The sequence below is a fragment of the Crocuta crocuta genome, unplaced genomic scaffold (assembly GCF_008692635.1).
Source record: "Crocuta crocuta isolate KB4526 unplaced genomic scaffold, BGI_CrCroc_1.0 scaffold246, whole genome shotgun sequence".
NCBI classification, from domain to species: Eukaryota; Metazoa; Chordata; class Mammalia; order Carnivora; family Hyaenidae; genus Crocuta; species Crocuta crocuta.
The window spans coordinates 3,608,430-3,676,816 of NW_027531902.1; the positions used below are offsets into that span (position 1 = coordinate 3,608,430).

The following is a 68,387-nucleotide window of genomic DNA, read 5'->3' on the forward strand; positions in this document are numbered from 1 at the left end:
CCACCTCCCTCACACCTCAGTTCACCCACTTGGCAGAGCTTTCCCTAGCCAGAAGGCCCCAGGCATCCCTCCTCACTTACTGCTGTGATTGCATTTCTATCTGGAGCCTTCATTTTCACTCATGGATATTTTTGTCACACCTCCATGAGTATTTCTAGGACTGTGTTTTCTAGTTAGGCTCTTTGTTCTGTGGACAGTGCTGGCCTTGCTGGGACTCAGGTTGGGTAGTGGTAGGGTTGAGAACTGGGTCAGAATGAGCCTAAAACAGCCTGAGCTCAATCTCGGGCATCCCAGGTGAGGACCCAGCCCCATTCACTTATCAAGGGAGGCTGATGGCACTGTACAGTTAAGGTGGCCTCCGCTGGACACTTACGGTCAGACTGAGGGTCCAGCTAACATGTAGCAGACACCAGATCCAGTGCTCCTACCACTACCTCCCCACACACAGCAGACTGTGCTTGGTCCTCCCCATGACAACCCCAGTGTGGGATCTGGCCATTAGTTCTCTATGCCTGGAACCTCAGACTTTTTGTGTCCCAACATTCCACTCCTCTTTCTTTCTTTTTTTTTTTTTAATGTTTATTTTTGATAAAGAGAGTGTGAGTAGGGGAGGCGCCGAGAAAGGGGAAGAGAGGATCTAAAGCAGGCTCCACGCTGACAGCCTTGAACTCACAAACTGTGAGATGATGACCTGAGCCGAAGTCAGCCACTCAACTGACTGAGCCACCCAGGCGGCCCTCCACTCCTCTCTTAAATGGCCACATTTCAGCCGCATGTCTAGATAGGGAAGACGAAGGATCTGGAGTGGAGGCACTAGGAAACACGTCTGGGAGTGAGGCACTAAGACCAGGACCACGTGCTCCGTCTGGCCTCAGCTTCGACACCACTTTCTCATATTGCCTCTGCCTGGCATGTTCACCCCCGTCCTTCAAGGCTCTTCTGGTGCCTCCAGCTGTTTCCCTGATTTCTTTCAGATTCTCTACCCCTCTATTCTCTGAGTGCTGATAGCACTTTGTTTTAACTGCTCCGATGGCAATAGCTACCTTCTACTACATAGCGTAGTACTTAGGTTCACATTTGTTCACCAAAAACTCCCAAAGATCAGCATGATCCTGCTGATTTTGTGTTCCTTATGGTGCCTATCAATTCATTATGGTGGAGTCTGCCCTTCACCACGAACTAGCTGTGTGGCCTCCATATGTCCTCTCCCTTTCTGAGCCTCATACTTGTAATCCCATCTCTATGGGGCCTTGCAGCTGTGAGATTCTGTGGCTGTGTGTGTGAAAGGAAAAAGGAAGCTGGGATCTGAGCTGTCTGCTCAGCCCCCATCTCTCATGTGGCCCTCTGTCCCTGAGGCTCCTCGGTTTGGGCAGGCCTTGGGACAGACAGAGGGAGGCCAGGCCACAGCTGATGAAGGCTGTCTGGGGGACCGAGGACCTGGGAGTGAGGGACAGAGTCAACTGTAGCCAGGCCCCAGGTTGAATTGTGCTGCCTGCCTCAGTCTCTTCACAGAGCCCTCGGGGCCCCTCCCTGAGGAACCCAAACCTGCGGAGATGCCCCTCCACCACTGCCACAGGGACCCCATGCCACAGGCGGGCCTCACCCCTGAGAGGCTGCAGGCGCAGAGGCAGCTGTGTGCCGCCTGTGCTGTGTGCTGCGTCTTCATGGCCGGGGAGGTAGTCGGTAAGTTGGAGAGCAGCTCCTCCAATCCCATCCTCTCCACACCTGCCTCAGCCGCTCTCCGCCCACCCACGGAGAGCATCCCAGCAATATTCTTAGGGGGGCAAGCAGAGAAGGGGATGGCTGGGGTGGGGAGTTGGGTGCCCAGGAAGTGGGAGAGGGTGACGGATAGCACCAAGGTGATTCAGGGGTCGGCCCCGAGGCAGAGGGCCGGGCTGGCTTCTCAGCATTAGCTAGTCTTTTTAAAGTCCTATTTTCTTGATACTAGAATGTGTCATTATAGAAAAACTAGAAAATGTGGGTGAGTGAAAAGAAGAAGATAAAACCTCCCTATAATCTCGCCAAAATGGTTCACATTTTGGCGCACGTCCCCCCAGTGCTTTCTGTGCTTATACACACACTGCCACAGTGCATGGTATTTTCTAACTGGACCCCGACCACCCGTTGCTTTGCCCTTGCAGGTGGGTATTTGGCACACAGCCTGGCCATTATGACCGATGCCGCCCACCTGCTGGCGGATGTGGGCAGCATGATGGGCAGCCTCTTCTCCCTTTGGCTCTCGACCCGGCCCGCCACCCGCACCATGACCTTTGGCTGGCACCGCTCAGGTAAGGCTCTGCATGGCCCAGTGAGCCTCCGATCTTACCAGAAGGTGCCTCCTAGGGTCCCGGGCGGGTCTCTGATAGCTTGTCTCCCCCTGCAGAGACTCTGGGGGCTTTGGCCTCTGTGGTCTCCCTCTGGATGGTCACTGGCATCCTCCTGTACCTGGCCTTCATCCGCCTGCTGCACAGCGACTACCACATCGAGGGTGGTGCAATGCTGCTGACCGCCAGCATCGCAGTCTGTGCCAATCTGCTGTACGTTCCAGCATGGAGCAGGCACCATGCGGGGTTCAGGGCGAGGGGTCCTCCTCCAGGGTGGGAGAGCTGGCTCTCTCCCCTCCCCAACAGGCATGCAACAGGCACACCCAGGGCTGCCTGAGAACAGACAGGAGAGAGACCTAGAAGTCAGAGTCCGCAGACATTTATGAAGGGCCTGCTGCGTACCAGTCACTGTGCTGGGGGGCTTTCATCCAGTACTATCTCATTTAAGGCCCACAACGACCCTCGGAGGTAGACTGCATCGCCCTTTGCATACAGTTCATGAACTAGATCCCAAGCAGCAGTCGGGTGACTTGCCCAGGCCACACAACTGTTTAAGTAGCAGGGTCAGGATCTGAATCCATGTCTCCAGCACCAAGTACAGTATTTTTCCTGCCCAGGCTGCACGATTTGTCTCTCTTGTCCAATGCTGTCTTCTTCCCCGGGTTGGGAAAATAGGGAGAAACTAGGTGGAGAAAGGGCTCCTGGGGAGGTGAGGTGGGGAGACATGGAAACAGGGCGGAGGAGGCCAGGAACGGGCCACCTGGGCTGAGCTGCTCTGCTTCCCCCTCAGAATGGCCTTTGTGCTGCACCAGGCCGGGCCCCCCCACAGCCACGGGTCTAGGGGGGCAGAGTATGCACCGCTGGAGGAGGGGCCAGGGGAGCCCCTGCCCCTGGGGAACACCAGCGTCCGGGCAGCCTTTGTGCATGTGCTGGGGGACCTCCTGCAGAGCCTTGGGGTACTGGCCGCCTCTGTCCTCATCTACTTCAAGGTACTGTGTGCGCAGGCCTGCCCCAGCCTTCCTTCCCTAACTCCATACCCCAGCCCCTCCTTTCCAGGGCCCTTGGCCTCACCCCCTCCCACTCCCCACCGACTCCCAGCTCCCCAGATCATGGTCCCTTTCCCTTCAGCAGAGCTCTCAGGGGCCTCTTGGGTCCTGTCTGTCCAAGAAACCCCTAGATCTTCCTCTGGAAGGTTCCTGCTTCCTGGGCTTAGAGATCTCTTTCTCTGTAGCCTCAGTACAAGGCAGCTGACCCCATCAGCACCTTCCTCTTCTCCATCTGTGCCCTTGGATCCACAGCTCCCACCCTCCGAGATGTTCTTCGTGTCCTCATGGAAGGTAAATCAGATGCTACTGCTCCCTGTCAGGGGCCCTCTCTGATCTCGCTCCGGCTCTGAGCCACCTCTCTTGTCTGAAGAGAGTGTCGGGAGAAGGTCTGGGCCCTGGGGCCTATTGCTAGAAGGAGGACTCAGGCACAGGGTGAATTGTGGAGGGTTAATGGTAAGTGGGTACAGGGTGGGGGGGTGGGGAGCTGCCCTTGGGCAGGAATGGCCCTGGCAGTAAGCATGGCATGTGCTGTTTGCAGGTTCCCCCCGAAGTGTGGGGTTTGAGCCCGTGCGGGACACACTGTTGTCCGTGCCAGGAGTCCGGGCAACTCATGAGCTGCACCTGTGGTCCCTTACGCTCACTTACCACGTTGCCTCCGCACACCTGGCTATTGGTGAGTCCACACTGGCCCCAGCCAGTTACCTCCTAGAAACAGTCCCCCACCTCCCAACCCCACTCCCCACGCCTCCCTTCCAAACCTAGGGAGATTGCCTGAATTGCTGTTTCTGTCTCTATCTTTCCTGATCTCACTCTCACACACACAGGTATGTTGGAGACAAGGAGCCCTGGACGGGCTGTCGTGACGGAGGGAGGTTTCCCCCTCTCTGAGGTAGTGCAGAGAGCCAGCAACCCTAGTACCTGGTACCTAGTACCTGGGTGACTCAGTTGGTTCAGCGTCTGACTCTTGATTTCGACTCAGGTCATGATCTCATGGTTTGTGAGATTGAGCCTTATGTTCGGCTCCACACTGAGAGCACAGAGCCTGCTTGGGATTCTCTCTCTCCCTTTCTCTCTACCCCTCTCCCTGCTCATGCACGCACTCTCTCTCCCTCTCTCTCTCTCTCTCAAAACAAATACAGAAACTTTAAAAAAAAAAAAAAAAAAGATCGCTAGTACCAGTAGGTCTAGTGACAGGACACAGTTAGGTAAGTTCTGACCGTGGGGTATCATGGAACTACTCAAAAGGATGATTATGAACACTGTATGCCAACTAGGAGAAATGTTTATGGTATAAAGCTAAGAGAAAAAAGCTGAATGTAAAATTATATCTACATTATGATTCAACTATTAAAAATATATATGGTGACTCACAAGCTGACAAAGGATTTTTGAGTTTCTTCCAGATGCAAGAAGCAATCAGAGACATGCAATTTGGATGCCAAAAATATTATACTTTGTAGGATAGTTGATGGTAACTCTAGAGGGACAATGGGAGAAAATATTTAACATCTGGATTGTCTCAGGGAATGGGGCACTGTGGCTGCAGAAGCATACAGCTGCATGTTAACAGTCAAAGAGCAGAAGACAATAGAAAAATAAGAATGGTTTGGTGGTTCAGCCGGGTAGCATGGTTGATTAGGGGGTGAGTCTCTCCAACATTTTCTTTGGCATTTTTATGCTGTTCTTACGATACAGAAAGAAAATAAAGCTGCTCGTTCAAGCCTGGCTTTACTGCTGTGCAAGCCATTGGGGCCCCCTCCCCCCACCCTCCCACCCCTGGCCGTATCTGGGCCCCTGCCTCATCCCCGACTCCCCCGGGAACTCGCTGCCTCTTATCACTCTCCCACAGACTCCACGGCTGACCCTGAAGCTGTCCTGGCTGAAGCCACATCCCAGCTCCACTCCCGGTTCGGATTCTCCAGCTGTGCCCTGCAGGTTGAGCAGTACCAGCCCGAGATGGCCCAGTGCCTGCGCTGCCGGGAGCCCCCCCAAGCCTGAGCCGAAGCCCTGCCCTCACCCCACTGCCAGGCCCTGGCTCAGCCCCAGATTCTCAGTCCCTGCCTCCCCGCTCTCAGAAAAGGGACAGAACTGGGCCCATACTCCTTCCTCTCTCCCTCCTTCCACCTGCCAACACCCAGCCCCCCAGTCCCCCAGCCCCCCAGCCCCGGTGGGCAAGACCAAAGTGGGTGTGTGTCTGGGGGAGGTGGTCTGAATGGGAATCAATCGGTAGGGGTGTGTATGAGTCCCTCCGTCCCCACTCTACGCTCTGGGGAGCGCAAGCGTCCTTCCCATGCAGTTCATCTGTGCGTGTGGCAGGCTGGCTGGCTGGCTGGGGGCATCTGCCTGTCTGTGTGCTGTTGGTGTGCCTATGCCTGGGGGAGGTCAGCAGGGGCCCCCTCCCCACGTGGCCCTCGCTCTGTCTATGCAGGAGCCCCAAAGCCCGCACTTTGTCCGTGTGTTCTAGCCCTGTGGTTTTGTCTCCGTGTGTGTGTGTTTCTTGGTGCTGTGGCCTCTGTCGTGTGTGTGTCTCCGTGCCTATGTGGCTGTGCTATGGTCTCTGAGTCTGCACCATCCGTGTGTCCTTTCGGGGGTCTGTCTGTCCATCCCTCTGTTGGTGCTGTGCCCTCGGCTATCCCAGAGAGAGGGAGGACTCCGCTGCAGCTCCACCAATAAACTTGTGTCTAACTGCATCTCTCAGCCCCTGTACTGGTTCCTCAGGAGGGGGAAGAGGAAGCGCCAAGTCAGAGTGACCTTCCTTCCACAGGCCTCCCACCTCCTGCCCAGCCCCTCCGCCCTCTCCACCCTCAAATATCCATTCCCCTGGAGGCTAAAAGCCTCCAGTCCTTTTATTACCTTCCCTTACTTCACAGCCTGGGTCTCTGGCTCAGGAAGAGTCCCCATGCGCCATGGGCCTGGTTGCAGGAGAAAATTGGGAGGCAAGGAGCCAGGGGATCTCAGAGAATCATTCCTAAAGACCCCTGCAGGCACCATGGCCTCGGGCTGGTCAGAGGGAAGCTTTGTCCCTTTGGGGGAGAGTGGTTGGACCATGTGCTGCTGTGGGCCTAGCTCCTGAGCTGTGTAAGGTGTCAGGGGGAGAGGCCCTCACCCTGAGACCAGTTCTGGGCTGTGGACACCAAGCATCTCTCTTTTTTTTTTTAATATTTATTTTTGGGAGAGCGCAAGTGGGGGAGGGGCAGAAAGAGGGGGACAGAGGAAGCGGGCTCTGCACTGACAGGCTGACAGCAGAGAACCCCATGCAGGGCTTGAACTCACCAACTGCAAGATAATGACCTGAGCTGAAGTCAGACGCTCAACGGACGGAGCCATCCAGGTGCCCCACCAAGCATTTCTTTTACAATTATCCTCCCTTTGCCTTTCAGAATCATATACATATTTATTTTTTATTTTAGAGAAAGAGCATGGGTGGGGGAAAGGGGCAGAGAGAGAGAGAGAGAGAGAGAGAGAGAGAGAGAGAATCCCAAGCAGCCTCTATGCTCAGCACAGTCTGTCACAAGGCTCAATCCCACAACTGTGAGATGATGACCTGAGCCAAAACCAAGTGTCAGACGCTCAACCAACCAAGACACACAGGCACCCCTAAGTATCGTATATTTCCAAGACAGATTTAGTCTTATAAACCAAACTTAAGGGATTATCATTACTATTAAGGGCTCCCTTAAACTTAAGGGACTGTGGATTTTCTCTCTTAAAAATCAAACTCTTTGCGCTTTGATTTTAGATCTAGTGCATCGGATCAGCAGGAATTCACACCTTGCCACCCTAGATTAATACAACTCCAGCCCGAAGCAAAGAAACTGAGCATTTTCATTAGCCCATGCATAATTCTGCAAGGCCTTCCTCTGTGTAATGGAAATCACTTTATTATAAAATGATCTTTTGTTATTATAAAAGGAATGTATGATTGCTTTAAGAGTCCAACAAAGGAAGATTGTATAAAGTAGCAAGTGACTTTCCCCTATTATATTACTCTCAGAGGTAACTGCTGTTCAGTTTGGAGTCTCTCTGCCCACGTTTTTATGTATGAACAAACAGTTCTATATAATAACATAGATGGGATCACTTTATAGGTGAGATCACGTAACCTGCTTTTATGATTCAACCACACATCCTGGATGCATCTTTCCATGGCCACACACATTCTTTTCATTGTTCTTTTTAAGGTGAGGCTTTTGGACTCACTGAAAATAGGCCTCCCCACTCTGATCTCCAGCTGCACTCCCCCCGCCCCCCCAAGGCTGGGTGAGTCTCCACTGGCCTGAGTACTGGAAGCTGGGCTGAGGTGAAGGGCTGGCGGTCCACCACACTCTGTGCTGTTGAGGATGCCCCAGCTGCTCTCCATGCTTTGCTGGTTCCTGACACTTTCTCATTTTACGTCTCATTGATTACAGGCCCCAAGCGACAGGGTGGGGGTGGGGAAGAGTGAGGAAAACAGAGGGTAGGGAAAACGAGGACTAGATTTTCGCCCTATGGCCGGCCTTGAGCTCAGCCCCACTATATACCACAATGCTGGGTTCCTTTGTGGGGGAGGGAGCACAGTGTTCAGGGTGGAATGAGACTTCACAAAGGATGCGGTCCATCTCTGCCCCACACCCTGGCAAGACGAGGAAGTGGAAGCCGAGGCTCAGAGAGGGAAAAGAACTTCCCCAAGGTCACCCAGCAAGTGTCAGGGGCAGGAGCAGAACCATGGCTCTCACTCCCACTCAGGCCTCTTTGAAGCTCTTGCCTAGTGCAGTTTCTCACCAAACCTTTGCTCAGTTTCTTTTTCAGCCACCTGCTGCCACTAGCCACTAGCAGGGCACACCCAGCGGCTCTGGACTCAGGCTTCTTGGTTCTGCCTCAGTCTCTATCAATACACCGGTCCTTCTAACTTCTCTGTGTTCCTGCTGTAATTATAAAAAGGAATTACATGGTACTGTGAATGTGAAGGTTCCTGGTATATAAAGAGCATGTAGCAATAGGTTCTTTTGGGTGGAATCCAGGAGCAGGGGTGAGAGAGATATCAGGGGAACAGGGTGGCCCAACACTCTAATAGCAGGGACGAGAGTCAACATTTACTGAGCTTACACCGGTGCGAGGCACCATAGACTGCTTTACCTCCACTTTACACATGGAGAAACTGAGGGGTACCTGCCCAGGGTCCTGCAGCTAATTACTGTCCGGGTTGAGATGCAAACTCAGTCCTGGCTGCTCTAAGTCCCCAGCCCTTTTACGCACCACTCTCTCTTTCCATCCATCTCCCAGCTTCAGGCTCTGCTCAGTCAGGGACACGGAAGGACAGAGGGATCAGGGGCATTCTCTCTCCTTCATTCATACAGCACTCTCCAGGGAGTCCTGGAAATCCTTATCTGCAGGAGCTGCCCGCATCCTCTCATTATCTGCCCAACCCACCTCCACTTGCTTTTCCGGAACGTCCTTTCCTCTTGGTGTCTTTCCCTGATGATAAAATATGTGGTGGAGGGAGAAATGAGGAGAGAGGGCTTGCGGGGGAGAGGGGACGACGGGGAGGCCAGAGCAAGAGCAGAGCTGGGGAAGGGCCCATCCATCAATCCAGCCCTGGCAGCGCCTTACACAGCTGGTTAACCAGGGGAGGGGAGGGGAGGCGGCCGCCTGTGAGGCAGACAGGCACCAAAAAAAGACAGGGTGGAGAGAGGGGAGAGAGGGACAGTCTGGTGATGCTGAAAGTGCCGTTTTCTGCGCGTTCGAGAGAGATGGGAGACCCGGGAGTCGGACGGAGAAGCCAGAATTGGGGGGTGGGGGGTGGCCGCGGAGAGGGGGCGTGGGAACATCCGGGCAGATGGGCAGGCCCCGCCCCCCTCGCTATGGGGCTCACCTGGGGCCCCCTGGGCGGGGTGGGGCTGAACCTCTCTGTCGGACAGCGAGGCCTGACGACCCAGCGGACCAGGGGAACAGCTTGTCGGGCCGGGAGGAAGCACTGCGTGGTATATTGGTATCTTCCTCCCTCTGGAGACCCTGCCGCCTTTTCAGGAACTTCAATGAGCTGGGAGCTCATCCTGGTCGCCTTAGCCAGACCATCAGAGGGAGAGCAGCGCCCCCCCGCGGCCTACGCTATGATAACAAAGGCAGCCAGAAGGCTCTGGAGGGGATCTCAGGACCAAGGCTAGATGGGAAGAGCCCTCTTCCGGACAGATTCCCCCACCCCTGTAGAGAACTGCATTTAGGGAGTTTCCTTTGTACTTGAAGGACTCTTTATCCCCAACTCCGGCCCTGATCTGGGCACCAGAGCCATCCCATCACCACGGGATCCATACCTTCCAAGGGTTGCTGGGCAGTGGGGCAGAGTCTTACGTGATCACAAATGGTCCTAGAAATGGGCCCTCCTGCTAGGACTAGCGAGAGAACGTGGGCTGGGCGTGGGCGGCGAGAATGCCCAGGAAGGAGGGGCCCAGAGCCTGTGCCTCTCTCCTTCAGCCCCCACTCCCTGCCCTCTCGCTGCCCCAGCCTCCCTCACCTGCTCTCTGGCTACAGCATCCTGAAGCCCCAGGAAGCAGCTCCCACTGAGCCTGGAGAAGCTCACTCCCTGTGTGTCAGAGCTGACCCTCTGCCCTCGTCACCAGTGTAGAGGCCATGTGACCACCCTGGGAAGGGCACATGTCACGCCGCTCATGGGCTAGTCCCCTCCTCCCCTCCTGCACCAGATCTCCCACTCTCTGTGGAAGACCTTCTGGTCAATTCCTAAGCGGATGCCTCAGGATGGGAGAGGAGGAAAGTGCCGCCAGCCACATCTCCCACCCTAGCTTAGCACTGTAGGTAGGTTCCTTTTCCAGTCTTAAATGGAAACAGAAAAGCTTCCCAGAATAGAACAGGAGAGCACTGTCTGGGGGTCTCCAGGTGCACCCCTTCTGGGTTTTTCTCTCCAATTTGGTGCCGTGCCTGTGGCACCTGCTCCCAGGGCTTACTGCCTGACTTTCTCTCCGACCCAAACAGTCTGAACATTCAATTCCACTCTCTTGTTCTCTTTGGCTCCACTAAGACAGAGTATAAATTTCAAAAGGACTGGAGCCAAAAGCCTAAGGAGAAACAAAATGGAACCAAACCCAGGAACTAAAAGACAGTTAAAGCTTACCAAAATAAACTGGTTTCGGGCCCTATAATAGCAGACTTGCTTTCCCTGGCCCAGAGACGGCCTCCCTGTTCTCCTCCATCCTGCCCACCTGCTGCCCTGGAGCAGGGTTCAGATCAGGACTCGGTCACACGGGACTTCTGGGAAACACAGTGATGGGGTGAGATTGCTTCATAAATCTCACATCCCCAGAGGGAAGAAGGCACTGGCTTTCCTTACGTTTGCCTGGCACTTAGTAGATGCTCAGTAAGAGCTGTTGGTGAAGGAGTGAATGGATGAAAAGATGCTAAACGTATGGACATCAGGTCATACAAAGCCTTCTTAGACCCCAGGTTCCCACCCGTGAGCCAGTGCCTTACAAGCAGACTCTCCAGGGCAAATCTGCAGCAACATTTGGTGGTAACTAATCAGATGCCTCTCAAAGAGGAAGTGATTGATATTTCCAGAGTCCTCCACGGTAGGTGACTTGCCTGTCCCTGATCCTGCCCCACACATTGCTTTCCCAACCCTACCACAAGCTCACAATGTTTATCTTTCCACTGAGTCCCACTTGGTGACACTTTTATTCCCCTCCTGAGGATTCATTACTATTTTCCCAGCTTTTTTTCTGAAACTTTTCAGGTCCTAATGCCACACCCATCTTTCCTTATTTCTTGGCAAATGACCTCAGCTTCCAGACTAGTCCCTTACTAAGCCCATGAAATGTAATGTCCACCTTGCAGCCACAAAGCTTCAAAGGAACTACTGTGACCAAGTCCCTGACCCAGTGACCTACTGCAGGACCTGATCTGCTGACCTCTCGCCACACACATCACATACCCGCAACCCTGGGACCCTGAGGGTTTTCTTCTGAGTTCTTCTCCACACTTTGTAAGATTCTGCTGCTCATTTCTCCTTGCTCTCATTCTCTTGGTGAACTAATATAAAGGTACATACTTAAAGAGCTTGATCTTTATGTTAATGATTCAGTCAAGAAATATTTACTGAGCCCCTGCTATGGGCTCAATACTTTTCTTGGTGCTTGGTATATATTAATGAGTAATGTCATTATGTAAACACATATTTATCCCAACGTGCATGTTGCCCCAACTTCCCAGCTTCAGTATCTATACATCTCCATACATGTCCAGCAACAGCTGAAAAGTATCATGCCCAAACAGAATTCATCCTTCCTTACCCCAAACTGGCTCTCTGATCTACATCAGCCTTCATTCTCCCAATCTCAAGGTCCCATGCCATGGAGTCATTTTTTTAGTCTTTCCTATCCTTAGTATTTTCATATTCTGTAACATCCATTCCTGTTTCTTAGTCCAGATCCTTTTTCACCCATCATCTGCATTTAGTGCAACAGCATCCTAATTGGCTTCCCTGATGGTGGAACGGCTCCCCCATCTCTTCCAGATGCTACTGCCAGGTTAGTCTTGCTGTGCAGTCCCTTATCCTGGCCCTCATTGTCTGCACCACATCTCCTATAGCCAGTGTCCCCTCCACTGTCTATGGGATATTGTTACACAACCACAGCCACCTACCAATGTTACACTGGGCACTCCCAACTCTACGCTTTCAACTAAAGCCCCAAGCTGCAGCAACTTCCACTGGTTGTAGCTCAATAATGGTAACAGGTAGGGGTCGCCTGGGTGGTTCAGTCGGCTAAGTGGCAGACTTCAGCTCAGGTCACAATCTCAAGGTTTGTGGGATCGAGCCCCATGTCGGGCTCTGTGCTGACAGCTCAGAGCCTGAAGCCTGCTTTGGACTCTGTCTCCCTCTCTCTGCTCTCCTCTGCTCACGCTGTCTCTCAAAAATAAATGTTAAAAAAAAAAAAAATAAAAAAGTATAATGGTAACAGGTAGGAATAGGATGAAAGTGGCAAAGCTCCAAGACCTATTTTGAGATTTTCTTCTTCATTAGGGTAGATCTTGAAGAGTTGGTGAAAGTGACTGTGATGATAATAAGCGAACACATCAGGTCGGACCTTTTTTTCACAGGGCAGTATTTTTAAAGGGTTCATCCAAAAGCAAAAGTACAAAAGAAAGTTAATATTTGTAAAGCTGCAACAGTGCTTGACACATAATTCGAGCATGTTAACTTAAAAAAATATAGATCAAATTGCCTAAGTGTCTCAGGAGGAAAGGAGACCAGAAAACTTTTATTTAACTTTTTATAGTTAATGATAACCACATGGAACATATGAAGTTTCTCAGTGGATGTGGAACAGCCTTAGATACGGATATTTTGTTTAAAGGACTGTTTTTATTTCTTGCTGATAGCTACATTTATTGCCCAATGTACTAAGATCTCATTTCTGATTGTAGGGGAAAGAAGTTTATTCAACTTAGAGCTGTGTTCTGGTCAGGAGAGCCAAAGAACAGAGCAGGAACACCTCCTACCACTTAGCAACTGAGTAGAACGTGTATGCCGCTTGGCAGCAAACCCCACTTCTCCTTGAGGACGAGGCTCCGAGACAGAGTTCTGTGGGAATCTGAGTGTGGCAGATCGCCCCCCCGCCCCCCCCCCAGAGGTGCTGCAGTTACACCTAGTCCCCGTTTCTGTCGGAAAGCACATTCAAACCTCTGTCTGGTCTGTCACTCAGCCTGAACAGTGCAAAGCAGGTGTGCCCTGTGGGGTCGGGGGGTAGCCCCTCACTGTACCACAGCCACAGAATTACCTGCCACTCCTATGCTCAAGCGGTGCTGGCAAGGATTCTCTTCCCACCCAACCTGCCCTTTCCTCAGGCAACAGCCCCAAATCCTACTCCACGGACAGGAGTCCAGGTTTATGCTGCTCTCTCTTCTGGAAACTGGCTCCCCATACTTTAGGCTTGTTCTCTGCTTAAGTTTGTGCGGTTTGTCTCTCGCACTGGTTTTGGATGCCCTTAACACTGGAAATGACTTTTTCCTTTTTACTTAGAGAGAAGGGTTTGGAGTCCAGTGGTCCTATATATGAATCTTAGCTATGTGACTTTGGGTAAGCCACCCAGTGACTTTTCGGTTTCTGAGCCAGTTTCTGCATCTGTAAAATGGTTAGAAAGTTGGTAGAAGATTACATGAGAATATGTGAAATTCTGTGCTCACACTGTTTTCAGAAAACGAGTGCCTTTCTCACTTTCCCTTCCCTGTGACATGCTAGTAGCTCCCTGCATGAAGTAGGTTCCTCCTGAGTGATGCGGGTGCGGTTTGGACCGTCACATGCCAGCATGTGGCCGTCCCAGTTAAGGGCCTCAAAACTGAGGGTGAGAATTCTCTTGTTCATCCTTGTACTCTTACTGCACATGGTGCTTTGTACCTCTGGTGGAGCCTCCTGGATCTAGAAATTTGATGCTGCTAAAGTTCATGGAATGGAATAGCTCACATACTTTGTATGATCCACAGAAGCCCTGAACTGCAGACACAGGAGCTACTCCACCTGTCCCCAATCCCAGGGTTTCCAAGCCAAGTGCCTTACAGCCCTCCATAGTGTCCGCCCGAGCCCCTTGTCCAGTCTGGAAAGTCCAGGGTCAGCCAGAGGCTCCCAGGGATAGCAGGTGGGAGGGGCTCCTAACAGTGACGGCAGCTGAACTCCAAGGCCAGGATTTGAGGACACAATGGCCACCTCAGCCACTGAAGGAGAGGACTAACCAGATAGAGGAGAGAAGAGCGAAGGCCTCCCTAGGCAGGCCCCAGCTGTCCGGTGTTCCTTTTCCCATAACTCATGTCAGAACTTTGAGTGCAACTTAATTGAGGAAGGACACTGGGCACCTATCAGTGCAGCATAGGACTCAGGACCAACAGAACAGCACCCCCTGCCTAGGATCCCAGAGCCACGACTGAAAATACTGAGCCCCACTGTTCAGCCCTGGCCAGAGCAAGAGTCTGCCCAGCAAGGATGTTCTTGGATTTGGGCAGCTGTTCCAAATTTCCAGAAGCCCTGACCATTACACTTAGCGTTCTGCGCTGGAGCCACAATTCGTGCAAGGAAGTAGACGCTTACGAGCAGCTTAGCTATTTATTAAGTCAGTAGAAAAATGACTTTACAGGTTTGCGGTGCAATAGGGAGATGGGGATCTACCCCCACACTAGAGCACTCCAGTCCAGTCCAGCGCCCCAAGCGTGGTCTGCATGTGTGCGGAGGAGCACGTGAGCTGGGTGGACGCCCCAGAGCATCTCCTAAGTGGGCTGCCCCCGTGGGGGGCACTGGGATCGAGCCCAGCAGTTGGGCCTGGGGAGAGGAGCCTGAGGAGCCGGGCCCTAGAAACGGCCCAGCACAGTGGCTAACAGAGCCATGCGTATATACATGCCATTCTCGGCCTGGCGGAAGTAGGCTGCTCGGGGGTCTGAGTCCACCTCCACGCTACAAGAGAAAGAAAACGGTTACTCAATGGCCCACAAAGTCCTGTCCACGACTAAGTGTCCTCCCACAGCCAGCCCCCGGTGTATCCTCAGTTTTGAAGCCATGTCACCTTATCTCATTGACTCGAGGCATTGGGTGCATCACCACCATCTTCTTCTTGGCCCGTGTCATGATGTGGGGAGTGAGAATGAACTGGCCAAAGCACTGCAAGGCAGATGGGAGCCCTGTCAGTACCTCAGGGCCATGGTGGCTATGGGGCCACAAGCCTGGGTTCCTCCAGGGTCCCCTCCACACCCACATGAAGGTATCACAACCAAGAGGCCCGATCAAGCTCCTGGGGTGCAGCCTCCCTGGCCACTGGTCTGGATGCACCACAGCTCCAGCCCTGGCTTCCCCTCGGCCCTGGCACTCACAGCTTCGTACTCCTGGCTCGAGTCAAAGCGTTCCTTCTGGATGCGCGTCATGTAGAGTACATCCGTGTCAGGCAGCGCTTCCTCAATGCTCTCAAATTCCTCCTGGAGGGGGAGGCAGAGCCAGACTGAATGCAGAGCCAGGCTCTCACTGCCCAGCCCACACCCCCACGGCCTCTCAGGGCCTCACCTGCTTGGTGCCACGGGCCGCCACAAAGGCCCGCACATTGGATGGCATGCGCAGGCTGGGGGGTGCCACGTAGCGCAGGCTGACACGGTACTGGGTGAGCAGGCAGGCCAGGGAATGCACCGTGCGTCCATGCTTCAGGTCCCCCACCATTGTGATCTAGGGGGGGAACCCAGTCACAAAGAGGGCCCCCAGATCAAGCACCTGCCCTCCCACTTCAAAGCTTTTGGTGTCAAGACCAGAACATAGGCCGCCCTGATGCATAGCATGCCTCGGGACAGAGAAGGTACTGCCCAGCTGCCTCCCCTCTTCAGACCTTCCCCAGGCAGGCCCCCATCCCCTGCCACTGCCCTCACCGTCATGCCATTGACAGTCCCAAGCTCTTCCCGGATGGTGAAGATGTCCAGCAGGGCCTGCGTGGGATGCTCTCCAACCCCATCCCCTGCATTGATCACCGGCCTTCGACAGTGCTTGGCGGCCAGCTGTGAGAACCCGAATAAGAAAGGAGAGGCCCCGTCTTCTGCACCCCAGCGGCTCCCACTCCCTGCCTGAGTTCCACTCTTCTTGGGTCTCCTCACCCATCTGCCCCAACCAGACTTATAGTCATGTCCCTGGATCCATCATAATCAGCCTCAGGGGGCCTCACCTCCACCGCTCCAGGCTGGGGGTGCCGAAGCACGACGACATCGGCGTAGCAGCTCATGGTCTGCACGGAGTCAGCCAGGGATTCGCCCTTTTGAACTGAAGACGTGGCTTCTGAGAAGCTGAGCACAGCACCCCCCAGCCTGGCCATGGCTGCCGCAAAGGAGCTGCTGGTCCGCGTGCTCACCTCATAGAACATGGAGGCCATCACCTTCCCCTAGGGGAAGGCCAAGACTCAGTGGGAAAGTGCGTGTGCTCATCTTGGGGGATGTAGAGGCTGCTGCTTGCTTTGCCCACTAACACAGGAGGGATACTGAGAGAACTCCCTGTAAACCTCCTTGTGACCTGTCCTAACCTTGGCATTTCTATTAGTGTTGCTCTGAGCTAAAGACTCCACCTCCAAAACACCATTGGTAAATATCTGAATGAGATATCCATTCTCTGGGAGAAACAGAAACACCCCAGATTTATCCCACTGAGTACCTCTGCATATAGCAAGCGACTAGATTAACAGACTGATGCACTGGCACTCAGGGCCTCGTAAGTCAGCTAAATACTGGTCAGAGGAGAGCAAACATGTGGGGATCAGGGGCCAAGGGCAGCAGGACCTTCCAGAGTAGAGAAGGCTGAACAACTTCTAGTGGAGGACCTGGGCTCACACAAGGGAGGAGACAGAGATCCCTCTGACAGGGTCCTGGATCTGTAGCCCACAGCCCTAGCCCTGACCCTGACCTTGAGGATGTCGAGGCTCCGCTCCTTCTGTACCATCATACGCAGTGTGTGTGCCACGTTGAACAGGTGAGACATCTAAGAAAGATTTCAAGTCAGCTGAAAAGGCAGTGGACTCCAGAGGTCCTAGCCCCGAGTTTGCAGTTTCTTAAAGCTCTGGGTGTCCCCCTCCTCCCTCCCCCAGGCACCTGATCCTTGGTGAACTGCTGGACAGACAGGATATGTTGACCCACTAATGAGTGCAGCAGGGGTGAGGTCTGGGGGTGCAGCAGGCCAGGGGTCCCCAGGTTCTGGGGTGACGCCTGTCTAGGTACTGGTGGTGGAGGGTAGCAGGTGCCATCAAGGGTTCCCATGAGCTCTGCAGTGAGGGGACGGGGCGGAAGAGGCGGGTCAGAGGGCTCCTCCTACACAGGTCAGGTCAGACAGGTCCCCAAGGTGAGCGCGTGTCCCAGGGGGGTCTCACCTGGCTCAGCTGCCTTCCGGGAGGCCTTTTCCTTTGGCTCTTCAGCTACAAACAGAGCAACAGGACAAATGTAAGCCTGCAGCGAAGCTCTGTGAAGAACCCCCATTTCCGCACACTCTGGGTCACAGCGTCTGTGTTAAACCAACTCACACAACAGTAGCTATAGCAGGTTAGGGGACAACAAGGACCAGTAGCCCTGGGGACACACCAGTGATTTCCCACAGGGGCTGCTATGTGAGAGCAGTGGTGCCCTCCCGGGGCCCACCCAAGTGGCAAAGGAATCCTGGGCAAGGGGAACGGCCAGGCTCACACCAACCAATAACCTGGATTTACCCCACGTTCTGCTGCCCCGTGGGATCCCAGCTCCCGGGCGGAAGAACACAGCTGCCCACAACAAGAAAGGGCCGTGAGAAGCTGTGGGGTGCCTACCTCACGGAGGACAGACTGATTTAGGCAGAGGAAGGTACAGTGGGTCAGACTAGGATGAGGGACAAAGGCGAGAAGAACAGGGTAAGTGGACAAAAGTGAGGTGCTGGGAGGGGAGGGGCCCTGTGAGCCCCTGGGCCCCGGTCCATCACGAGGACACTGTGGGGGAAGAGGAGCCCATCCTTACACACCTCTGAGTCCTGATGGCCCCATCCTCCACATCCCAGGGCCTCCTTACCTGGCAGACCTGGGTCAGAGGCTCGGTGGATCCGGGGGGGCAGGTGGAAGCGGCCATCGGGAAGCCCTGGGACAGCCCGGCGGGGCCTTTCAGGTGTCTGCAGAGATACCGGCCCAGCATTTTAAAAAGTACTGACCCAATACCTCCTCAAATTTAATCCCTCGAGAAGAGCTCAACTGTCCACTGTCCACAGCAAGAACGGCAGGGAACCCATTCTCCACCACCTCCCCTCAGGTCCATCCTTCTGCTGTGCTGCCCACGACACAGGGGGACAATCTAGCCTTCTAGAGGTGTGCGCTAGCCCCCTGACGGGGCCTCAGATAAACCTCTGGTGGGGTTAATAAGGGGCCTGCGTTTCCCCTGTGTAGGTAACCTCCTAAACCAAGAGTTAATTCTATGTTTTGCAGTAGGGGGTGGGAATTTTAAGTGTCAAGTAGAGAACCTTCCACTCCTATACCACTAACTGTAACATCTGTGCTGTTGGCTCTGTCCCTGGCTGCAGCCCCCAATACCCCCCACCCAGTCCTGAAGCACTGTAGATACCGTGGTTATCTCACTGGTGGCAGGGGCTGGTGGCGCAAGCTGGGGTACAACCCCCTGAGGCCACTTGCGTACGTCCTGTCCGTAGCCCGGGGGCACGAGGACCTGCCAACAGAAGGCAGGAGCAGGCGAGTGAGCAGGGGGCAGAGAGCTGGACTGGGACCCTAAAGCAATGGAAGCCAGCACAAAGAAAAAAAATGCCTCAGGGGGCCTGTGCCCACCCATGTCCAGGGCGGCTGGAGGAGGTGCTGGAAGCACAGCAATGTGCTGGGGCAGGCTGACAGTGGCACCAAGAAAGTCACACTGGGATGGGCCAGCAGTGGGGTTCAGGCCACACACGTACCTGCCCGTCGATATAGGCCACCTCCCCTCGTAGGACCACACGACGGACGGTGCCCTTCACCTTCTGCCCTTCGAAGGGTGTCCAGTGGGCCTTGGAGAAGGGCATGTGGCTGGGGATGGTCCATTCGTGCTCCAGATCCACCTGTCCAGAGTTACAGGTTACGCCAGGGTAGGGCCACCCCCTGGAACAGACGCGTGGGATACGGAGCAGCCCGCCCTCCGGGCCCACACCTCCACATAGGTGTCCTCCTGTGGGGGCAGGTGGAAGATCCGCCGGGGATTGTGGTGCAGTCGCTGCAGCAGGTCATCCAAACTGAGCCGGCCCTCGCTGACAGCTGTCAGCAGCAGCGGCAGCATGGTCTCCAGCCCTGGGAAGCCCGGTGGGGGCCTGGGCCCACACTTCTCCTCCACAGTGTGGGGGGCTGCAGGAAGAGAGCGGCACCCTCAGGCCCAGTCACTTCCACATCTGGGAAGTCACACAGGCCACTAGGACTGTACTGTCTCATCACCCATCCCAAAGCTAATTTCTTCTGGTTATTTGGAAAACAGAAAAACCATGATGGCTGCCACCTTCCGAGAACCACACCTTTTACCCACGTTCTCTCATTTATGATTTTATTTTATTTTTTTAAACTTTTTAATGTTTTATCTCTAGGAGAGAGAGAGACAGCGTGAGCAAGGGAGGGTCAGAGAGAGAGGGAGTCACAGACTGAAACAGGCTCCAGGCTCTGAGCTGGCAGTCAGCACAGAGCCCGACGCGGGGCTCGAACCCACGAACCGCGAGATCATGACCTAAGCGAAAGTCGGACGCTTAACCGACTAAGCCACCCAGGCACCCCTCTCATTTATGATTTTAATCGTTTGCTCATCAGTTCCTTCAGGGAGCATTTATCAAGTATCCATCACAGACCAGACACTGTGAGACACAAAGGTCAAGTCCCAATTCTCATGGAGCGCAGAGGCCCTGAGCTGGGGCACAAGCCCTGCTGGGCGGAAAGGTACATCGTGGGCCCACTCACCATGGTCTGAGGCGAAGCAGTCGATGACAGCCATGTTCTCCCACAGGGCCTCCACATCCTGGCGGGAGCCAAGCTCAGGCCGGACCTCCCCCTTCCCGGGCCCCAGGCGCTCCAGGTCATCATGGCTTAGAAACAGATGGTGGGGCGCCACCTCACAGGTCACTGGCAGCCCCCGGGCCTTTGCGGCTTTAATCAGCAGGATCTGGGAGGCGGGGGGAACAGGAGGGAGATCTAGAAGAGGCCTCCCTCACGCTCTGCCCTGTAAGTCTCCGCAGCCAACATCCCCTCTAGCAAGATACTGGGCAGACATGCTGACGATACTGGCTCCACGCCCCCCACCCCCTCCTATCCCCAAGGAGTACCCTGACCTCTTGGCGTCACTGAGAAAACAGAAGGAACACTGGGATCTCTGGTGTTCTCTCACCTCCTCCTTCCGTGCCACATGACATATGTGCACTGAGCGCTGGGTCAGTTGGGCCACCATGAGGATGGCGGCGACACTCTGCCGCTCCGCATGGGCGACAATGGGGAGGTGGGATGGCCATGTCTCAAAGTGCTGGGGACAGAAAGAATTTATCAGGGAGTGTGCAGAGCCCTTAATTCTCCGAGCTCATCAGAGCCCAAAGCCCTCACAGAGCTCCGACACTTGCTGCTGTTAGCCCACGCTGTGTGGTCCTCAAGCCAGGGGACACTGGCTGCCTCCTCCCGCAGGCCCACTCCCTACCTCCATCCACTGGGCCACACTGTCCAGCCGAAGCTCAGAGAAGGTTTCATTGAGGTAGAGCTTTAGTCCGGCAGCAGACCCAGCCACAGCACCCAGTGTCCCTGCATTTTCCGAGGAGGCTCCAAGAAATAAGGCAAAGTCACAGCGTGCACCAGCCTCTGCCAGCTGGGGAAGATACATATGAGACAATGAGGTAAGACCCACCGGCATCCATGCCAGCCTGGGAACCAGGGGCCCAGGCCCCTAGGCTTCTGGGAAGACAGGAGGAGGATGGGTCTGGGAGGCAAGTAGAGACATCTGGGTCACCATGAAGCACGAGTACAAGGCTTACCTTCTGGGCCAGGGCCAGGGCAGGGGCATCAATGATAGGGGGCCGGGTATTAGGCATGGCACACACCATGGTCACACCCCCAGCCAGGGCAGCAGCTGTGCCTGACGCAAAGTCCTCCTTGTGTGTCCCCCCTGGTTCCCGCAGGTGCACGTGGATGTCAATTAGTCCTGGGAGAACGTGGATGTGGCAAGATTAGAGGAAGGTTCAGAGACACAAACGACATCAAAGATGTGAACCGGGGTGGTAGGAAAATAAGCAGCCACTGATACAAGTGAGAAGAGGGCAAGGTTCCTCAGTCAAGGGCACAGTGGATCGTGGGAGGAAAGAGCTCAGTGAGAAAGATTCTGGCCCCCACACTCTATGCAGTCCGGGCAGGGCATGGGCCCCATAGCCCAGATCTCCGGGCCAGGTGCTACCAGTGTGCAGAAGCCACGTTCTCCCGAAAGATACACTTACCAGGGAGCCGCACAAGCTTTTGGGAAGTCATACAGTCAACGTGCACCTTCAAAGGAGGGGCTGGCCCAATCTGGCCTAGGGCCTGCAGGTGAAAACCACAGTCAGCCCTGACTTAAGGGCATCCCAGGAGTCGTAGGTAGGGACTGGGTTTTCACACACACCAGGCTCTACCTCCCTACGCCCAACTTCTCTCTGTAGCCCCAAAGCCCGTTTATTACCATAACTGCTTCATAATGAGATTTCCCAACCCTGTGACACACTCACTTCTCCCTCCTGTCCCATTAACACAGGCTGTTGCCCTCCTAGCACCCAGGTCCCAGGTACCTCCACAAACAGTTTGGTGCACTTGATATCAATGATGAGGGGCACAGAGAAGTCAGCAGCTAGGCGCCGGGTACGGTAGCCCTTCGTGACAAAGGAAGAGAGACGCCGGCCCCCAGCCCCACGCATCGACAGGTTAATCACTAGCTCAAAGTGATTCTCAGCCAGCTGCTCCAAGATGCTTCGCTGTGGTGGGCACTCACCATCCACTGCTTCCTCAAAGTGCCAGTCCACCGCTGTTACCTGTGGCCCAGAGAGAAGGTCAGGGCCAACCTGAGCCTGGCAGGAGTCGGGAAGGACAGCAAAGGGAGGAGAGGTAGCCCGGGAACCCACAAGGAAGAGACTGAGGACCTACAGGGTGAGGACCAGGGCTGCCTCTATTTACTACTGGCAAAGTAAGTTCTTGACAGGAAAAACACCTACTCTATGGTTATCAAGGACTTTGTGCGGTATGAGCCCACACAGTTACATACAGGAATAACATTCTAGAAAGAAATATACCAGAATATTAACAATGGTAAAGACCGTAAGAAAAATTTTTTCTTTGCTTTTCTGTATATTCTATTAGCTCTACATGGCCTATAGAGAATTTGCACAATGACAGAAAAGGCAGGGGAACACACAATTCTCTGGTACGAAGCAGGGGTAGGTTGAAGGGGCCTGGTACCTTGACGCCATGCTCAGTGTAGAAGTCAGCAGTGCCCAGACTGGCGTAGAGGCTGTAGCCCAGGCTCTCCAGCAGCCGCACAGTTGGCAGCAGCTCACTTTTGTTCTGAACCAAGCAGAAGGAGGGTGCGATTCTGTCTCTCCCTTCTTCCACTTCAAGGTCAGCCCAGGCCCAGAGAGCCAAGGCCATCTGCCCCCACCTCTCTAGGCAGTCCCCGCCTTTGGATTCTGTACCTTATAGCTGCCAATGGTCAGTAAGATGTTCTTCTTGGGGATCTTAAAGCCAGTGCTTAGCATGGCCTTGAGGTAGGCCTCGCAACGGCTCTCCCCAAAGCCAGCCACTTCCCCGGTGCTGGTCATCTCCACACCCAACACCACATCGGCACCCGCCAAGCGCGAGAACGAGAACTGAGGCACCTGAAGGAACAGGATGTGGGCGGCCAAGGGAAAAGAGGGCCCACCTCCCCTCACCACGAGAAGCAGCCACAGTCCCATCCCCGAGGTCCCAGCCAGGCGGTGGGGTTAGCCGTCCCCGCTGCCGTTCTGCCTGTGCTCTACACTGGGCAGTGAGCTGCTTCCCAAGTACAGTTTGAGTCTTCCTGCAGTTTCCGCTAGGCTAATTCATTGGCCTTGGAACACTTCGTCAACAGGCGCTGCCCATCGAACTTCCTGACCACCTTTCAGGACTCCATCTAAATACCACCTCTCCTCCCAGCCCTTTCCAGGTCACCCCTTTTGGAAGTGGCGTCTCTTGTCTGTAAACTCCTTTGGCATTTTATTCTTATCTTTACTATGCAGGTTTATTACAGACTGTTCTAGAAACAAGCTGTTTTTGAACCCACCTTCCCTTGTCTCCCATTACTAGTGTATGAGCTCCTAAAAGACCAAGACCCTTATGACCCCTGTGGTCCAGTGATGCCTTGCCCATGGTAGGTGCTCAGTTTACATGTTGACTGATGTGTCATGTGTGGTAAGCGAACTCTCTCCCGGTATTTGTCTCCCTGCTTCTGACAGCTAACCTCAAGGTTTCAATCCTCCGTACCTTTACCCCCACGACTCCAGAGCCAGTCATGAACCCCACAGGTTCCACTTCTTCCCCCATGATGACTCGTGTGGCCAAGGCTACTAGGTCCACACCTAGTGTCTTGGAGACGAATGGGAAGGAGCGAGAGACACGCACGTTGCATTCGATAACTTTCAGCTGGTCATCCTGGGGCAGAGAGGGATTGGTCAGGCCTTGTGCAGGGTGTGCTTGCTGACATTATTTCATGGACACTGACTCTCTCACTTACCATTCTGTGGGTAATCAGCCTTAAACAGGGGTCAGGTTGTGAACAGACTGTCACAAACTCTTACAACACTGTGGGCTCTAGCTAGGAGTCCCTTCCCTCCAGCTTTTGGGCCTACTCTGATGAGGGCAGTGAGGGCTCACTGGCACTGTGGCCAGCACAGAGTGAGAAGGTACTAATGCCCATTAGTCTCTGCCTTTAGCCCCCTCTTACTACCTTGGCAATGAGTTGCAGATTGAAGGGTCCCGTGACCTGCAGCTCCTGACCCACAGCGTGCACAATGGCTTTAATCCGCTCCAGGGTTTTGGCAGTGATGTCCTGGGGTGGAGTCACCAGCGTAGCATCGCCTGAATGCACGCCTGCGTTCTCCACGTGCTCAGAGATGGCAATGGCTGCCACCACACCATCACGGGCCACGGCATCCACATCAATCTCCTAGTGGGGACAGGAAGGCAATGTGATGTAGGGCAGGGGCTGGTTTCTTCTCCCACTTGTCCCAGGAGGCGCAATTCCTTTAAGAGCCTTGGTACAATCCATCCTTCCTAGCCCACTGTGCCTAGAAATTGCTGTAGGACCAGAGAAGGGAGTCTCCTCTGAGGCTGGGGAGCCTGCCCTCAAAGACTTGTTGGTGGCCCTACCTTAGCCTCCTGGATGAACTTGGAGATGACCACGGGGTGCTCCTTAGAGACGGCTGCTGCACTGCTCAGGAAGCGCTCCAGGTCACCATCGGTGTAGGCCACATTCATAGCAGCGCCACTCAGCACGTAGGAGGGGCGCACCACGCAGGGGTACCCCACTGTCTGGCAGAACTGGCGAGCAGACTAAGGGTGCAGCTGGGTTGGTCACACTCACCCCTGACCTCATCCAGCCTCCAGCCCCCCACCAGGCCCCAGCCCACCTCTAGGTCACTGAGCTCCCTCCACTGAGGCTGGCTGATACCAATGGTGTCGAGGAGCCGGGAGAACTTGAAACGGTTCTCAGCCGAGTCGATGGCTTCAGGGGAAGTGCCCAGCACCCGGCACTGCTGCCGATGCAGGGCCATGGCCATGTTGTTGGGCAGCTGTCCACCCATGGACAGAATCACACCTTCAGGGTTCTCTAGCTCATAGATGTCCATCACCACCTTAGTGCAAGAGGGAAAATAAGTGGGGGTACCAAGTGGTCAGGAATCTGAGCCTTCCTACTCACTGCTTTTTACCCTCTACTTACGTCCCCTCAATCCCCACAAGTTCCAAAGAATCTCAAGTCAGCCAGCCGTTCCCACTTGACCCTGGCCACCGGGGCTAATGAGCAGCCTTTCAACTCTCTTACCTCAAAAGAGATCTCATCAAAGTAGAGTCGGTCACACATATCATAGTCAGTGCTGACTGTCTCTGGATTGTAGTTCACCATGATGGTCTTGTATCCCATCTGCGGGAGGGAGGGAAATGAGACTGAGCTATGAGATGAAAGAAGAACACGGAGAAACTAAGGCAAAGCCAAAAAGCTTCCTCTGAAATAGCTGTATGGGACACCTGCCTTGGGAGGGAAGTGGGGCCAACACTAGACAGGTAGGTACCAAGTGTTGGGAGAAAAGACACATGGCCTGTGTGGGGCACAAGATGGCCTAAGGGGAGCTCCCCACCCCACCACCCCCACTTAGAGCCCAAAGCTCTAAGACAGATGTAAGTGTAGCAATTAATAGAAAGTACCAGGATTAAGTGTGGGCGGGAGGCAATTGCTGGAACTGAGGAGAACAGAACAGCAGAGAAAACAGAAGGAAAGACTAGCTCTTAGACCTTTCGGAGCTGCCGGATGCAGCCCACAGCACACCAGTCAAACTCAACGCTGGAGCCTATACGGTAGACGCCAGAGCCAAGGACCAGGACGTGAGGCGTTCGAAAGGTGAGATCATGGGTGGTGCCCCAGTAGGTCAGGTACAAATAATTCGTCTGGGCTGGCCACTCAGCTGCAACTGTGTCAATTTGTTTCACCGCTGGGCAGATCCCTAATTCCTGACGCAGTTTGCGAACCGCCAGCTCTGTGCTAAAGGAGGAGGAGGATAAAAAATATAGCCCTGGGGGTACGGCTCAGACTTAGTAGAGGGGTGAGATCCCAGGGCAGGGATTTAAGAGGAAAACATCCCAGTCATGAGGGTCAGAAACCTCCAAACTGCCCCATGCTCTCGCTGCGAGGGCCCCTCACTGGTACAAAGATTCTCTGCCCCACATCCTCAGCCCGCGGCCTTCACCACCACCTCTGACCTCAGAACTGCAAGGGCGATCTGCTTGTCTGAGAAGCCAAGGCGCTTGGCCTGGTGCAGCAGGTCTGGGGGCAAAGGTTGTCCACGGTGCTGTTCCAGCAGCTGGGCATGTGCTATAATCCGCTTCATCCGGTGCAGGAACCAGCGGTCGATGCGTGTGAGTTCATACAGCCGCTCCACCGAATAGCCAGCCCACAGAGCAGCTGCTACCACAAAGATCCGCTTATCAGTTGGCGTCTCTAACTCCTAATGGGGAGGGCAGACAGATGGATATGGAAGGACTGTGCAGAGGGAAGAGACGTCTGAATGTTAAGCAAAATATTCCCAATCTACTTTTAGCACCTCATAAAGCCTGAGAGCATGAGTGACACTGCTTTAGGAAAAGACCTGCAGAAAAGGAGCCCAGAGCAGAAGCTCTGTAATTGCCAAAGCCTGTATACAAATCCTACCTCTGCCTCTTTCTGGCTGTGCAGCTAATGTATTAGCAAGTTCCACAAGCTCTTTAGGCTTATTTCATTGTCCACAGAAACAAGTTTAAGAATACATCCTCGTAGGGGGCACCTGGGTGGCTCAGTCAGTTAAGCATCTGACTTCAGCTTAGGTCATGATCTCCTGGTTTGTGAGTTTGAGCCTGATATCAGGCTCTGTGCTGACAGCTCAGAGCCTGGACCCTGCTGCAGATTCTGTCTCCCTCTCTTTCTCTGCCCCTCCTTTGCTCGCACTCTGTCGTGCTCACTCTCTCTCTAAAATAAACATTTAAAATTTAAAAAAAAAAGAATACATCCTCATAAGATAGATGAAAGGAACCACAAAATTCTCAGCAAAGTGAAAAATGCAAATGTCCAGTAATGACTGCCGCGATTAATGGTAACAACAAATCCATGGACTACGGACAGAGAAGGGTCCATTTCAGGGGTGTTGCTAGGGGAAGGGAGCCACTTACCATGTCACTGACCGGCTTTACTGTGTGATCAAAGCCCACACAATTCTCATCTACCATGCGAAGAGCCTTCTGAAAGGCTTCCTCAAAAGAACGCCCAATGCCCATGACTTCACCTGGAGGAACAGGATGGGAAGACTGAGGTCCTGGAGGTAGGAAGTACCTAGGTCTATGATTTAGTTGAGACATTGGGAGGTTCTCAGGACAAGGCCAACAGTGGTGGTATGTATGGTGTTTTGTTATTGAGCAATTGTAAACTGAGCAACTCTCCTTGCCATGTTCATGTTTTGTGTTTATTACGGACTACAAAATTAAAATGCCTAAAATGGACATGTGGATACTAGAACACAGTGCACTTGATCACAATGGTCCAACCACTGATGGCCATTCAGTTAGGTGCTGTATTTCTATTGTGATGACACCATCTGGGATCAGTCTCTCTTTAAAACCTTTTAACAGTCTGAATAATAGGAAGATGATCCCACTACTCTTTGAATCCATCCAGAAATAACCACATTCCCAACTCTCATTTGAAAGTATTCCTTCCTGGACTTCTTTCGAATATACGCTTTATACATGATTATGATATACCTACAATTTCCATCCTGCTTTTTCCTTTATCAGAACCATGCTCCCACATTGCTATGGGACCTTATTACCAACAGCTTAATTTGTGTACGATTTACCATAACTTAACCAGTCACTTATGGAAGGACACCTAGCTTTGAAGTGTTCATCCTTTTAAGTGAGGCTGTGACTTTTTAGTGCTTTGGGTTATCTCCTTAGAATAAACTTGCAGAGGTGCAGGGAAAATGGTAAGAATTTTCTGGGTCTTAATAAGTATTATTTGCTTCACAGTAGTTTATGGTTTACGATACAAAGTGTAAGTTTCACCATCTTCTAAAAAGTACATATGATCGTTTTAAACAATTTTTGCTCTTAAAAATGTTACCTCATTTTACCTAGATTTCCATTTATTAATAAAAGGGAACTCCCCTCTCCTACAACCCCCAGGTCTGCTTATTGATTTCCTCTTCCACAAAGTTCTATAATGTCCTCTGACAATTTACCCTAGGGTCTTCAAGCATTTCTTACCACTAACTATGCTTTCTATTTCTTTCTTTCTTTCCTTATTTTTACTAACTGTATTTTTCTATTTAATATCCTAGTTGTTTCTTCAAAAGAACTTTAAAACACTTAAAATGCTAATAGTAGTTAGGGAGGTGGATAATAAATGTTTTTAATTCCTTTGTAATATGGTTTTATTATGTTTATTTGGAGCAAGAGAGATACCCAACATATTCATATATGCATGCCTAGGAAGATTCTGGAATCATATATATATACCCAAATAATGCCTGTGTAACAAGACTATAGAGTTACTCTTTTTTGGTTCAACTACTTTTACTAATTTCTCAATGGCTTATGTATCTTGTATAATAAAAGTCACAAAGTTATCAAAAAAGGTCACATTCTAAGAACACCTGAATAGATATAAAACTTAAATGTTTCATATTGTAATTAATCTTTATCCTATTTTCAGTCCATTTATTTTACCAATAGCTTAATTATGGCTTCGTTCCCATGTTGATTTTAATTTTCATGTAACAAGAATTCATCTCCAGAAGGAACTTGGCAGTCTTGTAAGATTTCCAAAAATTCCAAAATAATATCTGAGCTTACTTAGACTTGCTTGTTTAAAGGCTACTGTTGCTGTTAACAGAAATTTGCAACACAATGAAATGCTCTTACCCTCAGCTGGTGGCACTGTGGTATGTGAAATGCCTGCTTTGGTTGAAACCTTTTAGAGCAGTCTAAGGTGATTTAAAGGGATGCTATAGGGAAGCATGTTAACTCAGTTCCAGCATACTCTACCACTGCTTGCACACCGTTCACTACTAATGTCCTTGTTTTTATGAAAAAGGTCTCTCATGTTCTGCTCTGATCTTAAACGTGCTAAAAAAAAAATCTGGAGGTGACCATGGCAGAAAGTGCCCAGAGAAGCAGATACGCATTAATAATGACTTGTCACTGCATTGACTTGGATATAGAAGGGTTCACAGAATAACAAGCATCATTTCCCTGAAGCACCAGTATTTAAAGTCATACGGAGAACAAACCGTCACTGGCATTAACAACCTAGCGATGTGGCTGTGGGCAAAATGCAATGCAAGTGGGTAGAGTTTCATGAAACTGGTCTTGCCGATGAACAGCAACATAGTAGAACAGAGGTGTGCATAACTAGCAACCAATCTGGTTTTCAGTTCTTGGCTTTCCCCTCTACTCAGCCATGTCACTTTCTTCTGTGGAACCTCAGTTTACTCATTTGTAAAGCAAGAGAGAGGAGGCAGTTGGATGGCTATCACCCTTGCCCAAAGATTCCGACATGCCCACCATCTGGGCAATGGTCGTGGTATGTGTATTCTGGCACAGATTTCCAGATGCCTTTGATTCCCACTCTTGATGAGGACAATGGAGTTTGAAATGTCCCTATGAGTTCTGAGAAGCCATGTTCCCAAGCTGCTGCTAATATAGGATCTGAAAGCTTATGCCAGGGAACTAACTTTATGACATTCTAGATTCTTGGGACTTCTGGGACCCCACAGGGCGACCGGGGGAAGGGTCTCCTGGGGCGTGTCTCTCTCACCAACGCTCTTCATGCAGCTCCCGATCTTTGTGCTGACACGGAGGAACTTGCTGAGGTCCCAGCGAGGTATCTTCACCACACAATAATCCAGGCTAGGTTCAAAAGCTGCTGTCCCCCCTGTCACTGAGTTCCTGGGAGCCATTATGTGGAGGCATCAGGACAGAGTAGGAGACGTAAAGAGTGAGTTTCTGGATAGCTTCCTCCAACCCCACACATCCAGGCCATTATCTTTTGCAAATTCCTTGTCCCATGAATGTTTTCTTCATCTCCCCTCCCCACCTCTGTGGTCTTTTCCCCACCCTTGTACCTGAGCTCAGGGAGAGGGATGCCCAATGCTAGCTTGGCTGCCACATAGGCCAGTGGATAGCCTGTGGCCTTACTGGCCAGGGCGGAGCTTCGGGAGAGCCTGGCATTCACTTCAATGATGTAATACTGCAAAGAGAGATAGAGTGAGAGTCACCAGATAACTGGCCCAGAAGGCCCACCTCTGAGAGGTATCAGAAGGGCCAGAAAACTAAGCCCTCTCCAAAAGCATAGATAGCAAAAGCACCACCCTCACCCCAGTCCAACCCTACCACAGACAATCCTGACTTCTACTCCAAGGTCTGTAGGGCCAAGGGCTCCTTGGCCTCAAGGACCCAGAATTATGGGCTGAGGTCCAACAGCTAGAATATCAGCTCCAGGGCCTAGAGTCTCACCTGCTCAGACTCGGGGTTCAAGGCGTACTGTACATTGCATTCCCCAACGATTCCGAGGTGTTGGGTCACCTTGATGGCTGTCTGCCGTAGTAGCTGGTATTCCCTGTCATTCAGCGTCTGGCTTGGAGCCACAACTATGGACTCTCCAGTATGGATGCCCAATGGGTCCAAATTCTCCATGTTACACACCTGTGAAAGGAGGGTCCTGTGGAGGTCACTGCCAAAGGGAGTCAAGAGAGGCAGGAGGCTGCATCCAGGGTCCTGTTGCTTCTGGGGCAGTACACATCCTGGGTCTAAGGCACATCAAGCCCCCAAAGATCTCAGCCCTAGTCTCTGCTCTTACTAGAGCTCATACTGCCTGACATTACTCCCACCCCACCTCCAACACTCACCGTGACACAGTTGCCATAGGCATCTCTCACCACTTCATACTCAATCTCCTTCCATCCCTTTAGGGACTTATCTACCAGCACTTGGCTGGTATGGGCAAAAGCTGGGGCCACAAGAGCAGAGAGCTCCTCCTTGTTGGAGGCGAAGCCAGAGCCCAGGCCTCCCAGGGCAAAGGCTGCCCGAACTAGCACGGGATACCCCAGCCGCTCAGCAGCTGCCTGGGCCTGTAATGAGCAGAAAAGATGAACACACTGATCAGGCCTTGACTGCTTGCTGCATAGAGGGTTCCTGGCCCCAGAGAAAATAAGATGTGAAGAAAATGACATCATTCTACCTTCCCCCGACCACCCCTCGAACCTGTTCAAGAGAATTTGCTGCCTCACTGGGAGCCACGTGCTCTCCAATCTCTGCCATCCTGGAGGCGAAGGCCCGCCGATCCTCAGTCAGTTCAATGGTTTCCACAGGTGTGCCCAGGACCCGGACCCCATATCGAGCCAACACTCCAGCCTTGGTCAGCTCCACACCGCAATTCAGAGCTGTCTGGCCCCCAAAAGTCAGTAAGATGCCATCGGGGCGCTCATTACGAATCACCTGAGGGAGGAGAGAAATAACAAACGTTAGGACCTTGTATAGAGTGGATCAAAGAAGTTTAGAAATCCAGAGTGACCAGAGGATGCCCCTGTCTGGATCCCCTCCTCAGTCGATCCCTACGCCAGTCATACCTGGGTTACATAGTGAGGTGTTATGGGAAGGAAATAGACTTTGTCAGCCAGCCCTTGGGAAGTCTGTACTGTGGCAATGTTGGGGTTTATCAGCAACGTCTGGATGTTTTCCTCCTTCAGAGCCTTAATCGCCTAGGGGGACAAAAATGGCACATCAGCCTCCCAGGCAAGAAGCAAGACCACCTTTTTTTTTTTTTTTAATGTTTTTTTTTAATGTTTTATTTATTTCTAGGAGAGAGAGAGAGAGACAGCGTGAGCAGGGGAGGGTCAGAGAGAGAGGGAGTCACAGACTCTGAAACAGGCTCTAGGCTCTGAGCTGGCAGTCAGCACAGAGCCCGATGCAGGGCTCGAACCAACGAACCGCGAGATCATGACCTAAGCGAAAGTCGGACGCTTAACCGACTAAGCCACCCAGGCGCCCCAAGACTACCAACAGTCTTAAACCACCAACATCTCTTCCTCTTCTCTCCCTTCCTGTACTCCCAGTCTCTCATAACCAACATCTATTCCTCGGCACCTCACCTTTCTGCACATTCCCCACATCTTCTGGTTCATTCCTCTCTACAACCGATATTCATGCCTCAGCCCTCTCCTTGACCATCAGGAACTGATGGTCACACACCCAGAGGGGCAGGGATGGATATGCTTTACCTGAGAGCCTGAGTAGTCAAACTCTCCAGCTTGGCCAATGGAGAGGCCTCCAGAGCCCAGAATCAGAACCTTTCGTGGTGGTGGAAGCCCAGAGCCTGGGGTGGGAATCCCAGGGGGACAGAGGCGCTCAACTAGCCGCTCTCGAACTATGGAGGCAAGGAAAGTCATAGAATGTTAAAGTTGAACAAGACCTGAGAGATCACCTACATTAACCTCCTCACTTTACAGAAGAAACTAAAACAGGTCATGCCTCTAATGAGTGGCAGAGGCGGGACAACAACCGAGGAAGCATGACTGTGGAGCTCCTTTCAATAGAAGAATAAACGAATCACCTTGGCTTGGTTGCTTTCCCATCTTGTCCTCTTAACCTCCCAAAGAGATCTCGGTTTCCCAGGGCATTTCCATTTTATGCCCATCCCGGAGCCAATCCTGTTCTTGGTTCTATTTAGTTCTACTCAGGTGCTTACCTGTCTGGCCCCCAGGGTTCCCAGCTGTGGCTTCTTTGACAGTTTCCAGAAAAATATCAAAAAGAAGCTCCATATCTGAAGGACCAGCTTGGTGTTCTGGGTGAAACTGAACACTGTTGAAAAGATGGGATCACGAAACCTGACATTATCTCTGACTTGGAAACTGGTAGCAGGATAGAGGACTGGGGCCCACTGCTGTGCTTCCCTTCTTGATCTTCAAGACCCCGGGGCTTCCCAGCTGTACAGATCCAGCCACCCTGCCAGAATGACCCAAGCTCACCTGAAGAAGGGCAGGCTGTCATGTACAATGCCTTCATTGGAACGATCATTGGCGTTGGTAAAGAGAGGAAGCCAGCCTGCTGGCAGTGAGTCTGTTTCCACAGCAAACCCGTGGTTCTGGGACGTCAGAAAGCAGCGCCCAGAGCCCACCAGTAAGCATGGCTGATTATGGCCTCGGTTCCCGTACCTGGAGATGGAAGCACACTGAGTCACAGGCCCTTTTCACCCTCCCTTCACCATTGTACCAAACCCAGGTTTTGAGGAGTGTAGGAACCTCACCAGCCCCTGCTCCTGTTTCAACACTAACAAACGCCAACTCTATTCCCATCCCCAAGACTCCCCACCGCTCAGGTCAGTAGTTCAGGCCCTTCCTCTCCCCCACAAGTCCCACCTCATCTTGTATGTCTTGGCCCCAATGGCTAAGGCCAACAGCTGGTGTCCCAGACAGATCCCGAAGACAGGTCGGGGATCAGGCTCAGATAAGACACGGCTCAGTGTGGATACCACACTGGGATAGGAGGCAGGGTCACCAGGGCCATTACTCAGGAAGACACCCTCATACTCTGGAGTGGGCAGAAAAGATGATGTCAAAACCAGTAGTTTAACCAGAGAGATACACTTGCAGCCCTTCTTTACCATCAGAGCGAAAGCCCTGATCTCTGTCTCCTTCCCTGCAACTCATGTTGACTTATAGCAACTGGACCAAGGGACAGATCTTCCACCCATGCTACCTGTCTGTAGCCCTATACACACCCCATCTACTCACCCTGGCTGTCTAATGCGTGGTCCCACGGTACCACAGTGACCTCGGCTCCACGCTGGCACAGACACCGGATCTGATTATACTTGAGACCACAATCCAAAGCAAGGATCCGAGGGGTGCCCCCTTCATTGAAGACCCGTGGGGCCTGAGGAATAAAGGGCAAGAGTGGGCAGCTGTGATCAATAAGTACAGATACACACACACAAACACCTGCCTGAGGCCTCTTGTGATTTGCCCTCAAGTGTTCACCCAAGTTAGGAGCAGATTAAAACTGCTATGCTAGAGCTTGACACTTTCCCACTCTACCTCTGTACCTTAATCGAGACCTCTGGCACCAAAGGGCGGGCATTGGGGTCCAAGAATGGCAGGGCTGAAGGCTCTGTCCCATCTTGGACCAGCTTTCCCAGCAGAGACCCTTGCTCTCGTAACTTCTTAGTCAGCTCCCGAGTATCCACTCCTGTCAAAACAGCACACTCTCAGAGATCACACTCCCCCAACTCAGTCATGCATGAGGTTAGACTCAGGAGCACTGCATTCCAGAGCCCTGAGTCACACACAGCTGTTCTATGGGCATCAAAATCCTGGGCCATCCCGATGCAAGTACACCACCATGAAGTATTCTTGCTAAAAATATCACATCTGAATTGAACCATGACTTCTAGATTTGTTTACAGAAAATAATATCAACAGACAAAAGAGCACACTAAACAACACTACAGGAACATAATCAACAAATGCAGACTGTGGGATACTCTAAAGGAAAACTGACTTGTTTTTATCAAATGGGTTACAATGCCCATAAATTAGACATACCAACCAAATACAAAATATGAATCTTATTTAGATCACGATTCAAATAAGCAATAAAAAACATTTAGATAACAGAGAACACATCGCCTGGATATTTAAGAACTAGTGTCACTCATTTAAAGGTACTATAATGTTATTGTAGCTCTGTTTTACTTTTTTTATTTTTTAATTTTTTAATGTTTTATTTATTTCTAAGAGAGAGCGAGAGACAGCATGAGCAGGGGAGGGTCAGAGAAAGAGGGAGAAACAGAATCTGAAGCAGGTTCCAGGCTCTGAGCTACTCGTCAGAACAGAGCCCAACACGGAGCTCAAACCCATGAACCGTGAGATCATGATCCGAGTCTAAGTCAGACGTTTAACCGACTGAGCCACCCAGTCGCCCCTTGTGGCTCTGTTTTAAAAAGGACTCCTTTTTCATACACAGTGAACTGTTTATGGATGAAATGATATGGAGATCTGCTTCAAAATAATTAGGGGATTCTAGTTTAGTCCTGAGTTAATGATTATAGAAGCTGAGAGGTTATTACATTATTCTCTCCTTTTGTATGTTTGAAATTTTCCATCTGAGAGCTCAGTTCCTTCTCCAATCCCCAGATCCCAATCTAAACCTTCCAAATCTGATACATTCTATCACAACCTTAGACTCAAGTCCCAACAGTACACAAGAGATCTCTGGATTCTTTCCGTCCAGGCACCTGTGCTCTGCCCAGACACAACTAGCTAGCACCATACCTTGGAGGCCAGGTATGCCATGCTGTTCCAGCCACTGATGCAGGGTGTGGGTGGCGCTCCAGTGGCTGGGCGTGGGGCAGCACTCTCCCACCACCAGTCCTGCCACGTGGATCCCTGAGGATTCAAACCACTGTTGACGGAACAAAGAGATCATGAGAGCTGAGGACCACACGTCTTCTTAACTTCTTTCCCTACTCTACAGCCGATACCTTACGCTTCACCCACACTGAATGACCCAGTCATTCCTTTAACCCAGCAAACATCTCCTGCTTTTGTCCTTTACCAACAATGCTGTTCCCCATATGAAACAGTGAAAGCCAGGCCCTGATTAATCACTGAAAATGAATACTTTCCTTTCCTTCCATTTCTTTTATCCAAAACTGAGACTACAAACCCCACTTCTGTGAAGATGCCACCTTCTCACACTCCCTGCAGTTTGTGCCTCCTCCCTAGGGCTCATCTAAACTCACTTTATTTCCACCATTCTTGCTATTTACATTGTATTGCAAATGCACGTGTGTGTCTTCCTCACAGAGCTGTGAACTCCAGGAGAACAAGGTGCCTGATACATAGTAGCAGTCAACAAACATTTACTGAGTGTCCACTTAGTGTCAGGCATCCTAATAGATGTTGGGGGAGGAGCAGTGAGTATGCAAAAAGACAAGGTCCTTGTCCTTACCATATTAATTTGCTACTTAGGAAGCCTGAAAGTTAACAAAGTAACATGCAAATAAACAAGGTCATAATTACAGAATGTGGTAAAAACAGAAAATAAGGTAATAATAATATGATGATAATAAGATAAAATAGGTGCACAATAAAGGCTCAGGGTACAACGTTAGGCATGATTTTACCACCCTCCTCCAGTAAGGGATTATAATAATTTTTAAAGTTAACATAAATTTGCTACCCAATAAACATTTAATAATTAAAGAAAGAAATGAGTCATTTACATGGGAAGGAATGGTATATTTAAATCACATCTGTTTAGTGGTAGAAGGTTTAAAAGAAGATGGAGGTTGAGACTGTTGTTTGGGGATCTGAAGGAGTTTGGCAGAACCTTCCACAGCCAGGAAGAGGAGTCTGCATATGGCCAGGTGCATTCACAGCGCATGTGGCACAAAAGTATCCATGGTGGGCTAGAGGCTCTAGGAGGCCTTATTCACCCTGGTTCTGTCAAGGGTCTCAATTCTGCAGGTTTATAAACTCTCATTTTGTCAGTGTGTCTCCAGCTAACAAAGCTAAAGACTGCCATATGTTAACCACCACACCGCATTATAAACTAGAATATGGTGTACTTACAGATTTGTGATAAGGAACGGTCCCTTCCAGTAATAACAAGGGTGTTCCTTACCTGAGTTCCCTCTCCTAAATGTCAGGGTGAAATAAATAATGAAAGGCCCACTAAGCCTGGAAAACCAGGACAAAATGAGTTTTAAGGAATACCGTACCTAGGCTATGGTGATTTCCACTATTAATTTCTGTGGATTTTTTTTCATTACTTGAATTTTCAGAGTGCAACTTAGTTTCCAAATTCCAGAGGAGGAGGAATGGATGGTACCTCACTGTGGGAGGAGACTTGAGTTTTCTTATTTAGATATGAGAACTCTACTGAAAAGTGGCAAAAATAAATTAATCAACTGCAAGGAAAGTAGGTTTAGAAGATCATTATCAACTTGGTTTGGTAGGTGAACTGCGATTCACAGCCACTGGGAAGGGTGTGGCCCTAGTTTCCGGTCTCTTTCCCACTATGTATCTTAAAGCATTCCTCCCATCACACCACTCTGCTAAGAAATCTTCACTGGTTCCTTATCAAAATTCAGACTCTGGCTTGGCCTCCAGGACTGTGCCTCTCAGAGTACTTAACAGGCTATGGGTAGTACTTGTATTATCACTTCAGTGCGTATCTTTGTTCTCTCCAGGATGCTTAACTTAATGTCAATGTTTTCACTTGACTAAGTTAACAATCACCGACGTGAAAAGGAAAAGTAGAGAAAGCACTGGGTGTGGCTACCTTACTGAGGCCGAATTCATCCACTTCATCTGCGGGGATGCCATAGTTGCCAATCAACGGATATGTCAGCACTAAGATTTGTGCTTTGTAGGAAGGGTCAGTGAGGGCTTCGGGGTAGCCGACCATACCGGTTTGAAACACTGCAAGAAAGAGGCAGGGCTAGGGCTTGGGCAGGACACCCTTCGCACCACTGCCCTGCGCGATGACAATGTCCCAGCGGAGGCTTCCTTGACCTTGAGGGATGAAAGGGGCTAGGGTGGGGACACGGGCACCAAATGGGGTGGGAAGCTGGGTGTGCTGGCGGGAAAATGGCGGGTCTAGGCAGGGCAGGTTGGGCAGAAAGGGGTAGCAGAGAGTGGGATGAGGTCGGCAGCCGGCCGGAGCTTGCTTACCCACTTCGCCGGCAGTCGACACAGCGGCCCCAAAGGGCTGGCCCCGCAGGACCGACCCATCCTCCAACACCAGGGCCGCCATGGGAACGGAGCTGAGAGGCGGGGGCGAGCACAGAGAAGCGGGAAGCGCANTCCCCCCCCACTCCACCCTCCCCAACTCCGCCCCACCGCGAAGACCCGGGAAACCTGAAGAACAAAACCGATTAGTACGAAGCACTCTCTCCCACTCCAGCCAAGAAACACAAATCCATTACGTCTTTCCCTAAAAAATAAAAAAATTGAAAAAAAAAAAAGAACGACAAGTAAAGATGTTTATTATAGTCAAGCACAAATGGGGCACTGGTCCTTGTCCACTCCTGGACTGCAATGTCCACAACACCCCAAAGCTATGCAACTTCCCATCTTCCTGCCAAATGGCCGCTTCATCCTCGAGGGGGGCCCGCTGGCCAACCATGACTGTCTCCCTGGCTGGGCTAAGTGAGATCAAGATAATCTTTAAGTCAGCAGGAAGACCTATGCAGTTCACCAAGCCTTGGCTTTTCGGCGTTGGGTGCCCCAAAGCAGAATGGAGACGGATAACGTAGTGGATCCCAGAATACCGAAGAACATAAGCAGTGGGAAGGAGCCCTGTGAATGACAGACCAAAAACACCTCATACCGTGTTCCAACAAGGACTACATCCTAACAGCTAATTCTTTCCTGGTATACTGTTCCCCTTATCCAGGGAAATTCTCTTAAGAGTTTCCTTCTCTAGATGATTTGCATCAGCTCTGATCTTACAGCTCTTCTTTCAGAGAGGTTCTTCCTTATGCATTTCTCTTATCCCTAATTAGAAGGCCTAATTCCTCACCTGGCGCATACATTTGTAGCCATGGAAGCCGTCAGCACAGACACATTGCAAGAGACCTGGGCCATCAGGTACACAGGATCCGTTCTCAGGACACATTTCTGGGAGCCAGAGAGAAACAGAGAAAATCATTGGATCTCATTATGTAGATTTCTCAAATATCTGCTTCAACTTAGATTCATTGTCTCGATTATTTCTAGGTCAAAGCAGAATAAAGAAGATTTCAGATAAATAGAACACAACAATAAGAATAATCAAATACATCTTATGACCTTTTCTTTCAAGGTGTTAGAGTTTCAGAAACTTGAACAAGACGCATGTACGCAACTTTACTGTTGGACCTAAAATGGAGAGCGCAAGTGAGGAAAGGCAGTTCCAGAAGGATGGAAGTGAGACAACATACCTTGGTCCCCCGTGCTGTTGCAAAGGTTCTTTTGTCCTTGACAGGTTTGGTTGTTTATATAAAAGGTGACAGTATCCCAGGCGTTAATACCGCCAGGACAGCTGACATCTTGCGGCAGTATCCTGAACACAACACAGGCAGTCACACCACACAGCCCCAAATTGCTGAGCTCACAACACTGTCCCTTTTTGGTTCTCTCCCACACTCTACGCCCTTACTCACAGAGTCTGGAGCTGGGTATAGCCACGGAAAATGTTGGCCAAGTCATCCCTGAGGGGGTTTGCTTGCAGGTCTCTGCAAAGCACACGATGTTAGCACTGTGCTCTAGGAAAACACTCTACTTCCATTTACACATCTTCCTGGACTGGTAATCCAGTTCTCATTCTGAGCTGTCCAGGTTTGGACATTAATATTCAAAGATCTTTCTAGAAGTTCATCCTCAGAGACTTTTCCCATCACCCTTTCACCAGAGTTGCCTTTTGGAGGGAGGATAACCAAACACTTACATGATGACAGCAGTATGTGCCTGAGGAAAGTCTGGACCAGGGTCCTTCAGAGAACAGTTCTGGAGATCCAGCCTGTGGAAATAATCAGTACAATTATATGTCTCTCCTCTTCATTCACGGTAAGCTAATACAACCTGTTTTTCAGCTAATATTAAATGAATACAACCGTGTTCAAGGCCACACACTAGATGCTGTGGTAGCTGTTTTAATTTTGCACTGTCCTATTCTCACCATTAGTTACATGCAGCTATTTAAATTAAATGAAAAAAAAAAAATTCAGTTTCTCATTTGCATTAGCCACATTTCAAGTATTTAGTAACCACTCCCCAGGTGATTAGTGACTACTATCTTGGAAAAGTACAGATATGGACTGGTTCCATCATAGCAGAAAGTTTTATTGGATGGTACTGTTCTAATCAGTATACCTATGCATTTGTGCATGTATTGGAAGAAATTTGTTTCTTGTCTAGGTTAGTGAATCTCACATTGTATTATGATTCTCAGATTCACAAAGGGCCTTCAAATGGGAAAAAAATGCAAGTCACATAAGTGAAAGGCTTTTCCAAGTGCATTTTCTTTTTAAATTTTTAAATGTTTATTTTTTAGAGAGAGAGAGAGAGAGAGAGAATGCAAGTGGGGGAGGGGCAGAGAGAGCAGGTGACACAGAATCTGAAGCAGGCTGCAGGCTCTGAACTGTTAGCACAGAGCCCAATGCAGGGCTTGAACCCAGTAACAGTGCGATCATGACCTGAGCTGAAGTCAGATGCTTAACTAACTGAGCCACCCAGGTGCCCCTGCAAGTGCATTTTCTACCACTGATTGGAGAAAAATTACTGGAAGTTAAGGACCATGTCACATCATTTTTTCTTCACTATCTATTGCTAGTTTGTTCCTTTATTTTTCACATATTTACTGAGTACCTACTAACTACAAAAAATGGAAGAATAAAAGAAAACCTTCCATATCTTAGCTTTCAAGTGGCTTACAACGCAGCAGAGGAAGACCATCGCCAAAAATGAAAGCAATATAAACATGAAATTACAATATGAAAGAAATCACAGGAAAGTATACGAATAATTTTGAGTGGTACAGACACTAAGGATTAGAGAAAGTAAAAAAAATGAGATATCGCTCTGGTATTTGGTAGTAGAGAGCATTCACAGAAGATGCTGGAATTAAAGGATGGATATGTTTTAACTTGGTAGAGGAAGGAAAATCCAGGTAAGGAGAGAGTCCTGAACAAAGAAAACAAAAGTGGAACACTTTTGGAAGTAGGCAAGTCTGGCTGAAGCCAGACCCTCATGAAAAGTTTTAGTGGACAAATATTTGGAAAAAATGTCAGGAAGGTGGATTGAGATCAATCTGTGGTGGTTTATGGTTTGAACTTTATCCTGAGGGTAACAGACAATTCTAATTTTGAAAAACAGAAGGATAATGGGAAAAATGGTTTTTGGGTAGTTTCCTATAGAGAAGTATTTAGGTAATTAGAGAAAGGGAAGAATGAAAGCAAGACAGATGACATTTACAGTTTTGAAGTGAGGGTGCTCTCAAAAGCAAATGCTTAGTAGAAAGCTAGAGGTGCCCATGTGCACCTGCAGCTTGGAGAGGGCCAAGGATTCTGAAAGAGATGTAGTTCTGGGAGATACCTGCAAGGTGGTTATAGCTGGAGACATAAGAATAGATGTAAAGGGTGTAAGAGTATAAAGAGAAAACGCAGAGACTAACGTTCATAAGGGGATGGAAAGAGGAATTTGCCTCAAAGACAAACTTGAATTAATTGGAAGGCAAGAAAATTCTGTTAGCATTGTGCCTTGGAGGCTAAGGGAGTCATTTCACGGAGACACACAGTGAATAACGCAGAGTTGAAAATAAACGAGAACAAAGCTTCTTTTAAGAGGAAGCCATAAAAGGCTTTTTTTTCCTTTTAAAGGAGAAAAAATATGCCGTCTATGCAGTTTCAACAGGAAGAATCACAGGGTTGTTTAACTAGCTGAAACGCTACTAACACATTTAAAAGTGTGAGAATCACGTGGTTCATGAGTTTGAGTCCTAAGCACTCTTAGTGCGGAGCCTGCTTGGGATTCTCTCTCCTTCTCTCTCTGCCCCTCTCTGGCTCACTCTCTGTGTCGCTCTCAAAAGTGTGAGAATCATGGCTTGGATGTCTCCAAAGTTGGCACCAATATTTATCCCAATAGCCAATCAGGCAAGCCCTTAAGAATCTGGTTCCAGAATTCTTCCAGTATCCAGGGTTGTCTTCTCTCTCACCCCAGGATGGTGCCCTTCTGATTCAGGCAGCAGCGGGCCTGCAGCATTAGCTCTGGTGTCTGCTTACAATAAAGTGCCACTTCTGACAAATTTCGCACACTCCCTGGACACTGGACGCATATCTGCAGAAGAGAAAAAAAGCTATTAGGATTCCAGAAAGAAAAGCCAAGAGAAGAACAAGCAGGGGTCAAAAGTTAACTGCCAACACACTCTTCAGAATCCCTGTAACACTGGGCAGGTGAGTGTCCTGTCTTTATGTCGTTTGACTAGGAGATCCATTTCTTTGCCGAGAGCCACGATCCAAATCAGCACCCTAGAGACTTTCTATACCAGAGGTCACCCAGAAAGGCCCTCGTCTTCGAACATCAACGTTCGAACACTATTTATTATGCCCTCTCCAGTGACTTCTCAATCTGACAGACCCGGTTCGGGCAGGTATAAAAGCACTGCAGGTATACGAATAACTCAAGCATTACAGAAAGTACAGTCCTGCCAGGGCAGGGCACGAGATACGGCATTCGCGCGAGACGTGCGTGAAGCAGAGCCAGAGGACTCGTCGGTAGACAAACAATTTAAAATTATTCAAAAGAGCAACGAGATCAAATTTAAAAGGTCTACGTCAGCAAGGCGAGGTCACTGGGGGACCTACGCTGCGTGAGTACACGGGAGCCGGAGCCGGCGGGGCTACAGCTGGGGAAGCCTCAGGGACGAAATCGTCGCCACGGGCAGGCTGGGGAGAGCCGGGAGCCGAGGGCGGGCGAGCGCGAAACAAGGCTACCCAGGAACTATGCTGCAGTCCGACCTCTAACTTGCTTCTGTACCTCGGGTAGCGCCGGGGCCCTTTCCACGCCCACAACAAGGAGCACGGCCGCTGCCCAAGGCACCAGGCTCGAAAGACCGGCCGGCCCGCGAGGGGCCATTTTTCGCTCCCTTTGTCCTTCTCAGCACCTCGCGAGACTTGCGCGTGTGGCCCCGCCCTCCGCGGGCGTGGCCCAGTCGGCCCGAAGCGGGCTGGGGGATTGCTGCGGGTTGAGGTCAGAGCTGTTGTCAGTGCGTCCCAGTCCCTGTTAGAGAGGACTGGCCAACCCCCTCTCCTTTCCCTCGTTAGCTAAGTCCTCCCCGCCGCCGCTCCCTCGGCTCCGCGTTCCTCGCTTCCGGGTACCGAGGTCGCGTCACCGCAGTNGCGGCCCGGGGAAGGGGCCCTGCTGTCACTCAGCCAGCCGGCAGGTGGCAGGCCAGGCTTTGCCACCGCCGCCTCAGTCAACTGAAGACCCAACAAATGGGGCGGGCCGGCGTCAGGGGCCGGTGCCGCGAGGCTCCCGAGAGTGGTGCCGGGGCAGGGAGCGACGGGGCGAGTCGGCCCCCCGGTGAAGGCGCGGGAAGATCTGAGTTGTGAGCCTCGTGGTGGTAGTGGTTAAGCTACCTCACGTGTGCAGGGAAGGCGAGAAGCCAGCAAATAAAGAGGGTAAGGGTGATGGAGGAGCGTAGAGTGAAGGGCAAACCTTGGCGGGAGGAGACGAGCCTGGGGACGCCCCGGGCACCCTGGCCCCTTCACAGTAGTCCGGAGACCGCGTGGCGGTCGGAGCTTGGTGAAGAGGAAGGGACGGGATAGGCACTTCCCTGCCTTCTCATCTCCTTTCCCTTCCTAGAAAAACGGCCCGATGCTGATCTCGAGAAAAACGACCGGACTTTCTTAGCCTTGGCTGAGCCACGGAGGTAAGGGACAGGCGAGCGCTCCCCAGAGGCTGGCACTGCGGAGGCCCGCGCCCGGAGGGATTGCGTGGTGTCTTTGCTTAGGGCCGTGCAAAAGCTCATCAAAGCCAACTCCTCTGAGTAGCCCCGCAGGCTTCCCTCCCACATCGCCGCAGGCAGGTGGAATCTTCCTGAAAGAGTTTACTTTTAGCTGGTGGGCAAGTTCTCTAAGGCATCGGTAGTTATTAGCATTTTAATGAGTGTACTCAACCCTTTCAGACCTTGAGGAGTTCTAGGCACAAGGACAGATTTTGAAGTAATCTTTCTGAGGCAGTGGGTCCTCCGGCAGCCCCTTTTTGGGTTCTGTGGGAGTCCAGGCTGTTGAGTGCCGGTGGGGGTTGGGGGTAGGTAGGGTGGTATAGCAGGTTTCTCTTCCCTTTCTGTTCCTGTTATACGTTTAAGAAGGGGTCTCACAATCTACTATTTATGCCTTGTGTGTTTCAGTTTTAGTGAAACAACTCAGCTCTTACTTTTGGCTCCCACTCTCTCAGAGAGATGCAAGTCCATGGGCTTTACAATGGTGTGGAGTAGATTTTTGGTAGCGTTTTTAGAACGCCACTGACTATCCTGTTCTTAGAATCAGAATCCTTGCTAAAGAACACTTTGTTACCGGGTCGGGTTTTACTGGTCTTGTCTGCCTCTCTCTTCAGCCTTCAGGGAAGGTTCTCCATACTTCATGCTGTGAAGAAGCTCCACCAATTTACCCCAGAAGTAGAGGATCACCAGTTCGGTAAGTGTGTGTTCTAATCTATACCGAGACCATTTTCCTTTCTGTAACCATTCTACCCTTATCATTAAGCCTTTACAGCTACACATTTTTTTTTTAATGTTTATTTATTTGAGAGAGAGAGAAGAACAAGCAAGCAAGGCAGAGAGAGAGGGAGACAGAGACTACACATTCTTATTTGCATATAGCAGACACTTCTCTTACTCCCTGGTATTTTCCATCACCTCTATCATAGTAAAATTTGCCAAAGAGGAGCCCCAGGGAATCTTTAGGATAAACCAGAGGGGCCTGGTGGGAACACTGTTTTGAGAACTAACATTTCAGACTCCTAGAACATGTGATCCAAGAGTTGCCGGCTCTGATTTCCTATCTTTGTTGGCTCCACGAGGTTCAGAGTTCAGGTTTGGTCTGTGTAAAGCCATATTTTGCCAGCTAGGCAACATCTGCCCAAGAACACAGTGTGGGAGAATCAGAAGACAGCCAGGCTGATCTTTCTCCTAGTGGGCAAGAACAGAAGACATAGGTTATATTAATGTGTGTCTAGACTAGTTTAAGTCTAAACTTTGTTCCGTGAATGACTGACTGCAATTACCATTCTGCTCCTGACCTGGTTCTAGGAATAGTAAGGATGTCCCCATCCCCCCAGGTGAATCACCTGTCATACATGCAGATAGCACTCCTTCCTTCTCCCTTGTTTTGTATTATTCCCCGTAACTTTAAGCAAGTTATTTAACTTGTCTACCTCTGTTTCCTTGAGAACTAGAGAACGTTCATGCAAACTGCCTAAACTGAGGTGTGGTGCTTTAAAAAAGAGGTCTTGAAAACAACATTACTTGTCATCAGTTAGGCTATCTAAAAACCTGATATGCTGTGGTATTTTCTCCATGTCAATGAGAGTCTCACAGATATTCTCTGAAGATATTACAGTATAAATAAAGAGTGGATGGGTGGGGAATCACTAGACTTGAGCTCTGATTTAGACTGACAATAATTAGCTCTATGGTTTTGGAAAGATCGCTTGAATCACCGGGCCTTGTGTCTTTGTTGGTAACTGAGGGGTCCAAGGGATCATCGTGATAGTGATCTCTTATATTCCCTTAAGTTTTGAAGTAGTATAATCCTGTTCTTGTTCTGAGGATAATGCTATGTTCTTGAGGATTAGTATTTTTTTATGCAGGAGTCAGAAAAGCAACTTTCCCATTTCTATCAGCTCCTCCTTTCTAATTCCCTTTAGCACACAGCGCCAAGTGTGACTTACAGTGAAAGCCTAATCCAGCTAGGAATGCTGTTGAATGTGAACTCCCTGTTCCCCATTCTGGAGCTTCTAGGACTGAGCTAGAGTTTGGGGGTCATAGTGTGATAGGGCCATTTGGATAACACTGGTTCCTTACAGGGGCCAGAACAAACAGCTGCTGGGCTTCACTTCACCCCTAATTCCTGATTTCATCTCCGCCACTTACAGAGCCAGACCCTCAGCTTCCATCCAGCTTCAGACGCACACAGCTTCTCCAGGCAGCGCTGGAGATTACAGCAGGGATTACTTCTCTAGGTAGGTGTCTACCTCAGGAGGCTAGGAGTACTCTCCCTAGCTGTTCCCTTGCCCAAGCTCCCTGGCTGATTTGCTTTTCTATAATCGTAAGCTGAACTCCTGGCTCCAGCATGTTACCCTCTCACTTTTGAATTCTACCACTCTTCCCAGATCTGCTGTTGACCATAGTGTTCCAGGGAGAGGAGCTGGGAAGTGGGTGGCAGGGGAGAGCAAAGTGCTTAGTCTGGGGATGCCTAGAATGGAGTTTGGGATTCCATGAAGCTAATCTTACTGGGGATCAGGGTTGAGAAGGGGTCCTGTTAGCAAGGGGGCCCTGGGAATATGGGAGGGGGCTGAGGCTAGGGGAAATAGAAGAAGCTATGCTGTTATTAGTCTCCATTTCTTCTTCCCTGCTGGGCTGTGGCGCCAGGTTGGGGTCTGCTGGCTTAGTACATTGTAGTGACTGGGTCTCTGCCTGCAAGTGGGGGCAGGGAAATCTTCTGAGAAGAAATGTGGCTAGAGTTGATTTTTCTTTTGTTACTGGGGTGGAGACCTTCAAGAAAGCTTTTATATTTCTCAGCTGTGTCTGCCCAAAATGGTCTTAGCCAAATAGTTGTCTCCCAGCTGTCTCACTCTGCTGTTCTTTTCTCCCCTACCAAAACCATACCAGGACCTCCAGACCTCCAAGGGCTGTACAGAACTGGCTGGTCCAAGTTTGACCTGTTGGATACACAGGGCTGAGGGCTGATGCACATGAAGTCAGGATAGGCCTGACTAGGAGCGGATTCCTTTGCAGCTCACCTTGGACAATGTCACTCGGTGGAGGAGAAGGACTGTGAGATCGTGGCTGGAAGCCAGGTTGTAGCCACTTGCCTGCTATTGCCCAGCTGAGTGGCAGCCCAGAGCCCAAGAGCAGCAAGTGGCTATAGGTCATAGACACAGTGAAGATATGAGTGTGGGGGTTAGCACCTCTACTCCCCTGCTTCCAGACTCTGGCGCAAATGTGGTCACATCTACCTTCTCCCTTGCGGACTATGTGGTGTTTGCCCTGCTGCTGGTTCTGTCCCTTGCCATTGGGCTCTACCATGCCTTTCGTGGCTGGGGCCGGCATACTGTTGGCCAGCTGCTCATGGCAGACCGCAAAATGGGCTGTCTTCCTGTGGCTCTGTCGCTGCTGGCCACCTTCCAGTCAGCCGTGGCCATTCTGGGTGTGCCGTCCGAGATTTACCGATTTGGGACCCAGTATTGGTTCCTGGGTTGCTGCTATTTCCTGGGGTTGTTGATCCCTGCACACGTCTTCATCCCTGTCTTCTACCGTCTGCATCTCACCAGTGCCTATGAGGTGAGCAGAGAGGGAGGAGCACATACGACCACCAGAGTCAGAGATGGAAAGGAGGAAGAGGGCACATATAAGGGATCTGGGTCCCTGGACCTCTTCTACCTAATGAGAGCGATGGGACACATCATGTGTTTCCAAGCTCTTTCTGGGTGAAGTCTAGTGGGAGTGGGGAGAGGAGGAGGATTCTGTGATGAGAGGCCCAGAGTGGATAGGAGTTGAATATTCCCTCATGTTCCTGGGCTTCTTGAGGGATGCTGTGTGTGAATTGTGGGAGTAGAGTGGGGAGGATTACCTTTAAATATATAGAGAGATATCTATGTATATGTATTTATGTCTATACATGTCTCCATCTAGTATCTGGAGCTTCGATTCAATAAGGCTGTGCGGATTTGTGGGACCGTGACCTTTATCTTTCAGATGGTAAGTGGAAATGAGGGTTGAATTTGAGTGTAAGATATGGTAGAGAGACCCAGACTCAGGCATGCTGAAGCACTCTGAGCTTTCCCTGCTCTCAGGCAGGATTAAAAGTCCTGCTAGGGGTCCGTGTCCCTGAAGCCACCAGAGGCATCTTGCTTCCGATTCCTTCTGGTTTCAGCACAGTCAGTATGGTGGCAGCAAGCTAAAATTTGGAAGAAGGGAAAGGAAAGTGAGCCTAGATGAAGGGAGAAGCCTAGTTTAGGAGCTGAGGTCCATCTTTTCTCCTCTCCCTGCCCGCCCTCATTTCCCTTCCCTCTCACATTCTCTTTTCCATACCCAACAGGTGATCTACATGGGGGTTGTGCTGTATGCACCATCGTTGGCCCTCAATGCAGGTGAGGAGTCACAGCCCCTGGCTCTCATCCACAGCAGGCAGGGAAAACACCTTTGGGAGGGGCAAGTAGAGGAGAGTGTGCAGAAAAGAATCTGACCTTGGCCAAGGAGTTATTTCACTGTATGGGCCCTTGGCTAGCCTGTGCTAGAGGTGGAAGCCCCTTGGTTCACCTCACTTGAAAGCTAATCAGATGTTACTGTGTCTCATCTAATTGGTTAATCAGTACCTTTTGGTGGGGTTCAAACATTGTTTTCAATTGTGGTGAAGGATTTATTTCATCCTTAATGCCTGAATGTTTCATGTCTCACTGGGGTTTCTTCTGGTCTTTTGGAAACTCTTCTAGAGACAGGATTATGGTTTTTATTTGTTTGCAGTGACTGGCTTTGATCTGTGGTCGTCAGTGCTGACCATAGGCATTGTCTGTACTATCTATACTGCTTTGGTAAGTGTGGGAAATCCTAGAAGAGGGAGAGGCAGAGGTGAAGTAAGGAGGGGAGATGGGAAGAAAAAGAAAAGGGATGAGGTAAAAATGTAGGTGGGGAGATGGGATGGAGTTTTAGGGTGGGATGAAATAATACTTAGGGGATGCAATAGGACTTTGGTGGGAAGAGGAATATAGGAGAGGGGACGCATACTGAAGGTAGGGGGTGGGGTGGGAATGAGGTCGACAGGGTCTCAACAATTAGGAGGTCCCTGGTGGTGGTTCAGTGCCCTTGCTGGTGGTAAGATGTCTTAACTTGTGGATGGTTTTAAAGACATTTGTGTCAGGCATGCTTTCTTTTCCCTGCAGGGTGGGCTGAAGGCAGTCATCTGGACAGATGTGTTCCAGACGCTGGTCATGTTCCTAGGGCAGCTGGTGGTTATCATTGTGGGATCAGCCAAGGTGGATGGCTTGGGTCATGTGTGGGAAGTGGCTTCCCAGCATGGCCTCATTTCTGGGATCGAGTAAGTGCACCCCTTCCCCTGGCTGGGATCTAGTGCCTGGGGGCTGAGCCCATCCTAGAGCCTGAACTTGAGGCTGCAGTAAGCAGAGGACCGGGTGTGGGAGCCTTAGGTGGCAGCACTGAGACGGGTGGTAAGCTGGCACTGCAGAGATTGAGAGTGATCACAGGGATCTGACTGGTGGGTGAGGAGGGGCAGGATGTTTTTAGTATTTGGAATGAGGCTGTGGGTTGGTGGGATAGACTCCTTCCTCCATCTTGCTGCACTCTCACATGTCCACCCAGTTCTTGCCTTCAGTAGCTCCAGTCCCTTGCAGCAGTGTCTGTTCTGTTCTCCTCTGACGCTCGTTGTAGGAGTGCGAGAAAGGCTGAGACACAGTGACCAATTGGCATCTGTTGCAGGCTGAATCCAGATCCTTTTGTACGGCACACTTTCTGGACATTGGCTTTTGGGGGTGTCTTCATGATGCTCTCCTTGTATGGGGTGAACCAGGCTCAGGTGCAGCGCTACCTCAGTTCCCGCACGGAGAAGGCTGCTATACTGTGAGTACAGGGACAGGAAGACCAGGGAGCAGGGGCTAGGGAGGATGGAGGGCCCCTGTTCTATGGGGCAGTTCTCTGGCAGGTGGGGGCATGGCAGAGTACAAACACACCCATTGGGGTCTGCCTTTTGGAACTTGGGGACATGCCTGAAGGCGTCTATTAACACTCTGTTTCCCTGGCACTGGTCTCTTGCAGCTCCTGCTATGCAGTCTTCCCTTGCCAGCAGGTAGTCCTCTGCATGAGCTGTCTCATTGGCCTGGTCATGTTCGCCTATTACCAGAAGCATCCCATGAGCACCCAGCAGGCTCAAGCAGCCCCTGACCAGGTGAGAAGGCCTCCCTGGCACTCTTCTGTGCCCATGAGGGCCAGCCTGGCGCCCTGAGAGGAGTGTCTGGTTGGCTGCAGAAAAGACTCCTACCCTGGGTAGGAAATGGATGTAAGTCTCTTTTCACTGGGATTCTACAACCTGGCACATGAGGGTCCCAGTTCCCGGCAACACCTAATCACAGTGCTCGCCCTGCTGGGGTGGGGACCTGCCTTCATTGGCTCACCACTGTGCGCCACGCCATGCGCTTTGCTAGGAGCTTGTCACATACCTGGCCTCCTCTAATCCTCACAACAGCCTCGTTTCATGGAAGAGAAAAAAGTCACGTGGCCCACGTGCTTGTCTCACTGCTAATCAGGGGCATGGCTGGGGTGTGAACTGTGTTCTCTCTCCAGAGCCCATTTTCTTCTACTTACTGTGAGTCACCTTTGGTGCTTAGCACCCTTCTTAATCACCAGGTCTCCGTAGACTGGCAGGGGCGTGTATAGGGGGCTTCCCACATGTCTTGCCTTGGGGAAGGACTCCTCTCTCAAGAGAGCTGTGCACTTCTGCTCTGCCTGCAGTTCGTCCTGTATTTTGTGATGGATCTCCTGAAAGACCTGCCGGGCCTGCCTGGGCTCTTCGTTGCCTGCCTCTTCAGTGGTTCCCTCAGGTACCTTCTTTGACCATTTTCCTCAGGTTTGGTGCAGCTGATCCCTGCTTGGCACAAGGTGACAGGTGGAGGAGGGGATCTCTCTGAATTTCTCAATGTGCCCATCCTTCTGTGGATGATGAGGGACAGCTTCTCTGTGTAGGAGAGAGCATATCCTCTCCCAGGAGAAGCCCCCCTTTTGGTGAAGGATTCTTCTGTTTACAACACCAGGAATTGATTCTACTTATCAAAACCTGTACTCCACTCAGAAAGGGACAGGTGTCCTTGCCTTAAAGGCCTCTTCCTCGGCTGCCAACTGTGAGGATGGCTTTTGGCTGTATATGTTCTCTCCTGTCTTTAGGGTGCTGCTCCCTTAGTAGGGCCCCTGGTGGTTTTGCCTGTCAGTTCCCAGACTCAGCACAGCTCATCTTTGTCTTCCTCCTTTCAGCACCATATCCTCTGCTTTTAATTCATTGGCAACTGTTACGATGGAAGATCTGATCCGACCCTGGTTCCCTCAGTTCTCTGAAGTCCAGGCCATCATGCTTTCCAGACTCCTCGGTGGGATTATGCTTCCTCATCTTTTCAGTTGTATTCTTTCTAAGACATACCTGAAGCCCTATCATCAGTCTGCTTGACAGCACCAGCTTTGGCCTGCACTTGGCGCTTGCCACATGAAGCACACAACTTTGTTTACATCTCAGGGCATTTCCTGGGACGGTCTCTGAGTCCCATAAGCATGAAGGTGGGAGGGACCTGGAGCTGGGACGGGAGGTAATATGCCCTGTTTCCAGGGACACAGGTAGTGGTTTGGCTGGGGAAGGAGCTTTGTACTACCTTTCTGTCTTTTTGTTGTGTTTACTTTGCGTGTTTTCTCCCTTTTTCCCCCCCAGGCTTCGGCTATGGGCTACTTTGTCTGGGAATGGCCTATATTTCTTCTCAGATGGGATCTGTGCTGCAGGTAAGGACTACGCAGAGAAGAAAGCAATTGCTAAGGGAGGAAAGGAATTGATTGAGATGGGAAGTTGAGGAATACTGCTGATGCAAAGGGAATGGTATAGGGATGGTGTCAAAAGCTCACCTTTGATGGAACACCTTTAGCTGTGAGTAGCCTTCCCCAGAGTCATTCCCAGGAGCTTGTTGGCTCAGACATCTAGGGATTATTTTAGCCTCAGAGGAGAACCCAAAGCACATTTCCGTACCCATATGCCTTCTGGAATCCTGCATTCAGATGTTTCCATCTAGAACACAGATCTGACAAGTGGGGCGCTGAGCCATTGGTGGGTGGCTGTGCTCTACATTGGTGAGGCTGGGGAAGCTCTGAGCCTAAATGTTCTGTTCTTTCCGCAGGCAGCGCTCAGCATCTTTGGCATGGTTGGGGGGCCGCTGCTCGGACTCTTCTGCCTTGGGATGTTCTTTCCTTGTGCCAATCCTGCTGTGAGTTACTCGTCTGGCTGCATAGTCACGTACAGGGGCGGGCCTGGGGAATGGCTTGGCCGGGCTCTCCCCATGAGTTCTGGGAACTGGTGTGAAGGTTTATGAGGGCTGGCATCTTAACTGGAGAATGTGCTGTGTCTCTGGGCAGGGTGCCATCGTGGGCCTATTGGCTGGACTTGTCATGGCCTTCTGGATTGGCATTGGGAGCATAGTGACCAAGATGGCCTCTGGCGTGGCACCCTCTCCCTCTAATATATCCAGCTTTTCCCTGCCTGGCAACCTGACCACCATTGCCATGACCACACTGATGCCCTCAACCACTCATTCCAGGTGAGTGGGGTTCACTCACTTTCTCCTTGGGGCGAATAGCTCATGTTTGAGGGGTTTCCCAGGGGTCTTACTAAAGGATGGACCACCACAGTCCTTGGGGCAATGTTGAGTGTTGGATCCCAAGACCCTGGGACACTGTAGGGGGTGGAGCCAGGTCCCTGAGGAATGCCCTCTCAGTAAATTGCTAACTGTTCTTATTCTTGTTCTCCCCAGGCCTACAGGGCTGCAACGGCTCTACTCGTTGTCGTATTTATGGTACAGCGCTCACAACTCCACCACAGTCATTGTGGTGGGCCTGATTGTCAGTTGGCTCACTGGTGAGGGCGTGTGGGATGGGGGCACAGAGAGGCAGGACTAGCTGAGGGAGGCTGATCAGGGATTCTGGACTCTGGGGTAGAACTGACCGTGCCCTTCGGGCTCCTGGGTGTCTGTAACAGTCGGACTTCTTGGCTGAGCTCTGGGAGGTTGACAGGGGCTAAGGACTCAGAGCCCCAAGAACGGATGGCTTGCTGGGTGTGCACTAGTTATGTGGTAGGAGACTCAGAAGTGCCTTTGCCTTCAGGGGGAATGCGGGGCCGGACCCTGAACCCTCGGACCATTTCCCCAGTGTTTTCAAGACTTGTTGACCTCCTGCCCCTGTGTTGTCAGAAGCGATTTCACTGCGAAAGCTATAGCCAGGTAGCAGTTACATTGTCCAGATTATACCCTCCCTTACCTCTCCAGATTATTACCAGATCTTGCAGGTTTCCTTCCGTCCCCTTCCTTTCTCCCCAGCAACCCCCGGCTTGTACCCATGGGGCAGTGCTGGCTTGGTGGACAGAAGGGTCTCAGCCCAGAGAGGTGCCCAGCATGCTGCCCTTTCTCCTCTCTCCTCCTGCCTCCCTGCTCTCCTTGTGCTTTGCTTCTCCCTTTCTCCCCTGCCACCCCTTGCTGATCTCCTTTCCACAGGGATCAAAGCAGTGTCTCATTCCCTTTGCTCTGTGTTCTCCAGGACCTCTCGGTGGATACCCCTGCATTTCCAGAAAAGATGAGTAACGGGATGTTGAAGAATAGCAGAGACAAGGAGGCCATGGCTGTGCCCGAGGAAGGCTCAGCCCATCAGGGGAACAGCCCCACCTTCATCCTCCAGGAGACCTCACTGTGACCTGGGCTCGGGTCCCAGTCCCTGAGGCAGCCTGTAGTATGATGATGAGTTACATGATGCATAATGCAGAGACAAGCGAGGACTAGATTACCTAGCCCACCAAAGGATCATGTTCTTAGATGTTTGGGCTGCAGTGGAAGCTGTCATGGCATGGGAAGTGTGAGGGGAGGAAAGGGGTTTTACTTGTCCCTTGACAGTCTGTTCTCTAGAAGACCAGGCTTGCAGTGGACAGGATTTTGCTAGAAAAGGGTATAGGTGCAAATCCTCTGGGAAATGGGTAATGGCTTCTGATTAATCATCATCAGGGTCCTTTGAAGTGAAGAGAAACTGCAGTGCTGATGATCACTGTCCGGGGGCCTGATTTGACAAGGTTGGCCACGTTTACCGCTAAATACAAAGCTGCCTTGGCCAGCTTTTGATTCTCTCGCAGTCCAGTTTTAAGCATAGTTTCTGTCAGCCACAGATGGCGGGTGACTACATCCAGGTTGTCCGGGACACCTTGGCCCCTCTCATTCTTACCTGTCTACCTCCATCCTTGAGGCAGAGGGTTTGTTGTCCCAGAGGGTCCTCTCAGACTGGTACGGGGCGCCTGGGGGGCTCAGGCAGTTGAGCGTCTTGACTTTGGCTCAGGTCATGATCTCACAGTTCATGAGTTTGAGCCCCACGTGGGCTCACTGCCATCAACGTGGATTCTGCTTTGGATCCTCTGTCCCTCCCTTGCTTATGTTCTCTCTCTCTCTCTCTCAAAAACAGACAAACAAAAAATATTTTTTAAAAAAACAATAGACTGGTACATTCATCTCCTTTGCATAAAGTAGGGAAGCTTTCTACCTCGCTGCCCACACCCACCACCTATGTAACGGGCACTTGGGGACGGGACAGATGTTGATCCAAGAAACCAGGGCACGACCAGGTCCACTGTGGAGTGTGCCAGCCACCCGGCACACCACCCTGGTGTCATTTTGTTGTTTGTGCTCCTGTTTCCTTTCGGAGTTTCTTTCCCACATATCTTTGTTCCTAGGAAATAAAAGCTTAATGGACCTAGAATCTGGGTTCCTTTGCTGTTGGTTCACAGCTGCTCTGGTTCACCCCAGGCCCATCCATAGCAGTGATAGAGCCCCCTCTACAAGTGGTCCTGTCCTGAGGAGAGGTGGCAGGGGCCTAGCTCTGGCCCCATGACATTTGGAGACTGGCCAGCTTGTCTTCAGGGGACAGCATTGTGCTCCTCTGGGTGGAAGATGCACACTCCTGCTGCTCAGTCTGTCTCATGTCCCACCCACCTTGTCCTTGACCAGAACAGTCACTGCTGCTCAGATTGTCCACTTTGGGGGCTTTTGGGAGAATGCTGCTGCTTGCTGGGTGACCTGAAGCCTGCCTGAGATTGTCTCTTCTCTGCCCTTCACCTGCTTGTGTGCATGCTCTAAATAAATAAAGAAACAAACAAAAGAAACAACATTGGAGCTGGGCTCTTGTGAAGAACACAGCCTAAGGCCCTCCTGGCCTCCTCCAACTGCACAAGTTCTACAGGCCCCTCAGGCAGATCTGTGGACAGTTTCAAGAAATGCCAAGTTGACTGCCCTGAGGTCTGCCTTGATAGCCCCTCTACCTGGAGGCGGAGGGGGTGCTGCTTCTGGCTAACTACCCCCACCCCACCAAGCTATCAGAGTTCTAGACCTAACCAGGCTATGGTTTGTTCATTCTTCAACATGTTTATCCATCACCTACATGCAAGGCCATTACGCTTGGCCACCATTTTTGCATCTAAGGAAATGACTATGCCACCCTGGAACCTCGCACCAGGTGCCACCATCATTTCAAAGTTGCCTCAGTCCAAAACCCTTGCCATGTTAGCTATATTTGCATAGAAAAGAGGAAAAGCCACAGAATTCAAAGCTTTCAAGAATTAATGACATTTAAGGAGAAATGGTAAAAACCTTTGGTACTCCCTGTAAATAATTCAAAGTTCACAACAGAACAAAGATGCTCTGCTTTTAACAAAATAAGCTTATTTGCACATTTTTAAAGTGCCACTTAGAGGGTCTCTGGCTGGCTCTGAAGAGCACACAACTGTTGGTCTTGGGGTTGGGAGTTCTACCCCCACCTTGGGAGTAGAGAGGACTTAAAAATAGAATCTAAAAATACCACTGGTGATGGTGGAGTCAGATGTACAGATCTAGGTTCAAATACTGGTTCATCCATTTAATTTTTTTAAGCTTCAGTTTTCTCATCTATTTAGAATATGAATTTCACAGAGTTGTTTAAAGATTTAGCTACAGGGGCACCTGGCTGGCTCAGGCGATGGAGTGTGCAGTTCTTGGACTTGGGGTTGTGGATTTGAGCCCCACGTTTGGTGTAGAGATTACTTAAAAAACAGTTACATTGCATGTACATTGCACTCCTTAGATGTCAGCTATCGTGATCATATTTATTGTAGTTTTCAAGGCGCTTTTCATGTACTACCCGATATTATGCCTTGGGAGAGAAGTACATTGTGTAACATCTACATTTCTAATGTCTAAGGTAACATTATACATTATGGCTAGTGAGAGTTGGAGGGACAGAACTAGAAACCAAGGTTGTAGAACTAGAATCAAAGGAATGTCCGTTTGGATGGGGTTGTTCACACAGGTGACAGGGAATCCTGAGACAGCAGTCCAGAAAACTAACACACTAAATGGGGTGCTACTATACCATCATTCCAGAATCTTTTTAGGTCAGTGGCTTTCAAACCTTCAACGGACCCACAGTAAGACTATGTTCACCTTATGATCCAGCCCACTCATACATTGCATTATGTTTCTGAGACCTTTCATGAAAAAATACCTCTAGGTATAGTCAATATTTTCTGAGCTCTGCCTTTTCCCTTCTCTTCCTGCATAATTCAGTCCTAAAGCTATTAGGTGGAGCAGTGCAAGGTAGCATTGGTGCTGGAGGCTGGCTGTGCCTATCAGAGCTCAAGTGAAATGGAGACCATAGATGGGAGTAGCCCAGCTCAGACATCATAGTCTAAGCGGGATGAGGAGGGCAGCCACATGGAGCACGGTCTGCTGCGGGGTATTACAGCCCAAGTTGGGATGAGGAGAGTGTCCATGTGGTTTGGTAGTCTGGTGAAGGGTTGGAGCATGAAAAAGACATACCCCACACACCCGAGGAAAGATGACTTGGTGCGGGCTGTCAGCTGGAGTGGAATATGAGGAGGGAGTCTGCATGGGGGCAGCTTGATGTGGGGCGTCAATGTGAGCAGCATGAGGAGGGCATCCTCAAGGAGGGTGGCTTGACGTGTGTTGTCAGAGCCAGTGTGTATGCATGTCTGCATGTGTCCCACGTGGGGCATCAGAACTCGAACAGAATGAAGAGGGCATCTGCACATGTGAACAGCCCGGTCTGGGTGAACAGCCCAACCCGAGTCAAGTGAGGGTATCTGTGTAGGAGGAGGACTTGTAGTCAGATGGGAGCCGAAGGAGGGTGACGCAGCCTGGGGCGTGGTGTCCGCCTAAGCAGGGTGATGAAGACATCCACACAGGGGCCAGCCAAGTGCAAGAAGAAGACTTGGATTAGAGCCAAGCACAGCAGTGAAAAAAAAACCTCTGGAGGATCCTGTATCAGCTCTCGGATTTTCAGTCCAATTACACATTGCTCAACAAGGCAAAATTTGGGACTTTGAAAAGAATAATAAAAACAATTGGCAAAAATTATCAAGAGAAAAGAGAAGACACAAATAATTCCAGAAACAAAAAGGGTACCTAATGACAGATATTGTAGATATTAGCTGGGTAATCAGATTATGAACAACTGTAGGCCACCAAATATGAAACTTTAGATAAAAATGGACAAATTATTAGAAAAATATCACTAAAATGGACTCAGGAAGCAATAGGATATCTGAATAGCCCTATTCCCAGTAAAGAGAGACAATATTAAATAAAACCACCTAATTGTGAGGAAAAACCCAGGCCCACATGGCTTCACTCATAAGTTCTAATCTTTCAAGCAATAACTAATTCTAAATTTATATAAATGATTCCAGAGTATGATGAAAAGGGAAACTTCCTGAATGCATTTTCTATTTTCAAGCAGTAAACATTGAAAGTTTTTAAAGGTTTTTTTAAATTATTAATTTATTTATTTTGAGTGAGAGAGAGAGAGTGCACAAGTTGGGGAGGAACAGAGAAAGAAGGAGAGAATCTCAAGAAGGCCCCCCACTGTCAGTGCAGACCCTGATGCAAGGCTTGAACTCACAAACTATGAGATCATGACCTGAGTCTGAAAAGTCAGGCACTAAGCTGACTGAGCCACCAAGGCACACCCAGCAACAAATATTTAAAGCATGAAATTTTAAGTATCTTTTATCATAGCATCAATTCAATACCAAAACCAGACAGAGACAGCATAAGCAGAAAGGAAAAGTATAAGGGTCAATATTATCATGAACATAGCTGCAAAATCATAAAATATTAGTGAACTGAATTCAACAACACATATTAAAAAACAATATATCATCATCATTGAGTTTATCTCAGAATTAAGAGGTAGCTTTAACAACAGAAACTCAATAAAAAGAAAAGGAGGGGGCGCCTAGGTGGTTCAATCGGTTAGGCGTCCAACTTCGGCTCAGGTCATGATCTCACGGTTCGTAGGTTTGAGCCCCGCATCAGGTTCTGTGCAGGCAGCTCAGAGCCTGGAGCCTGTTTCAGATTCTGTGTTTCCCTCTCTCTCTGCCCCTCTGCCACTCATGCTCTGTCTCTCTCTGTTTCAAAAATAAATAAAAACTATAAAAAAAAATAGAAGCGCAAATAATATGATTCTCAACATTAACAGATGAAAGTAAAAATCTCATTATTGTCTCAACAGATGCAGAAACAGGCTTCATGAAGTTCAACATTCATTTAGGAGAAAAGCTAGCACTAAGAAGGACTTCCCTAACCTGATTAAGTGTATCTATGAAAACAATCTACAACAAAGCTTTTATTTTATTATTTTTTAAAATTTCTTAATGTTTTTATTTATTTCTAGGAGAGAGAGAGACAGTGTGAGCAGGGGAGGGACAGAGAGAGAAGGAGTCACAGACTGAAACAGGCTCCAGGCTCTGAGCTGGCCGTCAGCANAACGCGGGGCTCGAACCCACGATCCGTGAGATCACGACCTAAGCGAAAGTCGGACGCCTAACCGACTAAGCCACCCAGGCGCCCCTACAACAAAGCTTTTAAAACTGTAGCCAAAATTAGGGGTGCCTGGGTGGCTCAGTCGCTTAAGAGTCCGACTTCCGCTCAGGTCATGATCACACAGTTTGCGGGGTCGAGCGCCGCATCGGGCTCTATGCTGACAGCTCAGAGTCTGGAGCCTGTTTCAGATTCTGTCTCCCTCTCTCTCTGACCCTCCGCTGCTCACGCTGTCTCACTCTCTCTCTCAGAAATAAATAAAACATTAAAAAAAAGGAAAAATAATTTAATTCCTTTTACTATAATCAAAGTTGTTTGTTTTTAAATTTTTAATTTTAATATTTATTTTTGAGAGAGAGAGAGTGCGTGTGTGTGTGTGTGTGTGTGTGTACAAGCGAGGGAGGGGTGGAGAGAGGGGGAGACACAGAATCCAAAGCTAAAAATTAACAACTCAGGAAATTACAGATGTTGGTGAGGATGTGGAGAAAGGGGAACCCTCTTACACTGTTGGTGGGAAGGCAAACTGGTGCAGCCACTCTGGAAAAGAGTGTAGAGGTTCCTCAAAAAATTAGAAATAGAATTATGACCTGTGACCCAGCAATAGCACTACTAGGAATTTATCTAATGGGTACCGGAGTACTGATTTGTAGGGACACTTGTACTCCAACGTTTATAGCAACACTATCAACAATAGCCAAATTATGGAAAGAGCCCAAATGTGCATCAAGTGATGAATGGATAAAGAAGATGTGGTGTATGCACGCGCATACACACACACCACACACACACGCACACACACCACACACACACACACACACACACACACACACACAATGGAATACTACTTGGCGATGAAAAAGAATGAAATCTTGAAATCTTACCATTTGCAACAACGTGGATGGAACAAGACGGTATTATGCTAGGTGAAATAAGTCAGTCAGTGAAGGACAGATATCATGTGATTTTACTCATATGTGGAATTTGAGAAACTTAACAGAAGACCATGGGGGAAGGGAAAGANACAAGCGAGGGAGGGGTGGAGAGAGGGGGAGACACAGAATCCAAAGCTAAAAATTAACAACTCAGGAAATTACAGATGTTGGTGAGGATGTGGAGAAAGGGGAACCCTCTTACACTGTTGGTGGGAAGGCAAACTGGTGCAGCCACTCTGGAAAAGAGTGTAGAGGTTCCTCAAAAAATTAGAAATAGAATTATGACCTGTGACCCAGCAATAGCACTACTAGGAATTTATCTAATGGGTACCGGAGTACTGATTTGTAGGGACACTTGTACTCCAACGTTTATAGCAACACTATCAACAATAGCCAAATTATGGAAAGAGCCCAAATGTGCATCAAGTGATGAATGGATAAAGAAGATGTGGTGTATGCACGCGCATACACACACACCACACACACACGCACACACACCACACACACACACACACACACACACACACACACAATGGAATACTACTTGGCGATGAAAAAGAATGAAATCTTGAAATCTTACCATTTGCAACAACGTGGATGGAACAAGACGGTATTATGCTAGGTGAAATAAGTCAGTCAGTGAAGGACAGATATCATGTGATTTTACTCATATGTGGAATTTGAGAAACTTAACAGAAGACCATGGGGGAAGGGAAAGAAAAATAACATACAAACAGAGAAGAAGGAAAACCATAAGAGACTCTTAAATACAGAGAGCAAACAGATTCCATAGGGGTGGGGTGTTAGGGAGGTGGGGAAAATGTGTGATGGGTATTGAGGAGGGCACTTTTTGGGATGAGTACTGGGTGTTGTATGCAAGTGATGAATCATAGGAATCTACTCCTGAAGCTAACACTACACTATATGTTAGCTAACATGACAATTGAATACATACATACATAAATAATGAAAAAGAACATACAAAAAGTGGGGAAAATCTATTTGCAACACATATATCTGACTTAAAGAATACATGACATAAAGAACTAAGAATCAATGTAAAAAGGACAAATCCATTATAAATGAGGGAAAGATTTGAATTGACACTTTATAAATGAGGAAATCCAAATGGTCTACAAATATGTGAAAAAGAATTCAGTCTTATTAGTAATTAAGGATATGTAAAAAGGAACTCAATATTATCTGTAACCAGGAATATGCCAATTAAAACCCAAACAATATACAATTACATTCTTAACCAAACTGGCAAAAAAGGACTCCAGGTATAGGTTGGAGCTATTGACTTGATTTGTGTAAAGTGACTACAGTTTTATCCATCATTGCTTTTGTACAATCAGTGCAAATGTCTGCAGAGTGAAAGGGACAAATTACATCTTAGTATTAGCATGAAAGAAAATCATTTTAACTTTAATGACTCCCTGATAAGGGACCAGAGACTTCTAGGGGTTCATGGACCACACTTTGGGAATTGTTGCCCTAAACCAGGAGATGCACAAGAACTTTCTTAGCAACATAATGACCCCTAATTGGAGACAACCCCAAAGTCCACAAAAACTAGTGTTATATTCTTACAGGAATGCTGTGAGACAATGACAAAAAATTAACCACAACTGTACATATCAACAAGTAAAGTGTTGATCAAAAGAAAGCAAGTCATGGAAGAAAACACTATAATTCCATTTGTTAAAGTTCAAAACAGAAAAAAATATGCTTTATTGTTTATGGACCTATACCAAGGTGGTAAAACCATTTTTTTTAACAAATCAAGGAAATGATTAACCCTAAAACCAGGAAGAGAGATTATCTCAAGGGAAGAGGGTGGATAATGTGATCAGGAAGAGGCTTTGCAGGCACCTGCAATATTCTAGTTCTACACTGAGTTGGAATATCATAAAGGATTACTTTATTTATTTATTTTTATTCAGTATATTTATTTATTTTGAGAGAGACAGAGACAAGGAGGGGGAGGGGCAGAGAGAGAGGGAAAGAGAATTCCAAACAAGCTCCACACTGCCAGTGCAGAGCCTGATGCAGGACTTGAACCCATGAGTTGCGAGATCATGACCTGAGCCAAAACCAAGAGTTGGATGCTTAACTGACTGAGCCACCCAGCCACCCCTCTTTATTATTTTTTTAAAATGTTTTATTTATTTTTGAGAGAGAGAGAGAGAGAGGAAGGGGCAGAGAGAGAGGGGGGGAGACAGAGGATTTGCAGTGGGCTCCATCCTGAGAGAAGTGAGCCTGATTTGGAGCTGGAACTCATGAACTGGGAGATCATGACCAGAGCTGAAGTCAGTCGCTCAACTGACTGAGCCACCCAGGTGCCCCACAAAGGATCACTTTATTTTTATTTATTCTATGTTTTTGAGAGAAATAAAGGGTGCAAGTGAGCAAGGGGCAAAAAGAGAGAGAGAGAGAGAGAAGCAGGGCTCCCCTAGAGCAGGGCTTGAGCTCACCTGATGTGGGACTTGAACTCACGAATCATGAAATCATGACCTGAGCCAAAGTCAGATGCTTAACCACTGAGCAGCCCAGGTGCCCACAATCACTTTAAACATTCATTAAAGTATGTCTCATATGTTCTATGTATATTTTTTAGTAAAAAAATTTTAAATATCGTATGACAGTCACTGACATAGCTCTCTCTTCTAACATATTAAGAAGAAAAGCAAGGTACAGAATAATATAGGTCACTGTAGTAAAAATGATGTGAAAAAGAATACATTGATACTTGTTTGTATATGCACAAATTTCCTCTGGAAGGGCACAAAAGAAACTTACACCAATGATGAGGGGAGTCTCCCTGCCTGCTGAGAGGGGAAGAAATGACAAGGAGACAGGTTGGGGCAGGGGTGGGGGGGACCTTGTCTCTCATCTCTCTACACTTTTTATACATTTTGATTTTGAACAATTCATGTATTACCAATTCTAAAATAGTTTTTAGAGCCCCATGCATCTGGAAGTTTAAATAATACTTCTAAATAAACCTGTATTAAAGATAAAATCATACTGGAAATTATAAACCATTTTAGAATTATATTGCAACTAAAGCATTACAGAGCAATTAGACAAGCAACCTTTTAAGTCTTGAACAATCTGGGGCACCCAGATGGCTCAGTTGGTAAGTGTTGAACAATCTGATGGGAAAACAAAACAAAACAAAACAAAACAAAAAAACCACCCCTCATTTTATTTACTTCCCTTGATTACTATTGAATTTGAGCACTTTTTCCTTTTCTCTCTTTCTTATTTTCTCCTCTTCTTCCTCCTCCTCCTCCTCCCCCTCTTCTCCTCCTTCTTTTGTTTTCCTCCTCTACCTCTTTTTGCTTGGATTTTTCTGTGAGTTTCCTAGTCATTTCCTTTGTTGATTTACGTGATTGTTGTCAGAATTCTGTGTATATTCTGAGTATTAATTCTATCCAACATCTCCCCTTTTCCTTTTCTTACAACTTTTGTTATAGTATTTCTTTTAACAGAAATTTAAAATTTTGAGAACAAATCTCTCCGCTTTTTTTTTAAATAGGCTCCACACCCAACAAGGGGCTCAAACTCACAACCTTGACATCAGGAGTCATATACTGTACTGACTGAGTCAGCCAGGCATGCCTACAAATCTCTCAGTTATTTGTGGCTTTTGGATTTTGCATCTTGTTTAAGCACACATTCTCCACCCCAATATTGTTTTAAAAGCTTTAAAGTATTTTAACTTTTGCCCCCTGAATACTTAATTCTTCATGCCAGCTGTGTTTGATGTGATGGGGGAGGGGAATCAATCTGATGTTATTTTTCCTAGGTAGATAGCCAATTATCTCACATGATTTATTGAAAATGCCACCCTTCCTTCATCGATTTTAAATGTTGCCTCTATTGAAAGTTTCATTTGTGCAGATATATGGATCCATTTGCACTTTATTCTATTCCACTGATCTATATTTATCCTTTTATTGTATGTTGTTTAAATCTGCTTGAGTTATATTTATATAGCTTTATATATATATATTCTATTTTTATTTATTTCTAGGAGAGAGAGAGAGACAGCGTGAGCAGGGGAGGGTCAGAGAGAGAGGGAGATACAGACTCTGAAATAGGCTCCAGGCTCTAAGCTGGCAGTCAGCACAGAGTCCGACGCGGGGCTCGAGCCCACGAACCGCGAGATCATGACCTAAGCGAAAGTCGGACGCTTAACCAACTAAGCCACCCAGGCGCCCCTATAGCTTTATACATTTTTACATTTATAATTTCATATAGGGCAAATTCTCACTCAATAATCTTTTTCAGATTTTTGGGGCTGTTATTGAATGTTTTCTCTTCCAGAAAAGAATCATAATTCTTGAAGTCCAGTTTTAAAATCCTCTTAAAATTTGGTTGGGATTGCATTAAATTTATAGATTAATTTGATTGTCCTGAATGGCAAAAGCATACAGACAGCTTTTCTGGGGTGATGTAAATACTGAGTCTGAGTGATTTTCCATGCAATCTCCTTTGTGAATATTTATTATTTGATTCTGACAGGCAATCCCAAGAAGCCATGCTCCGTATGAATTTTCCGCAAGAGAGTACCAAAATCCAAAGCATAGATGATGCTTATAGTGGGCTCATCTCTCAGTCTTTGGATAGTTTTTATGTTACTATATGGTTCCGTTTCTCTTGGTTATAAACCTAGACATGGAAATACCGGATCGTATGATAACTCTATATTTAAGGGATTTAATTTAAACTTAATTAAATTAATTTAAACTTTTAAGGGATTACCAAACTGTTTTTCAAACTGGCTGCAAATTTAACACTCTCACCAGCAATGTATGAGAGCTCCTATTTCTCCACATCCTAGCCAAGTGGATATGAGAAAGTTTTCACTGTAAGGATTTTTTTTTTTGTATTAAAAATTTATTTATTTATTTATTTATTTATTTATTTTGAGACAGGGAGACAGAGAGTGCACAAGCTGGGGGAGGGGCAGAGAGAGAGGGAGAGAGAGAATCTCAGGCAGCCTCCACACTGTCAGTGCAGAGCCCAGTTCAGGGCTTATCTCTTGAACCGAACTGTGAGATCATAACCTGAGCTGAAATCAAGAGTCGGACACTCAACCAGCTGAGCCACACTGGCATCCCATTTTTGAAGAGCAGTGTTAGATTTACAAATCTAAATTGGAAAGTACAGAAATTTCCCACATATCTCCTCTCCCCAAGCATGCAATTGTCCCTATTGTTTACATCTTGTATTAGTGTGGTACATGGAACAATACTGATACATTATTATTAAGTCCATAGTCTATATTAGGGCTTACTCTTCGAGTTGTACATTCTATGGGTTTTGACAAGTGGATAATGACATGTGTCTCTCATTACTGTATTATACAGGATAGTTTTGCTGCCCAATAGATCCCCTGTGCTCCACCTATTCATCCCTCTCTCCCGCAGAACCACTGGCAACCACTGATATTTCTACTGTTTTCCTTAGATTCGTCATTTCTAGGAGATCATGACTTGAGCCAAAGTCAGACGCTTGACTGACTGAGCCACCCAGGCACCCCTAGTTTTGTCATTCCTAGATGGCATACAGTTGGAATCATACCGTACATTGCCCTTTCAGATTGGCCTCTTTCACTTAACAATTCGCTTTCTAAAGTTCCTCCATGTCAGGGGGCCTGACTGGCTCAGTTGGTGGAGTGTGTGACTCTTGATCTCAGGGTTGTAGGTTTGAGCCCTATGTTGGGTATAAAGAGGACTTAAAAAAGAAATCTTTAAAAAAAAAAGTTCCTGTATGTATTTTTTGCAGCTTGGTAGTTCATTTGTTGCTTGGTAGTTCATTTGTATCGCTAAGTGACAGTACATTGTATGGATGGGCCATAGTTTGCTTATATATTCTCCTACTGAAGGATATCTTGGTGTTTCCAATTTTGGCAATTATGATGAGGGCTGCTATAAACATCCATGTGCAGGTATTTGTGTGAACATAAGTTTTCAACTCGTTTGGTTAAATACCTAGGAGCATGATTGCTAGATTGTATGAGTATGTTTAATTGTGTAAGAAACTGCCGAACTATCTTCCAAAGTGCCTGTACCATTTTGCAACCCTACCAGCAAGGAATGAGAGTTACTTTGCTTCACATCTTCTTCAGCTTTTGGTATTGTCAGTTTTTTGGACTTTGGCCACTCTAATAGGTGTGTAGTGGTATCTCATTGTATTAATTTGCATTTCTGGGGCACTTGGGTGGCTCAGCTGGCTAAGTGTCCGACTTCTGCTAAGGTCATGATTTCACGGTTCATGAGTCTGAGTCTGCCATTGGGCTCTGCACTGACAGCTCAGAGCCTGGATCCTGCTTCAGATTCTGTGTCCCCCTCTCTTTCTCCACCCTCCCCCACTTGTGCTCTATGTCTCTCTCTCTTTCAAAAATAAATAAACATTAAAAAAAGAGTTCTTTGTATACTTTGGATAATACTCCTTTATTAGACGTATCTTTTGCAAATATTTTCTTTCAGAATATTTCCATTTTTAAGACTTTATGCCACAGATTTATTTGCACACAGGTACAAAGATGTATATCGACAGATAATATAAGCAACAAATTAGATGATAAAAACAACAAACTAGAAGGAAAACAAAATATTTGTCTCAGATTGGGCTCTTGGTTGCAAGAAGCAGAAGTGAGTCTGGCTGATGAGCAGAAAGTCATTTGTTATAAAGAAAACCGTTGAGAGGGCTAGAGAATAATCTTCAAGAATTAAATCTTCAAGAATTAAAGCCACAAACCACATATATAAATAGCCTGGTGAATAAAAAGGCCCAGAACATTCTGCTGCCACCAAAAACTAGATGCTAGATTTAGACTGCCACCAAGAACTTGACTGCAATTGCAATGAAGTCACTCACATCAGCACCACTAATGTCTTTTCCGCATCAAGAATTCATTTTGTCACCCATGCCACCCCCAACACCATGAGGCTGTGCTGCACCCTAGCCAGCATAATAGGTGTCCTGCGCAAAGCCCATTTCCTCCTGGGGTCCACTTCTGATTTGGAGATTGGCACGGGTACAACTGGTTGCTGGAGCTTCAGAGACTGGAGAGTATTTCCACAAACACGAAAAGTATTCCAGCGGAGTTGGTGAGCCAGAAAAACATGACAAATCTCCACTAAAGGGTCTATCAGTTGGAGATCGCTCATACATAATGGCACATCCATGCATTAGAATACTAGGCAGTTCTTGGGGCGCCTGGGTGGCGTCCTTGGTTAGCGTCCGACTTTGGCTCAGGTCATGATCTCATGGTTCGGTTCGTGGGTTCAAGCCCCGTGTCAGGCTCTGTGCTGACAGCCATCTCAGAGCCTGGAGCCTGTTTCAGATTCTGTGTCTCCCTCTCTCTCTGACCCTCCCCTGCTCACTCTGTCTCTGTCTCCGTCTCTCTCTCTCTCAGAAAAAAAAATACTAGGCAGTTCTTGAATAGAGTAAGGTAGTTTAAAAAATAATAATGTGGGAGAATCTTCAGGATATAATTAATATGCATCATTTTATTATTTTTTTAAAATTTTTAATGTTTTATTTATTTTTGAGAGAGATAGAGACAGCGTGAGCAGGGGAGGGTCAGAGAGAAAGGGAGACACAGAATCCGAAGCAGGTTCCAGGCAATGAGCTAACTGTCAACACAGAGCCTGACGCGGGGCTTGAACCCACGAACCGAGAGATCATGACCTGAGCCGAAATTGGACGCTTAACCGACTGAGCTACCCAGGTGCCCCATATCATTTGTATTTTAAAAGGAGCTGTATGTATTTATGTATTTGTCCATGTATACAAAAGTCTGGAAGGGTACACAAGAAACTAGTAACAATGATTGTTTCTAAAGAAGGGAAAAAGGAGACTAGGATGGAGGGGGAACTTATTGGTCTGAATTCTATATATGCCATATGCATATATAATCTATTCAAAAACTTTTTTTTATGTTTATTTTTGAAAGAGAGAGTGTGCACGTGCATGAGTGGGGGAGGGGCAGAGAAAGAAGGAGACAGAGAATCTTAAGCAGGCCTTGCTGTCAGCATAAAGCCCCATGTGGGGCTTGAATCTACAAACCATGAGATCATGACTGGACAGAAGTCAGGGCTGGACACTTAACCAACTGAGCCACCCAGGCACCCCTCAAAATTCTAAAAAGGAAAAATGTTTGCCACATACCCAAACTGTGGCCATCAAACATTTGATAAATATTATTAATTTTAGAACGTTTGGAAGTAAAACCAACCAATAGTGGGTATTATTAAAAGTGGGGTGCCTGGGGGTGCCTGGTTGGCTCAGTCGGTTGAGCGCCCGACTTCGGCTCAGGTCATGATCTCACGGTTCGCGGGCTTGAGCCCCGCGCCGGGACAGCCAGCTCAGAGCCTAGAGCCTGTTTCAGATTCTGTGTCTCCCTCTCTCTCTGACCCTCCCCTGCTCACGCTGTCTCTCTCTCTCTCTATCTCAAAAATAAATAAAAAACATTTTAAAAATCTTTTTAAAAAAGGGGGGTGCCTGGGTGGCTCAGTTGGTTAAAGATCCAGCTCTTGATTTCAGCTCAGATCATGGTCTCACAAATTTGTGAGATCGTAAGGCTCAGGGCTGATCGGAGCCTACGTGGGATTCTCTCTCCCTCCTCTGCCCCTCCCCCACTTGCATTAGCAAGGCACAGTCTCTCTCTCAAAACAAACAAACTTCGAAAAAGTGATAGCCAGATGCCACTTATGCCTCAACTTCTTCTGGGCTAAAGGTTACCTATCTTATACCCACAATTGTGAAACAGCGTCCACCTGTCCCATAAAATTGGCCTGCCTGGCTAGCAGTCCCCATGCAGCCAGTTCCGATCTCTGATGCTGTCAGTGACATTGAGGACACAGAGAACTCTTAACAATTATTCCATCCTAAGAAGCAAAAAATAGCCTCCTGCCCACCTCCAAAGTCTATAGGAGGGTTTCTGGATTCTTTTGTGAGAAGCTGAGAAAGATCCATGCGATACTAACAGGCCAATAGACGATATAACAATGTAATTTTGCTTCTCTGGACAGGAGATTGGGCCTGTTAACCACAGCCATTTTAACACCTACTGAGTGAGACTCAAAATACCTACTGCTGAATCATTTAGGAGGCATCCAGCAGCATAAACAGAGCACCCAATTAAAAGAGGCTTAAACAGTGAAGACATTCATTTTTTCACATAACAAGAAATCTGGCCGAGGGAATTCCAGAGCTGCCTCATTCAGAAGTTCAACAATGGCAGATTCTGGCTCAGTCTCCCTGATTCCCTCATGACTTTTTCTTCATGGTGACAGAGTGACGGTTGCTGTTCCCAGCACCATATCCTCACGTGAGCTTATTGAAGGCACGAAGCATGAAGAACTTTCCGCATTGCTTACTCTTGTACTTTCTCTCTCTTGCTTGCAGGCTGCCTCTC

General features: G+C 49.1%; 4 protein-coding genes across 11 annotated transcripts in view; 2 read left to right on the forward strand and 2 right to left on the reverse strand.

The window, feature by feature from the left end:
* SLC30A3 (solute carrier family 30 member 3) overlaps window positions 1-6,060 on the forward strand; it is an 18,640-nt gene extending 12,580 nt beyond the window's left edge. For 2 of the 3 annotated variants that reach the window (XM_077774109.1, XM_077774107.1), the window contains exons 2-7: window positions 1,502-1,683; window positions 2,142-2,288; window positions 3,115-3,313; window positions 3,556-3,661; window positions 3,909-4,043; window positions 5,220-6,060. In XM_077774109.1, the coding sequence (XP_077630235.1) occupies window positions 1,554-1,683; window positions 2,142-2,288; window positions 3,115-3,313; window positions 3,556-3,661; window positions 3,909-4,043; window positions 5,220-5,582 (1,080 nt within the window). In that variant the 5' untranslated portion in view covers window positions 1,502-1,553 and the 3' untranslated portion in view covers window positions 5,583-6,060. Of the gene's footprint in view, window positions 1-1,501; window positions 1,684-2,141; window positions 2,289-2,383; window positions 2,538-3,114; window positions 3,314-3,555; window positions 3,662-3,908; window positions 4,044-5,219 lie in introns of all 3 variants that reach the window. The other variant, XM_077774108.1, reaches the window with a different exon arrangement.
* Window positions 6,061-14,439: 8,379 nt separating this feature from the next.
* Window positions 14,440-37,453, reverse strand: CAD (carbamoyl-phosphate synthetase 2, aspartate transcarbamylase, and dihydroorotase). The gene is made up of 44 exons (XM_077774053.1): window positions 37,329-37,453; window positions 36,937-37,076; window positions 34,923-35,052; window positions 33,695-33,837; window positions 33,384-33,525; window positions 33,009-33,180; window positions 32,619-32,804; window positions 32,339-32,451; window positions 31,872-32,017; window positions 31,221-31,352; window positions 30,856-31,089; window positions 30,501-30,722; window positions 30,109-30,297; window positions 29,718-29,842; window positions 29,411-29,541; window positions 26,767-26,879; window positions 25,825-26,069; window positions 25,360-25,606; window positions 24,893-24,991; window positions 24,480-24,704; window positions 24,220-24,402; window positions 23,798-24,016; window positions 23,335-23,502; window positions 22,527-22,709; window positions 22,294-22,398; window positions 21,630-21,869; window positions 21,306-21,387; window positions 20,850-21,016; window positions 20,519-20,683; window positions 20,219-20,350; window positions 19,795-19,996; window positions 19,007-19,197; window positions 18,777-18,917; window positions 18,437-18,538; window positions 17,894-17,990; window positions 17,230-17,274; window positions 16,955-17,124; window positions 16,770-16,844; window positions 16,042-16,254; window positions 15,752-15,877; window positions 15,399-15,554; window positions 15,212-15,313; window positions 14,908-15,002; window positions 14,440-14,798 (listed from the first exon to the last, which is right to left on the reverse strand). The coding sequence occupies exons 1-44, from the start codon at window positions 37,408-37,410 to the stop codon at window positions 14,696-14,698; spliced, it is 6,678 nt and encodes a 2,225-aa protein (XP_077630179.1). The 5' UTR covers window positions 37,411-37,453; the 3' UTR covers window positions 14,440-14,695.
* Window positions 37,454-37,626: 173 nt separating this feature from the next.
* Window positions 37,627-42,475, reverse strand: ATRAID (all-trans retinoic acid induced differentiation factor). Its single transcript, XM_077774061.1, has 7 exons — window positions 42,171-42,475; window positions 41,350-41,471; window positions 39,085-39,156; window positions 38,801-38,872; window positions 38,579-38,700; window positions 38,179-38,276; window positions 37,627-37,955 (listed from the first exon to the last, which is right to left on the reverse strand). The coding sequence occupies exons 1-7, from the start codon at window positions 42,267-42,269 to the stop codon at window positions 37,851-37,853; spliced, it is 690 nt and encodes a 229-aa protein (XP_077630187.1). The 5' UTR covers window positions 42,270-42,475; the 3' UTR covers window positions 37,627-37,850.
* Window positions 42,476-42,556: 81 nt separating this feature from the next.
* Window positions 42,557-53,904, forward strand: SLC5A6 (solute carrier family 5 member 6). 6 transcript variants are annotated; one of them, XM_077774054.1, is made up of 19 exons: window positions 42,557-42,814; window positions 42,999-43,065; window positions 43,752-43,831; window positions 45,291-45,377; window positions 46,027-46,698; window positions 47,050-47,115; window positions 47,456-47,507; window positions 47,881-47,948; window positions 48,297-48,451; window positions 48,850-48,990; window positions 49,186-49,315; window positions 49,879-49,967; window positions 50,395-50,507; window positions 50,840-50,907; window positions 51,297-51,383; window positions 51,532-51,713; window positions 51,927-52,030; window positions 52,276-52,394; window positions 52,705-53,904. In XM_077774054.1, the coding sequence occupies exons 5-19, from the start codon at window positions 46,306-46,308 to the stop codon at window positions 52,855-52,857; spliced, it is 1,920 nt and encodes a 639-aa protein (XP_077630180.1). In that variant the 5' UTR covers window positions 42,557-42,814; window positions 42,999-43,065; window positions 43,752-43,831; window positions 45,291-45,377; window positions 46,027-46,305; the 3' UTR covers window positions 52,858-53,904. The 6 variants fall into 6 exon arrangements, with proteins under 6 accessions (XP_077630180.1, XP_077630186.1, XP_077630181.1 ...); XM_077774060.1 differs by having other exon boundaries at window positions 42,559-42,814; window positions 52,276-52,391; XM_077774055.1 differs by lacking the exon at window positions 42,557-42,814 and having other exon boundaries at window positions 42,851-43,065.
* The last annotated feature ends 14,483 nt before the right edge of the window (window positions 53,905-68,387 follow it).

What these genes read in the sequence shown, in the direction of transcription:
- ATRAID (XM_077774061.1), bottom strand. Translation starts at nt 42,269, where the DNA reads ATGGCCCCTCGCGGGCCGGCCGGTCTTTCGAGCCTGGTGCCTTGGGCA. An exon ending in TATACCCAGCTCCAGACTCT is followed by an intron (nt 38,701 to 38,800) that starts GTGAGTAAGGGC and finishes TGTTGTGTTCAG; the next exon opens with GATACTGCCGCAAGATGTCA. An exon ending in CAACAGCACGGGGGACCAAG is followed by an intron (nt 38,277 to 38,578) that starts GTATGTTGTCTC and finishes TCTGGCTCCCAG; the next exon opens with AAATGTGTCCTGAGAACGGA.
- CAD (XM_077774053.1), bottom strand. Translation starts at nt 37,410, where the DNA reads ATGGCGGCCCTGGTGTTGGAGGATGGGTCGGTCCTGCGGGGCCAGCCC. An exon ending in GGGAGCTCAGTGACCTAGAG is followed by an intron (nt 24,403 to 24,479) that starts GTGGGCTGGGGC and finishes CTGCACCCTTAG; the next exon opens with TCTGCTCGCCAGTTCTGCCA. An exon ending in CTGCTTCGCCTCAGACCATG is followed by an intron (nt 19,198 to 19,794) that starts GTGAGTGGGCCC and finishes CTCTTCCTGCAG; the next exon opens with CCCCCCACACTGTGGAGGAG.
- SLC5A6 (XM_077774054.1), top strand. Translation starts at nt 46,306, where the DNA reads ATGAGTGTGGGGGTTAGCACCTCTACTCCCCTGCTTCCAGACTCTGGC. An exon ending in ATCGTTGGCCCTCAATGCAG is followed by an intron (nt 47,508 to 47,880) that starts GTGAGGAGTCAC and finishes ATTTGTTTGCAG; the next exon opens with TGACTGGCTTTGATCTGTGG. An exon ending in CCCTCAACCACTCATTCCAG is followed by an intron (nt 51,714 to 51,926) that starts GTGAGTGGGGTT and finishes TGTTCTCCCCAG; the next exon opens with GCCTACAGGGCTGCAACGGC.